The 72,089-nt window shown below is 37.6% G+C and overlaps 1 pseudogene; it reads left to right on the top strand.

Moving 5' to 3' along the window:
* The first annotated feature begins 32,346 nt into the window (after positions 1–32,346).
* Positions 32,347–39,802, top strand: LOC102508696 (annotated as a pseudogene).
* Positions 39,803–72,089: the final 32,287 nt, after the last annotated feature.

The raw sequence follows: 72,089 nt of genomic DNA, 5'->3' as shown, positions 1-72,089 counted from the left end.
TCCTTCTCACTCACAAGAGGTCAGTCATTTGATCTGTTCAGGCTTTCAACTGATTGAATGAGGCCTGTCCACATTATGGAGGGCATTCTCTGTCACTAAAAGCCCATTGATTTAAAAGTTAATTGCATCCAAAAATATCCTCAAAGAAATATTCAGAATAATGTCTGATAAAATATGTGGACACTATGGCCCACCCAAATTCACACATAAAAGTAAGCATCGCAAGTCCACCCCTTGTCAGCTTGGCATCCATACACATCTCCTTAAGCTATACTTAATCTCCACATAAAACAGTATCAAGGTCATAATTATACCTAACATGATAAAACTGTCTTATGTTTTCTCTAGATTGTCTATCCCAGTAAGAACAAAATGCTGTCCTTTCCATGATGGGAGTGGCTCAATAAAATAAACCTGCCACCAGGTAGCTGGCTGATAAACCCAGGGAATGGTGCCATACCATAGACTTAGTGTTGATTTCTGCTGCTGGCTGATTGAGTGCTCAGCAGTGGCTCTGGTCAGGTCTTCTTTGGATAATAGAAATCCATGCTGCTGAGTCCATTCGTAATGTTCATTCCTGCCACCTTGGACAATTTGTTCATGAGCCCATTGGGTGATGACAGGGGTGACTGGTAAAAGAGGCTGACAGGTACGCGCAGAACAGATCATACTATCCCCTTGGTTATTAAAATCTTATTCTAAGGTCATCTTTCGGTGAGTATTTAGATGGGACACAAATATCACATTTTTTTTTGCCCATTCATAGAGGTTTAATTATATAGTTCTTACCCAGACTTCCTTTTCATCAATTTTTCAGTTATATTCCTTCCAAGTCCCTGACTATCCAGCCAAACCATTGGCCACAGCCCATGAATTGGTATGTAAACACATATATTGCCATTTCTCCTTCCAAGCAGAATGAACCACCAGGTACACTACACACTGGGAGGACTTCCCTTCACCACTGTCCCTCATGGATGCCCTAGAGAGCTGCATTGCTGCAGCTGTCACTTTTGGGTGGTGCCTGCATATTGGAGAGAGCCATCTGTAAACCAGGTCCATATATTCTCCTCAGTCAACTGATTGTAAGGATCTCCCTGTGAGGCCGTAGGTGCAGCCTGGGTGAGACAAGGTAGTGCAGCAGCAGTAGGGACTACAGGCATTTGGGCCACTCCGTGTAATTTCCTTGTGCCTTCAGGGCCTGCTTTGGCTCAGTCTCATATATACCACTTCAATTTGGTGACGGAGTGCTGCTTAGCACACACAACTTTATGTCTTGATGAGTCAGGTAACACCCAGTTCATGGTAGGCAGCTCAGGTCACATGGTAACTTCTTGGCCCATGGTTAAGTGTTTAGTCTCCACTAAAGCCTAGTAGCAGATCAAGAGCTGCTTCTTAAAAGGGGAGTAGTTATCTCAGAGAAGGGCAGGGCTTTGCTTCAAAATCCTAAATGTAATGAGATTCACTTATAGAGGCATGCAGCAGGCTCCAACCAGCATCCCTATCTGCCACTGACACTTAAAGTACCCTTGGAGCTATTGGATCACATGGCTGAAGGGGCAAAGCAGCTTGCATAGCAGCCTGGATCTGTTGTAGAGCCTTCTCTTGTTCTGAGCCCCACTCAAAACTAGCAACTTTTGGGTCACTTAGTAACTGGGCCAGTTAGCGCACCTGAATGAGGAATGTATTGTGTCCAAAATCCAAAGAGACCCACTAGGCATCGTGTCTCTCTCTCTCTTGTTCTCTCTTGTTATAAGAATGGTCAAATGAAATGAAACAACTTATCCTTTACCTTAGAAGGGTTTTCTCAACATGCACTATACCATTTCGCCCCTAGAAATATCACTGAGATAGAAAGCCCTTGAATTTTTATCAGATTTATTTCTCACCCTCTGACATACAAATTTCTTACCAATAAGTCTGGAATAATTGCTACTTTTTGCTCACTATCAGCATAGGTCCTATCAGCATAATGTCATCAATGTAACGGACCAGTGTGAGACTTGTACAAAGTAAAGGCAATCAAGATCTCTTTGAACAAAGTGATAACATAGGACTGAAAAGTCAATTTACCCCAGGCGTAGGGCAGTGAAAGTAAATTCTTGGCCTTACCAGCTGAAAGAAAACTGCTTCTGGGCGTCTTTATTAAAAGAAAATAAGGAGAAAGTATTTGCTATTTCATTAGCTGCATTACAGGCACCAAGTGATGTGTTAATTTGCTCAAGTAATGAAACCACACCTGTTGTGATGGCTGAAACTGGAGTCACTGTCTTGTTAGGCTTATGGTTATCCACTGTCATTTCCCAAGACCCACCTGTCATCTGCACAGGCCAAACAGGTGAGTGAATGGAGATGTGGTGAGAATCACCACCCTTGCATCTTTCAAGTTTATGATGGTGGCACTAATCTCTATACCTCTCCAGGAATATGGTATTGCTTTTGGTTTATTATCTTTCTAGGTAGAGGCAGTTATAGTGGCTGGCACTTGGCCTTTCTCACCAGAATAGTCCTTACTCTACAGGTCAGGGAACCAGTGTAGGGATTTTACCAGCTGTTGAGTATATTTATTCTAACTGTGGATTCCAGATCTGGGAAAATAACCACAGGATGGGTTAGGAGACCCACCGGGTCCACTGTGAGATGGTCTTAAACTAAAACTCCATTGATCACCTGACCTTCATCAGTCCTTACTCTGACAAGTGGACCACAGTGATGTTTTGAGTCTCCAAAACCCAAAATTTGGGAATTAGTGTAGTTCAGAGCCAGTGTCTAGTAGTCCCTAAAAGGTCTGATGTGTAGTCACTTTGGTGAAAAACCATAGGTCCCTCTAGGAAAAGGTGGGAGAAAGATTAACGGTATAAATTTTTGTAGTGTACCAGGGTCCTTCCTCAAAGGGACCCAGCCTCTGCTTCATTGAAGGGGTTTGGCTCTATAACCTGGCTCAAGTCCTGGTTGGATCTTAGGAGGCAAAAAGCATCTGGCAGGGCTATACTGTGGCCCAGGTACTGAACTGTTAATAGGGATATTATCAGAGGGAGTAGGGTATTTTGAATTTTTTGCTTCTAAATTCACCATGGCTTACTTTGACTGCTCAGCAGTATATAAAAACAAAATAATTTCGTGAAATGAAATGGCTATCCTCAGCTGACCCAAATACCTGTACATGGAGAGGAGAGAAGGAACTTTATCAGAATATGGTCAAGATAAATAGAATTAAATGAAGCTGAGCTCACCCAAGCATTCTTCTTCAGAATAGAAAGATAGCATGGTGGCAGTAGGTATGTTTGTCTTGAATTCTGTTCCAATTCAAACTGGTGCATTTGCTTATCTTTTGTATAGCTGTCATTCTCAGGTCATCATTCTCTGTCCTCCTTTGGATTCTCATCACTTTTCCCTTTTTGGATTTCCTGTTCCTACTTCTTGTATGCCATTAGTATTAGTTTCCTGTGACTGCTGTAACAAATTGCCACAGCTTTGGTAGCTTAAAACAAACAAACAAAATGCATCTTCTTACAGTTCTGGAGGCCAGAGTCTAGTTTCAGGGTCACTGAACTGAAGTCAAGATGTCGACAGGATCATGTTCTCTGTAGAGGCTAAGGAAAGAATCTGTTCCTTGCTTTTCCAGCATCTAGAAGCTGCCAGCCTTCCTTGGCTTGTGGCCACATCAATCCAATATTTAAGGCCAGCATCTTCAAATCTCCCAGCATGATGGTCTTCTCCTCTGTGTGTGTCTATATTGTCTTCTCTGTGTTAAATATCCATCTGCCTTCCTCTTGTAAGGACACATATGATTGTATTTAGGGTTCATCTGGGTAATCCAGGATAAAGCACCTCAAAATCACATCTGCAAAGATGCTTTTTCCTATGGGTAATATTTTCAGGTTCCAAGGGTTAGGAAGTGAAATTCTTTTGTGAGTTGGGGCATTTTTTTCATCCTGCCACGCATTATCTTCCTCTTTCTTCCTTCCTTCTCTTCTTTTCTTTTCTCTTATCTTTTCTTTTCTTTTCTCTTCTCTTTTCTTTTCCTTTGTCTTGTCTTTTCTCTTTTCTTCCTTTCTTCCTTTCTTCCTTTCTTTCTTTCTTTCTTTCTTTCTTTCTTTCTTTCTTTCTTTCTTTCTTTCTTTCTTTCTTTCTTTCTCGCTCTCGCTCTTTGTTGGATACAGCCTTTAGTAGCTTTGGAGAATGAATGTATGGGAAAAATTGAGATGCTATAATTTTTATTATACCCTCATATTTGATTGTGCCTTTATATGTAGAGTGTTAGTATGAAAAGCATAGCTCTCTTTTCTTGCTGTTCTTCATCAATTCCATTTCAGAACAGTTTGAGCATTTGAAGTATTAATTTATAAGTCATCCTAAGTTTCCTGCAACAGCATAAACATTTTTGGGAAGTAAGTCCTTTACCTTGTGCTTGCATTCCTTTAAGGCCTGTGGAAATTTTTGATCAAGATATTCAATGAATGGAGCACAAAACTTAGTTTGAAATTGTTTAATCAATTGCAATTATTAAAATAAAGCTTGAAAATAAGAAAGCAGTGACCTTATCCTACAAAACCAAGTGATGCATTGAACAAAGTAAATGATGAGGACTCAAATGTTTTACTTTTTAAATCTGTAATTTTGATTTTGATCATCTTGAGATCCTTTTGATGGAGTTCCTAGTTTTAATTTGATAAATTCAATTTCTGTGCCAGAATGGGATATATTGAGAAGAATTTCAGTTTTCTAGCATTTAAATTTCAATTTACTTAATGAATTTTATTTGGTAAAAATATTTGTTAAGTAAGTTACTCTGAAAATATTTGGGCTGAATAATGCAATAAGGAGAAATTATTACTCTGAAGTTACCAGGTACTTCAGACTCTATAGGGAAAGTAGTTATTTTAATTAAAAATTCAGCCTATAGAGAAAAAGCCAACAACAGGTGTCAACATTTTCCAATTTATTAATTTTAAGTGTAGACAATTGAAGTCAATTTTATGAAAACAATTAAAACTACATGACCATAACAAAAGAAACATTCTTCATAAAAATACAGATGACACATTATTAGAGACAGAGATGGCTAAAAAAAACTAACATAAATAAATATATACCAAAAGTAATAGTTCTGCTTATTATTTGTTGTTCAGAAAATTGATATGAAAAGTTGTTTTGCTTTACTGTAATAAGCATCTTATTTTTCAAACTTTTTTTATTGAGTTATAGTCATTTTACAATGTTGTGTCAAATTCCAGTGTAGGGCACTATTTTTCAGTTATACATGAACATACATATATTCATTGTCACATTTATTTTTCACTGTGAGCTTCCACAAGATCTTGTATATATTTCCCTGTGCTATACCGTATAATCTTGATAAACATGTTATTTTTCTTAGGAGCAATTTTATTTTTGAAGCTAGTTTTCGAATAGAACTGTCAATGAAAAAAACCAACTTGTCAGGAAAGAAATTTATAGAAATTATCTAGTTTTAAAGTGTCCTGGTTAGGATGACAGATTGATTATATGATCACTTTATTCACAGTATATATGACCTTTTTTTTATATTTAGATGTTTGTAGAATCTTTTTGTTTGTTTGTATCTTGTGCTCTAAATTGTTGCTGTATTGTATGTTGGTGAGAATCTTGGGCTCCTTTCAATCTGGAAATGTATATCCTTCATTTTGGGGCAATATTTCTTGCAGTAATTCATTAAAGATTTCATTCCTTCAACTTCCATGTTTTCACTCTTTCTGTATTTTCTATTCCTTGATCTTAGATCTATGAGATGGTTTTCTAATTTTCTTTTTTTTTTTTTAACATTTTTTATTGATTTATAATCATTTTACAGTGTTGTGTCAAATTCCAGTGTTCAGCACAATTTTTCAGTTATTCATGGACATATACACACTCATTGTCACATTTTTTTCTCTGTGAGTTATCATAACATTTTGTGTATATTTCCCTGTGCTATACAGTGTAGTCTATTCTACAATTTTGAAATCCCAGTCTATCCCTTCCCACCCTCCACCCCCCTGGTAACCACAAGTCTGTATTCTCTGTCTGTGAGTCTATTTCTGTGCTTTATTTACGCTTTGTTTTTGTTTGTTTGTTTGTTTTTGTTTTTGTTTTTTAGATTCCACATATGAGCGATCTCATATGGTATTTTTCTTTCTCTTTCTGGCTTACTTCACTTAGAATGACATTCTCCAGGAGCATCCATGTTGCTGCAAATGGCATTATGTTGTCGGTTTTTATGGCTGAGTAGTATTCCATTGTATAAATATACCACATCTTCTTTATCCAGTCACCTGTTGATGGACATTTAGGCTGTTTCCATGTTTTGGCTATTGTAAATAGTGCTGCTATGAACATTGGGGTGCAGGTGTCATCCTGAAGTAGATTTCCTTCTGGATACAAGCCCAGGAGTGGGATTCCTGGGTCACATGGTAAGTCTATTCCTAGTCTTTTGAGGAATCTCCACACTGTTTTCCATAGTGGCTGCACCAAACTGCATTCCCACCAGCAGTGTAGGAGGGTTCCCCTTTCTCCACAGCCTCTCCAGCATTTGTCATTTGTGGATTTTTGAATGACGGCCATTCTGACTGGTGTGAGGTGATACCTCATGGTAGTTTTGATTTGCATTTCTCTGATAATTAGTGATATTGAGCATTTTTTCATGTGCTTTTTGATCATTTGTATGTCTTCCTTGGAGAATTGCTTGTTTAGGTCTTCTGCCCATTTTTGGATTGGGTTGTTTATTTTTTTCTTATTGAGTCGTATGAGCTGCTTATATATTCTGGAGATCAAGCCTTTGTCGGTTTCACTTGCAAAAATTTTCTCCCATTCCATAGGTTTTCTTCTTGTTTTATTTCTGGTTTCCTTTGCTGTGCAGAAGCTTGTAAGTTTCATTAGGTCCCATTTGTTTATTCTTGCTTTTATTTCTTCTAGGAGAAAATTTTTTAAATGTATGTCAGATAATGTTTTGCCTATGTTTTCTTCTAGGAGGTTTATTGTATCTTGTCTTATGTTTAAGTCTTTAATCCATTTTGAGTTGATTTTTGTATATGGTGTAAGGGAGTGTTCTAGCTTTACTGTTTTACATGCTGCTGTCCAGTTTTCCCAACACCATTTGCTGAAGAGACTGTCTTTAGTCCAATGTATATTCTTGCCTCTTTTGTCAAAGATGAGTTGACCAAAAGTTTGTGGGTTCATTTCTGGGCTCTCTATTCTGTTCCATTGGTCTATATGTCTGTTTTGGTACCAATACCATGCTGTCTTGATGACTGTAGCTCTACAGTATTGTCTGAAGTCTGGGAGAGTTGTTCCTCCAGCCTCTTTCTTTCTCTTCAGTAATGCTTTGGCAATTCGAGGTCTTTGATGGTTCCATATGAATTTTATTATGATTTTTTCTAGTTCTGTGAAATATGTCCTGGGTAATTGGATAGGGATTGCATTAAATCTGTAGATTGCCTTGGGCAGTGTGACCATTTTAACAATATTGATTCTTCCAATCCAAGAGCATGGGATATCTTTCCATTTTTAAAGTCTTCTTTAATTTCCTTCATCAGTGGTTGATAGTTTTCTGTGTATAATTCTTTCACCTCCTTGGTTAGATTTATTCCCAGATATTTTATTACTTTGGGTGCTATTTTAAAGGGGATTGTTTCTTTACTTTCTTCTTCTGTTGATTTATCGTTAGTGTAAAGAAATGCAACTGATTTTTGAACGTTAATTTTGTAACCTGCTACCTTGCTGAATTCTTCAATCAGCTCTAGTAGCTTTTGTGTGGACCTTTCAGGGTTTTCTATATATAGTAACATGTCATCAGCATATAATGACACTTCTACCTCTTCTTTTCCAATCTGGATCCCTTTTATTTCTTTCTCTTGCCTGACTGCTGTGGCTAGGACTTCCAGGACTATGTTGAATAGCAGTGGTGATAGTGGGCATCCTTGTCTTGTCCCAGATTTTAGTGGGGAGCTTTTGAGTTTTTCACCGTTGAGTACTATGCTGGCTGTAGATTTGTCATATATAGCTTTTATTATGTTGAGATATGTTCCCTCTATACCCACTTTGGCGAGAGTTTTTATCATAAATGGGTGTTGAATTTTATCAAATGCTTTTTCTGCATCGATTGAGATGATCATGTGGTTTTTGTCCTTTCTCTTGTTGATGTGATGTATTACAGTGATTGATTTGCGTATGTTGAACCAGCCTTGTGTCCCTGGGATGAACCCCACTTGGTCATGATGTATAATCTTTTTTATGTGTTGTTGGATTCTATTTGCTAAAATTTTGGTGAGGATTTTGGCGTCTATGTTCATCAGTGATATTGGCCTATAATTTTCTTTTTTTGTAGTGTCTTTGCCTGGTTTTGGTATCAGGGTGATGGTGGCTTCATAGAATGAGTTTGGGAGTATTCCCTCCTTTTCAATCGTCTGGAAGAGTTTGAGAAGGACTGGTATGAGTTCTTCTTTGTATGTTTGGTAGAATTCCCCGGTGAAGCCGTCCGGTCCTGGACTTTTATTTGTAGGGAGGTTTTTAATTGCTATTTCTATTTCCTTTCTAGTGATCGGATTGTTCAAGTGTTCAGATTCTTCTTGATTCAGTTTTGGTGGACAGTATGTTTCCAGAAACTTGTCCATCTCCTCTAGGTTATCCAGTTTGGTTCCATATAGTTTTTCATAATATTCTCGTATGATATTCTGTATTTCTATTTTGTTTGTTGTAATTTCTCCATTTTCCTTTCTTATTTTGCTAATTTGTGCTCTCTTTTTTCTTCTTTGTGAGTTTGGCTAGAGGTGTGTCGATTTTATTTACTTTTTCAAAAAACCAGCTTTTGGTTTGGTTGATTTTTTCTATGGTCTTGTTAATCTCTATTGCATTTAATTCCTCTCTGATCTTTATTATTTCCTTCCTTCTGCTGCTTTTTGGGGCTTTTTGTTCTTCTTTTTCTAATTCATTCAGGTGGTGGGTTAAATTGTTTATTTGAGATTGTTCTTCTTTTTTGAGGAAGGCCTGTATCGCTATAAACTTCCCTCTTAGCACTGCCTTTGCTGTGTCCCATAGGTTTTGAGTGGTTGTGCTTTCATTATCGTCTCAAGGTATTTTTTAATTTCAGCTTTGATTTCCTCATTGACCCATTGTTTTTTCAATAACATATTGTTTAATCTCCATGCTTTCCTTTTTTTCTCCTTTGTTTCTCTGTTGTTGATTTCCAGTTTCATGGCATTGTGGTCAGTAAAGATGCTTGAGATAATTTCTATCTTCTTAAAATTGCTGAGGTTTCTTTTGTGCCAAAGTACATGATCGATCCTGGAAAATGTTCCATGTGCACTTGAAAAGAATGTATATCCTAGTTTTGGGGGGTGTAATGCTCTGAAAATATCCACCAAATCTAGTTTTTCTATTGTATTTAATTTCTCTGTTGCCTTGTTTATTTTCTGTCTGGAAGATCTGTCTAGTGATGTTAATGCAGTGTTAAAATCTCCAACTATGATTGTATTCCCATCAATATCCCCCTTTATCTCTGTTAGTAATTCTTGTATGTACTTAGGTGCTCCTATATTGGGTGCATATATATTAACGAGTGTGATATCCTCATCTTGTATCAGTCCTTTAATCATTATAAAATGTCCTTCTTTATCTTTCTTTATGGCCTTTGTTTTAAAGTCTATTTTGTCTGAAATCAGTACTGCAACACCTGCTTTTTTGGCTTTTCCATTTGCATGGAATATCCTTTTCCATCCTTTCACTCTCAATCTGTATGTGTCCTTCTCCCTAAAGTGGGTCTCTTGTATGCAGCATATTGAAGGTTCTTGCTTTATTATCCAGTCTGCCACTCTGTGTCTTTTGACTGGAGCATTTAGTCCATTAACATTTACAATAATTAAGGATAGATGTGTGTTTATTGCCATTTTGAACTTATCTTTGCAGTTGAATTGGTATTTCCTCTTTGTTCCTTTCTTCTTCCTTTTGTGGTTTGGTAATTTTCCTTTTTATTATCATGGATTTTATTTACTTTTTGTGACTCCTTTGTAAATTTTTGGCTTGTGGTTACCCTTTTTTGTAAATCTATCAACCCATTACTATAACTGTTTTTATTAAACTGATAGAAACATGATCTCAAACCCATCGTACTGTTAAAAAAATTTTAAAAAGAAAGAAAAAATATTCTATATTTCCCTGCCTCCCTCTCCCACTCTCAGTGATTTGTATGTCTTCTTTTATAATTTCATGTTTACTTTATTTGTAATTCATGAGTTATCACCTTTCCAGTTGTGTGTTTCTCATTTCTGTAGCATCCTGCTGCTCTTCTATTTAGAATAGCCCTTTCAATATTTCTTTTAGCATGGGTTTAGTGTTGCTAAACTCCTGCAGCTTTTTTTTTTGTCTGTGAAACTCTTATTTCTCCTTCTACCCTCAAGGATAGCCTTGCTGGATAAAGGATCCTAGGCTGCATCTTTTTTTCATTCAGGGCTTTGAATATATCTTGCCACTCCCTTCTGGCCTGTAGTGTTTGTGTAGAGAAATCAGCTGAGAGCCTTATGGGGGTTCCCTTGTAACTCACTCTTTGCTTTTCTCTTGCTGCCTTTAGAATCATTTCTTTATCCTTGACTCTGGCCATCTTGATTATGATATGTCTTGGTGTGGGTCTATTTGGGTTCTTCCTTTTTGGGACCCTCTGAGCTTCCTGTACTTGGATATCTGATTCCTTCTTTAAGTTTGGGAAGTTTTCAGTCATGATTTCTTCAAAAACCTTTTCAATCCCCTTTGATCTTTCTTCTCCTTCTGGGACCCCTATTATGCGAAGATTGGGACGCTTTATATTATCCCATAGGTCCCTTATGCTATTTTCATTATTTTTTATTTGCTTCTCTTGTAGTTCTTCTGAATGGGTGCTTTCTATTGCCCTGTCTTCTAGATCACTAATTCGTTCCTCTGCATTATCTAGTCGGCTTTGCACAGCTATTAGATCATTCCTCATCTCTGTCAATGAGTTTACCCATTCTACTTGGCTCTTCTTTATAGCTTCAATTTCACTTTTGACATATTTTATATCTCTAAACACTATCTCTTTTAATTCCTTCAGCAATTCGATCACTCCTTTTTTGAAATCTTGATCTAGTAGGCTATCGATGTCTATTTCGTTGATCTTTCTTTCAGGGGATTTCTCTTGTTCTTTTAATTGGGAAAGGTTTTTCTGCTTCTTCACCTTGCTCATACCTCTTTGGCACTGTGGTTTATGGAGTATCAGTTGTTTATTTTGGTCCTTAAGGATTTTATCTATCTGATGCCTATTTAGGAATAGAACTTAGGAAAAAAAGAAAAAAAAATAAGAGAGAGAAAGAATTTTGAAAGAAGGGAGAAAGAGGGTTTGAAAACAGTGTATAATGAATAATAGAAGAGTGAGTTGAAGCAGAGTATTAATCGGGTTGATACATCCTTTTGAAACCTTCACAAAAAAGAGGGGAGGGGAGATGAATAGATTTATTTGAAACCTGTGTCTAATCAATAGCAGGACATCAAAACCCAAGAGAAATAGAAATGAATTAAGAAGTAAAGATTAAGAGAGTAATAGAAAATATAACAGGTAAAAACAGATTTAAAAAAAAAAGGGGGGGGGTTGTCGGTGTTCTCCTGGAGTCTGTGTGTTTTTAATGTGAAGTCTTTCTGTCTTTGTCCTGTTTTGGAAGCTCAGCTTGCTGTTTTCAGAGGCCCTCCGTTGGCGCCCTCTTCTGTGCTGCTCCCAGCACCTGTCGGCAAGCAGATCGCGCCTCCTCCTAACACTGGGTCAGGTGCAGCTCTCTGCTGTGGGCGGGCGGGTCGCTGCCCCTCCGGATGCTGCAGTCAGATGTTGCAGACTGGCCAGGTAGGAGGGCGGGTCGTGCCCCCTCCCAGCACCTCGGTCAGGGGCTGTGTTCCTGCCCGAAAGGCGGGGGGCCACCCTCGCTCTACCTGCGCCGCCTCCGGTAGCTCCGCTGCTCTGTGCGGCCACGCGCTCCGCCCTGGTTGGCGCTCCGCGGGTGGGCTCGGGGAAGACCGAGAGACAGCCCTGTCCCTGCTCCGAGCCAAAACCCAGCTCCTTGTTTGTCTTTGTGGAGCAAGTTCTCTGAGGGACCAGGATGGAAGGATCCTATCTGCCCCAGGCTGCAGGCCAGTCTCAGTCTGGCCTTTGAGGCTGCTAAGCCCTTCGGTGCGGATGCAGGTTACGCCCCCGCCCCCGCCTGAGTGCTCAGCGCGGAGGATATGGCGGCTGTGCCTGAGCCCCACCTCTCTTCCCCCGAAAACTTTCCGCGGGTTTTCAGAGATGGGGGTGTGCACCCTTCCCCCGAGAGCACATCAACCTTGCTGTTTTATGGAGGGCCCAGGTTGTTCTGCCCTGTGCACCCACAGCCACGGCGCGCAGCCCCTTGCGTTCCCCCGGGGTTGCCTCCGTGCAGCCACTTCCGTCCTCCTCCCGGCTTGTGCAGCCTGGCCCTGCCCGCGGCTGCTGGCCCGCGTCTCAGGCTGGGTGTCGAGGGGACGCTCTGTGCCCGTTTAACTTAGTTCTGTTAGTCAGGGGCTGCTCTGTGCAGATCCGAGCCTCGGAGGCTCCCCCTCCATCCCGCTGGCCTGTCAGTTGGAGAGGGGAGACCGAGCGAGCGAGCGCCAGTCCTCCTTTGCCGCTCCCTCCCCGCGGGACCCGTCCTGCGCTGCTTTGCCTTTTGTTCTTTCTTTTTTCCTTTTCTCCTACAAGATTTTTGGCGTCTTTATCTTTTGAAGAGGGCGATGTTCTGTCGGAGTTCCACAGGTGCTCTGGTTGGCTGAGTGGGTCTGTAGATGTGGGTCTTGGTGTATTTGTGGGAGAAGGTGACCTGCGAGCGTCTTTCTACTCCGCGATCTTCTCTGTCCGTCCGGTTTTCTAATTTTCTTATCTTTTCTCTTTTTTCATCTCTTTTTGTTCTACTTTCTGGAAGATTTTCTTAACTTTATCTACCAACTCTATCACTGAGTGTTTCATTTTCATTATAATAAAAAAAAAAAAAGATTTCCAAAAGCTGTCTTCTTGGCACATGAAAAAATCCTCAATATTGATAATCATAAGAGAAATGTAAATCAAACCCAGAATATTACCTCACACCCTCACAGAATGGGTATCATCAAAAAGACCACAAATAGCAAATATTGGGGAGGATGTGGAGAAAAAGGAATCTTAGTAACAACGTTGGTGGAAATGTAAATTGGTGCAGCCACTATGGAATACAGTATGGAATTTCCTCAAAAAACTAAAAATAGAACTATGATATGATCTAGCAATTCCACTCCTGGGAATATACCTGAAGAAAATGAAAACATTAATTTGAAATGATAGATGCATCCCAATTTTCATAGCAGCACTATTTATAATAATCAAGACATGGAAGCAACCTATGGTGTCCACATACAGACAAATGGAGAAAGAAGATGTGAGGTATCTCTATGTATCTATCAAAAGAGAGAGAATATTACTCAGACATGAAAAAGAATGAAATTCTTCCATTTGCAACAACATGGATGGACCTGAAGGATATTATGCTTACTGAAGTAAATCAGATAGAGAAAAGATAGTGAAAGACAAATACTCTATATTATCCCTTATATGTGGACTCTAAAAAATAAAACAAATTAATGTATATAACAAAACAAAAACAGACTCATAGAGAACGACTAATGGTTACCAATGGGGAGATGGAAGTGGGGAAGGTCAAGACAGGGGTATGGGATTAAGAGATACAAACTACCGTGTATAAAATAAATAAGCAAAAAGGATATATAGTGTACAACACAGACACATATAGCTCTATCTTGTAATAACTAAATTAAATCTGTAAAAATATTGAATTACTATGTTGTACACCAGAAATTAATATGATATTGTAAATGAACTGTACTTCAATTAAAAAATAGAAAAAATAACAAAAGCTCACTTCTTTTTTGTTGTCTGTTTTATTTTTATAGCGTCTATTCTTTTACATGGATTCCCAAATGTTATTCTCTCTCTGAGGATATTAATGATGATTTTATTTATTCATTCATTTTTAAAGTTTTCTTCTCCCTGTATAGTGTTGGTTTCTTCCAAAGTGATTGTTTTGCATGTGGCTCTTTTAGTGTATTGATGGACTATTCATAATTAAGAGCCAGGGATTTAGTAGCTGATTGGAAGATCTGAGTGTGTGAATGAGGCTTTGAACATCACTGTAGGACGATCAGTATCTCTAGGTTTTGTCTCATGGATGAGCTACTCAGGACAAGTCTGTTCTGTTATCCTACTAGATGGGAAAGCTCTGTGTTCTGGGAGCCATGCCATTCAGTATCAGGTATTCACATGGTCACTTAACTGTGCTCTTCTTGGTACACATCCCATACAGACCCTCAATTCTGACTGGCGTATAGTTGCTGAGTATTGGTAGCTCCAGAATCTTTTAGGGTTCTGTGGTAGAATGGACTTGATTATTAGTTTTTCTGACTGCCAATTTTGTATTGCTCTTTCTTGCATCTCCTAAGTCATATACATTGGTCCTGCTTTTCAGCTTTCAAAATTCTGTCACTGTTGTCTCCCCTGCTGCTCTCTTCATTTTTGTGGATTAAACACTTTTTCCCCTATATTTGGTAGGAGTGAGTAGAAATTATATGCATGTGTTCAATCTGCCAACAGAAACTTTATATAGATGCTTTATTACATTTTTCTTCAGATCTATTTTTTATAGTGATTTCATCATTTTTCCATTTCTTATTATTTTCTTCAGTTGTTTCAAACATGCTGATTTTCTCATTTTTCACATTGTAGAAATCCTCCAGTTGCTGAATTGAAACTTTATCAAGATGAAACTATTTTTCTGTGTGGTTTATACTTTTTTAGACTGTGAATCTTTCTCATCATCTGATACAACTCCTCTCCACCCCTACTCCTCTGGGAGTTGCCTGCTTTGTTCATGGCAGAAATGTTGCTCTAGGATAGTTTTGCATTTCCATCTGCATTTCACCTGCTCCAGACTAGTTTATGTTAGCTCGAGGCTTCCTGAATCTCATAAATCATGTCAATTCTGATTCCGCATGTGTGTGTTTTGGAGGCATGGATCTTTATATTCTTCCCATGCAGAGAGCTGCCTTGTGGTTTGACTAGGCTGGTGGTGCTTCTTGCACGGAAAGGGCTGTTCTTCCAGGCTCCTGGCTTTGGGCAGAATAGCCAGTTCCAGTCTCTATCTGAAAGGACTCAACACCTTGTATTTTAGGTTGACTTTCCCAGAAGCATTCTCTGAGATGAGGATATATGTTGTTTATTAATTTTTTAATTTTTTAATTGAAGTATAGTTGATATATAATATTATATGTTCCAGGTGTACAATATTGTGATTCATAGTTTTTAAAGGTTATACTCCATTTGTAGTTATTATAAAATAATAGCTATATTCCCTCTGCTGTACCATGTGTCCTTGTAGCTTACTTTATAACTAATAGTTTGTACCTCTTAATCCCTATCCCTATATTGCTTCTCCCCACTTCCCTCTCCACACTAATAATCACTAGTTTATTCTATCTCTGAATCTAAGAAAAAAATAATTTATTAGTGAGTGTTTACAGAAAAAATAAGGGTTTCGGGAAATGGAACTGGATAGGGAATTTGGCCAACCAAAGTCATGGTTATAAAGCCAAGTCCCACCCAGGAAACTTGGTCTCAGGTCTGAAAGGCAGATTCAAAGTTTACACCTTAGAGCCCCACCCTTATCAGATGGGGTGGAGCTAGGGTATTTCTAAGCCAGTCATTAGTTAAAGGCTTCCCCAGAAGGATGTAAGTTTCTGGAAGTTTTCTACTTGAGCTCTGTCGAAGGAATTATAGCAGCCTAGGGCCAACTCCTTAAAAAAAAAGAAAAAAACGCAGGTGCTGGTTGTTCTACTGAAAGTACATGGATGGGGATGTGAGGGGGTTGGGATGGCTATAGCTCAGTGGTAGAGTGCCTGGCTAGCATATACAAGGTTCTGGGTTCAATCCCTAGTACCTCCATTAAAAGAAATAAATAAACTTAATTAACTTCCCCCCCCAAAATAATAAAAACTTTTTAAAAAGTTAAAAAAAAAAAAAAGAGAGAGAAAGTTCACAGGGTAGTATGGTGATAAAGAATCCAAAGGAATGTGGGTGGAGCAGTGCCAGTGCCCATTGCATCCTATGTCTGTCCCCGCCTGGGGCTAACCTACAGCCTTATTAGTCTGTACCAGCTCTGCACTTCTCCCTCACAAATGCTGCCTTGGCATGGGGAGAGCTTTGTTTCTCTCTTTGTATGGACTTGGCATTTCCTTTCTTTTTCATATTGAAAAATTAAAATGGGATGGTGGTGTTGCCCCTTTTTTATGTACTTGATGCAAAAATGTGTGTCCACTTCGGTGTATTCTGTCATGGTGTAAGACCCAAGTCTAGTATGTATAACTTAAACAAATAAAAAGTGATAACATTTCACTGTGTGTAAAGTGATGACATAGGTAGGAAAAAGAAGTAATATGGATCCTTTCAGAAATGACATGCTAAAAAGTCCTAGAAAGAATTGTGGAATATAGTGATTTGGCTTTTAGGTTACATGTTTATTTATAGTTTGGCATAGTTCAAGACATTGATTTGAAATTAGGTGCTAGTCTCGTGAAATTGCACACTGGATTTCTTTTTTCTTTGCAAAAATTATCTCTTTGAGATTTATGTTTCATTTTGTTAGTAGCATTTTGAAGACAATAAGATGTTTTACCAAATATAGTTTAATATAAAGAGTATAGTAAAACTTCTTAAAACCCTAGGTGACAGCTGATTTACATTCCCTCCGATGACCTATTCCTTTACTTCCTAAGATGTCATAGCATTCTGGGAGACATGGGCAACTTGGATCAGTAAACTAATGCACGAGTGAAATCCAGATTCTTATTATCGTAGCATGACTCGTCTCTTACAACGTTTGATCTGATTTGTGAGGATGTGCAGGAAGAAATGCTGTGTGTGTGTGTGTGTGTGTTTTAAACAGATTTGAATGGTTTCTGTAGTCCCTGATTATTTCATCTCTGGAGGCTTAGGGTTTGAAACAAAGGATGATTTTCTTCTAAGAAGCACTTTTAAATGTGTACCTCTTTCTAAAATAGAATAACAAAATAAAGAATGAAAAAATAAAATGAGTGGACAAGCATGAAATGGACACCAACTCTGGAATCAGACCTGGTGGGGCTTCTTGCTCTGTAGTTCCAGTTTTGCTGTCTTCCTCAAGATCTATAACTCTCTTTAAGCTGCAGTTTCCTCATCTCCAAAACGTGTGTCATAATCATACCCGTCTCTTGGAGTGTGGTGAGGACCAGATGACATAATGATGAATGAATGGTGCCTACCACAATGCCCAACCCCCGGCTAGAACTCAGTAAATGGTAGTGACTACGATTATTATTGCATCATTGGTGTCAGACTAAAAGTAAGGGCATATACAGTGTGCATCTCCCTGTTAGTTACTTTAAAATCTGTAATTTTAAACCCATACAGTATTATAATCACAAATTTGAGTGATATAGCCTTTCTTCCTTCCTTCTTCAGAATTACATGTTAGATTCAGATTCAGTGTAATATTAAAATACTGACCTTCCCATCTCAATCATATGTATTATTAAATCAGGAAATACAATCTTTCTTAAATCCCAATGAAACATCATAGAAATTCACAGAAGCCTCTCTAGGTTGAACATCATTTTCTGCTTGTTCTTTTTGAGAGAACACTGCACTTGCATCTTAAAACAAAACTACTTCCTCTGTTTCAAGTACAGCAAAGGCAAATTGTTTCCTAATTTCAGCCACAATGGCGCTCTGTGAATTTTGTCTATTAATTCACTACAAACCTAAGCTAAAGCACATACTTGGGCTGTCATTATAAAATGAACCGTAGATTTAAAGCAAACAAGCCAACAAACACACAAACAAATTCAACCAGAAGATTTGCATTACAAGATAGAATTGAAGATTTCTGAGATCAGCTGGGCTAATGATATGTCTGTCCATGTCTCAGATCATGGACAAGCCCTGCAAGGGTTGAGTTAATAGCCCTAGTTGATTTTATTATGAAAAGGTTAACAATAGACAGGCAAGCGCTGGTCTGTCTGCTTCGCATGTGTGTTAAAATCATGTTCCTAAAGAATGCCTGAAAGTCAGATAGTCCCTGGGTGTTTTTCCTTGCAAATAGACATTTGTTGATGATTTTACTATGAAAAATAGAGACTAGCGACTACTTGCTGAACTAAAATTTGTCTTGTGGTACCATTTTCCTACACAAATCCGAGTATTATTATTTCTTTCTCTTTCCTAAATCCCCCAGAAAGTGAGACTTTGTAAGAAGCAATATAAAACTGATAAAGAGGGTCAAACTGCTCTTTACATCAAATGGCACTGACCAAGAGCTGGACCATATTTTTTGTGACCTGGAAGAAGCCATACCTGTCATGTCTGCAGGGTTTGAACGCCTCTGCACTAATATTGGAAAAATACCCAAACCTTTTATTTACTAGAAATCAGTACATTTGAACTCCTGCTGAACAGGGATTGTTCCTGACTCTGTGTCTCCTGTAATACAGAGATACTGAAACCCCTGGCTCTTGTGAGGATTAAATAAAAGAATATATTTAAAATCTCTACACAATGCTCACAACTGTGAATATGTACTCAGTAGTAAGGTTCCCCTTTTCCCTTGACTCTGAGTTCAAGACAGTGTTGGAAATTTCAACAAAATGACATACAGCCATGAATAAGACAGGGTAGAAATTGCTTAAGTGCCTAATGTCTAGTGCAGACCGGAAAAGCAGGGGGATCCCTGACCAAGGAGAGGTCAGTGGGATGCCATAGTCAGTTTATAATGAGACATGACCTGGCATTTTGGCGGAGCTAATATTGTGAGGAAAGGTATTTATTATAGCTTTAATGTTTAGTGTATTTTAGATTACTTTACATCCTTGAAAAATGGTAAGTTGTAAATAATAAATATGCCAAATGTTGTGGTACCAGAATATGTGGCCTTTCAGTATACTGAGTGCTTTGTGTAGTTAAAGTGGTCAAATGACAGTTTATTTATGTTTCAATTTAGGCATATTCTAAATTGCTTTCTCAGAAGTTTCTGGCTAAGACTGATTTATCTTTTTTTTGGTACATGTAGAATTTATCAGACTGAGTGTGACACGGTAAATGTGAATTGACAGTTTTGCTAAAGATAATCTCTAATTGAAACTTATTAATTCTCAAAACAAGTTACTTCTGAATCTTTTACAAATTGATACTGCACTGTTGATAATTAGGATTTAAGGGAACAGAAATTACCAAGTTATAGCAAAATGTTTCGCTGTAAGTGCTATTGGAAAGCTCTGACAGAAAAACCTGACAGTTCTCAGTGGTAAGTTTTTTAAAAAAAATTTTAATATGAATGACCTACTTCATCTCTTGTGGCATCACTTGAAGCTTTATCATGAGTTAACTTGGTGATAGAGAACAAAATCCAGGTGGAATCCTGAAAGAGGCATACTCAAACTTTGAATTAGCCTAAAGAGTCATTTGATCTGTACATTTTATTGGAAATTTCCTGAATTTAGGAGGCATTGTGGCAGGATGGGAAAGGCGTTAGTTCAGGAACTGAAGAGAGATGGATCTAAGTATTGGTCCACCAGTGAGGACTGCTATCCTTGTGCAAGTTACTTAAATCTTTAAGCCTTAGATTTACCATCAGTAAGAAACAAAGACACAACAATAACAGCAAAAAACCAACTCAACTCATTTCACAGAGTTATTATCAAGATAAACTCATTTATTTAACAGATGGTTATGGAGTGTCTCCTAAGTGTCAGGCACCATGCTGGACACTCTCCACGTGACAGGAAGCAAAATCAGGCTGGATCTGTGCTCTCATAGAGCTTGAGAGACAGGCAACACTCAGAAACACCCAAGAATACACATAGAATCACTGCTTGGGAGGTTTTGCAAAGGCAAAAAATACGGTTCTGGGGCTAGATTGACTTGTCCAGTTTTATAATGCTTCATTGAGGAAATGGATTTTGAGCTTTAATTTGAAGGCAGAGAGTGTGAGGAATGAAGAGAGGTCCCAGTAGAGGGAACAGCAGGTACTAAGGCCAGACAGAGATAGGACTGAAAGAAGACCAGTGAGGCTACAGCAGAGAGAATGAGGAGAGCAACTTGCTATCAGTTGAGACTCAAAACAGAAAAAGGGCTTAATCCTCAAGTAATGAAAAGGCACTGAAGGGCTTTAAGATGCGGGATGACAATCAGATTTTGTGGCTACAGCTCATAAAGGGCAAGGTAACAGTTAGGGGGATGTTGTATCATCTGGATGAATAAGTGACTGCCTTGACTAGGGTATCGTAGGGTTATGGGGAGAAATGAGATAATTTGAGAGATTCTCATGATGGATGGATTGAGTATAGGGGTGGCTGAGAGAGAGTTGTCCAGCCTGACTCCTCTGTTACTGGGTTGTCTGAATGGTTGGATGGTGGTTTCTTTTGAGTAGGAAACCACTACAGGGAAGAGAGCATAACTCAGTTTTTACTGCATTTGAAATTCTTTTGAGATACCCAAATGCATGTGTCAAGAAGAATTTAGATTTTAGAGAAGATAAATCTTGTCATTTTCTTTTTCTTTCTTCTACTTGTATCTTCAACTCACTTTATTTTGGATCTTTCCTTATCAGCCTTTTAAACATTCTCAGGACTTTCCCAGTTTACAAACATGAAAAAATTCTAAAAAAGGACTCTCTTTTGCATCATATTTCTCTTAGTCATTGCCTCATTCTCATAGTCAAGCTTTCAGAAGTTATTGCATTCACTGTTACCATTTTCTTAACTCTTAGTCACACCTACACTTGCCAATCTTTTTCTGACCTCACCTCCAACAAACTGCCTTGCCAAATGGCATGTTCTGTGCCTGCTGCTTCTTCGAAATTCAAATCAGTATGTATGAGTGCTTACTGAACTTGGTACCTTTAAGGCATCTCAAACTCAATTCATCTAAACCCAGATTCTTGGTTATCTTCCTCCAAACTTGAAGGGTCTCCAGTAAATGACTCATAATTCACCCAGTTGCACAAGCTGGAAACTGGGGTTTATTCTTGTCATTTTTTTTAATCCCTTTTATTGCTCTTCTCCTGTGTTCAATCATTGTAGACTTGTCACTTCTACTTTCTAAATATGTGCCTATTTCTCTTTATTTTTATTGCCATCACTCTAGTCCAAGGTTCTCAACTTTGGCACTGTTGACATTAGGGAGACTGGGTAATTCTTTGCTTTTGGGGGGGCTGTCTTGTGCACTGTAGGGTGTTGACAGTGTCCTTGGTCTCTACCCACGATATGCCAGTAGTACCACTGTCCCTACTTATAACAACCAAATATGTCTGTAGACATTGCAGCATGTGCTCTTGGGCAGGGGAGGAAGAGTCGTGTAAACTTGCCCTCATTTGAGATCTGCTGCTTTGTCCAAGTCACCATCATTTCTTCCTTGAACTTTTATAGGCTAACTGGTCTCCATATGTGATTCATTTGAAACCATTCTTTATCTGTTGCTACAGTGATTAAAAAAAAAGTAACCTGCAAATCTATTTATATCATCCCTCTGCTTCCAAAACCTCAGTGTCTTTGCATGGCTCTTAGAATAAAAGCCAAATCCTACTAAGACCTATAAGTCATGACTAAGTCTGCCTCTGCCCATTCATAAAGCCTCATTTCATATTCTGTGCTCATTCTTGGTCCACTCAGGCAACTCTGACCATTTTTCACTTTACTCTCTCAGATCCTTTGCACATGCTGTTCTCTTGTCTGAAATGCCCTTTGTTCCCCTTTCTCTATCTCCTCATTCCCAATTTGGCTTTGCTAATGCTTATTTGTCCTTCAAAACTTCCTCTGTTATATGCTATTAACACTCCATAGAGTTAGTCTTCTTCATAGAAGAAGGCTTCTCCACAGTCTTCTTCACAACATGTATTGATATGCATAATTGTGTAGTTGGGTGTTTAATGTCTGTATTGAACTCTGCAAGGCTAGGGACCATCTTCTTTTGGTTCAGCAATATATCTCCATTGTACAGGGGGGTGCTCTACTCATAGGCAGCACTCAATACAGTGTTGAATGGATAAATTAGTAATTAAATATGAATGTGAGGTCTATAGATGAAATACTAGTTTGCTCTGGTAGGAATGTTTCATTGTGATTGAATTTTGAAAACTGGAGGCATGAGCTAGTTTCTGATCTACTTATAGTAAATTGCTGTCTATTCATGCTGTAAAAAATAAAATCTGTTTTAACACTCTTTGAGTTTTTAGGTTTAGGTGTGCTATGCAATATTTCTTCCTTTTTTTTCCGTCAGCCTCTAGAGGGGAACTCTAGCCTGGAAGTGGAGGAATATATAAATTTGGCTCACGAGGTTAAAAAAAAAATTGGTATAGTGAACCATGAGGGAGTTGTGAGGCTTGCCCACAAATATCTGTGAAATACATGTATTGCTATTCATATACTGCAATAAAATTACCTCCCCTCTGGGAGTTGGCTGAGAAGAATTTAGTATTTAATGAAAGGTTGACTCAGTAAGTCATATTTTCCAAATCAGAAAATAAAACTTTAAGAGGAAGAGTCTTGGACAACTGTTCTGTGATTTTGTAGACATTAGGACTTGGCTTGAAGCTACCTTTAATTACACAAGCCTTCTGGGAGTACAGTTAGTGAAAAGGGGTACAGTATGGAATTTGAATAATTTTATCTATTGAAATGTTCCTGGTTATTAATGTAATGTTCAATACTTACCCATCTTCTAAACTATTTAGGCAAAGTCTAAACATACCATTTTCCCTTTTCCATGAAAGTAGAAAGAAAGCTATCAATAAAGAGAAAGCAGATGTTTAATTTGGGTAATAAATGACAGTAATCTGGGGTTGGTTAGCTTCATGACTATTCATCTTAAAGAAACCTATTTTCCAGTAAATCTGTCAATGCTCTTAAAATTATTTTGGAAAATCTGAGGGGTATTTTGTCATAATCCTATAATGTCTGGTTGTTACAGGCTCTGTTTCACCACAATCTGGGTGTCATTGGGCCAGTGATACTAGCCATACAGATGTACAGTTGAATGTAGAAGCTATGTTCCTCCAGTAATTAACTGATCTTTTAATTTTTCTATATAGTGTGGGAAACAGAATAGTTTGATGGAGTCTGATGTGATACCTCAGTAAGTAAGTGCCAACGTACTGGCATATTCCTTTCTCTTTTTTCATTGTAAAAATAATGTCACAACATTGAAGAAAGATTACTTCCTGAATAGCATCTATGGTCTCACTATTCTAATAAAATGAATTTCCTATTTACATTTAAAAACCAACTCCATATTTACACACATAATTGCACACTATTTTATAATGGCCACATTTCACTTCATCAGATCGATGTGTGATAATTTAATCAATCACTCCCTATTTATTTAACTTACAAGTTACCTTGAATTTGTGTATTTATGTCTTTTACCCAGTTTGGAAAGGTTTCACCCATTATCTCTGTAAATATTTTTTCTGCACCAAACTCTTCTTTTCCATCTGGGATTCTGATGACACCAACATTAGCTTTTCTTGATATTGTGCCATCAGTTCTTGAGCATATGTTCACTAATTTTAAAAAATTCTGTATTATTTAGATAACTTTTATTGATCCATCTTCAAGTTTATTACTTTTCTTCCTCTATCATTGCCATTCTCTATGAAGTCCATCCAATGAGTTTTTGTTTTGGTTGTATATTTTAGTTCTAAAACCTCCATTTGGTTTTTTAAAAAAATAGTTTATCCTTAAGAGTTTTTTCAAAGCTGTGATGTAATAAACAAATTATACACCCAATTTTCTTATTCAAATTCTGCTCTGTTTGTATCTGTAAAATTTATTGAGTTAAAATATAAGCTTTAAAAAATCATTGTTAGATGTAGAAGTTAATTTTATGTCCAATACAGAAAACTTCTTTTGCAATGTGATATATTGGAAACGTGAGTAATACTCCTGAAAGTTAGTATTGGAAATGATGAGAGAAAATGCTGGAATTTTATTTTCCAGTAACCCCTAAGAGAAGTCTCTTTGGAAGAAAAAAATAAAAGGTGAAAATTTGCCACAATTTTGTGGACAGTGGGTAGACCATATCTTATAAAATGTGGTGATTATGATTTGTTAGTCTCCGGTTGTTCCTGAGAGAATTTTTTATTCATTTTTGCTTTTCATTTAATTATAATTGAAACAGTATTACATTAGTTTCAGGTGTACAGCATAGTGATTTTTTAATTACGAAATGCTCACCATGGTAAATGTAGTTACCATCTGTCACCACATAGAGTTATTACAATATTATTGACTATATTCCCTATGCTGTACATTGCACCCTGGGACTTACTTATTTTATAGCTGGAAGTGTATACCTCTTCATGTCCCTTACTTATTTCACTCATTCCCCCTCCTCACTCTGATGATTACCAGTTTTTTCTCTGTGTCTATGAGTCTTTTTGTGTTTTATTTCACTTGTTTTTTTCATTTTTTAGAGTCCATATGTAAATAAAATTATATGACATTTATCTTTCTCTGTCTGGACTTATTTCACTTAGCATAATACCCTTTAGATCCATCCATGAGACATACACTGTATCTTTATCCCTTCACCTATCAGTGATCACTTAGATTGCTTTCATTCTGAGATGATTTTTTAAATAATATATTTTAAATTTAGATATTGTAGGGTTCCCCCCTAATTAATGATTTATATTTTTAGAAAAGTGATCTTTTATCATTTATTTAAGGCATATTATAATGCTCATAATGAAAAGGGGTTGTCTTAATTCTATGTATCTATTAAAACTTAATTACTTGTTATCAATAATTAAAGCCAACATTTATTGCACAGTGCTATATACCAGATGTTTTTCTAATGGCTCACTTTATATGTATTAATTAAGTATAGGATTAAATAAGATAGTTAAATATGTCAGCTGAATGAAGTAGATACCTTATTATCACCATTTAAAAAATCAGGGCATTGAAGTACAGAGAACTTATTCAGTTGCCCCAGGTTGCCTAAATGGTGAGTGGAAAGGCCAGGATTCAATCCAGCTATTTTGATTCCAGATCCTTCTTTTCTTTTCTTTTTGCTACCAGTACTATTGAACATATATACTCATAGGGGTAGGGAATACAGAGGTTACAAGAAGCAATGCTTTTCTAAAAGTCTCTTTAGGAGATAGACAGAGAAACGGAATACAGTGTAATAATTTTTATAGTGAAGGTATGTACATGTGTGCTGTGGGAGGCAAGACAAGAAAGTGGGAAATCGGCTTTGGAAGTTAGGTCGGGCTTGGCAGAGAACCTAACAAATAGTTGTCTCCAAAGTGTTGAAAGTGGGTAACTGCATTTCCACCAAACCACAGATCTAAATATGGTGTGTTCAGGGAATGTGCCTGTGATTCCTCCTAAAATCAGAGCAATTCTGCCTGCATATACATGAACCCTGACTCTTGTATTTGTTGTTTTGGTTGCAGAAAGCAGAAACCATCGAAGCTAGTTTAAATAGAAAAATATTTGACATGGGGAACTGGGTGCTTTCAATTTTGTTAGAAGAGCTGGAATACAGGCTCTGGGCCAAGCTTCTAGGAATGAGTCTCCCATAAACACCATAGAATTGGCTTGCTGAGGGGGTTGCACCCTCTTCTCTGACCAGCATGTGGGGACTTCTCCTTCAGCTTGGGAATCAGAAAGCAGCAGCCTACCTCCCTACCACCATACACACCGCCTCAGCAGCAGTCAGTAGTTCAGCAAACCAACACAATTGGTGGTTCTAAAATCACACCTCCTGTCGTCCATGCCAACAAAATGGATTCACTCTCTTAACAGCCTTAAAGCAAGCAACCAGTCAGTCACTACAACTGCTACTGTTGTAGAAATCCAAACACCTCCACCACCAGGCTTGTCAGCAGAAATATTTGAAGCAGCCGAAAAATGGTCTCTCTCTCATTCTGTGATCCAAGTGTAAGTCACCTCTCAGTCTAAATCACATTAGGAAATTTAGCTGCAGGGGAGTCTGAGAAACATCATTTTAGTTTCCTGATTTTGCTTTATGAGATGGTATATCTAAAAGGGTTCAAAGGTTTCTGAACCCATGCTCTGAAGTACCTCCCCCATCTCAGTATCTGCTAAGGTGGTAGAAAAGTGAATGGAACAGAGGCCCAGAATTCTTCACTCCGAGTAGATACCTTTGTGTGATCACCTTCACATATTATGTCTTGTTTTTTTTAATGATGTCTCTTTCTCAAAACTGGTTTAGACTCTTGGATTTGTTTCCAGGACTTGTGTGTTTTTCATCGAATGGTATCGATTATGATGAGTATTTGTCTATTTGAAATGAATTTGAATACTGGAAACAGTACTAAATAATGGTAAATGAGATAGATTGCCATGTTGAGTAATACTGTTTAGCTCAAAAAATTCACAAAAAACATATACTTTCAGCCAAAGCATTGTCAGTGAAAGAAACAGTCCTTGTGTGGCAGTCCAGGCCATGTGCCTCACCCTTCACTACCTGCAATGCTGCAATCATTAACTCAGGCATTTATTGGACATTTAGTTTGTGCAGTGGTTGTGCAATGTTTTACAACATTTAAAACTTATATTTGTGCTTTGCTTTATAGCTCTTTTACAGTGTGCCTTCCTGTATGTTATCTTATTTAATATGAATAACCAGTTTATCTTTCAAAAGGAAACTGAGGTCTAGAGATTTTACTGTTAAGAATGCCAACTGAAATGAATAGTTCCACTGGATATTTTATTTTTTGAAATTAATTTCATATAATAAATGTCATCCATATTCCAAAACTGAACCCATTTTGTTTTTACTAGTGATTTTTGATATATATTTTTCCTGGGTTGTATTAGAAATTATTTTCCTCTATACAGTGTATAATGGATGCCTAAGACCCTTGGCTTGCTTGCTTTATTTTTTTAAAGATCAACTCTTAGCAACTTTCAAATATGCAATGTAGTATTATCAAGAGTAGTCTTTAGTTTGCTTGTTTTGTTTTTACTGGTTTCCATGTAGATAGATTTCTATAATCTATTTTATAGTCATTTCTCCTTTATAGCACATAGGATGATGCAAATCACCACAAAAGTAAACAAGAAAAACTGGATCAATACATAAATCAAACGGATAAGTAGATGGATGGATGGATGGATGGATGGATGGATGGATTGAAAGCTAAAAAGAAAGAGAATTTTTTTTTGGTGCTTTATAGCAAGGGAAAAAAGTCTTAGAAACATCCTAATTAGAATTGTATTAACCCCTAGTTCTGAAAAAGTGTTAATAGTGGAAAAATCAGAATCAGAAATAGGATAGTTGGTATGCAGATAAATTCATTTTTAAAATATTTGCTTAGAAGAAGTTAGAATTCATCAAAATATAAAATAAATTCATCTTTATTTTGTCCCTTTTAGTAGAATAGGTAAATAACACATAATAAGAGTAGTGCAAAAAAAAAATACAAATGGATTCAACAGAATATAAAATCTTTATCACCTATAACAATTAAAATTATATATGCAGCAGCTTTGCCATAATTAAATGTATGTATAAGTGCAACTCTAATAAAATGCAGAACTCAGTGCAACACTTGTGCAAGAGATGTGCCCAGACAGCAGCAGGGGTTCATTTTGTTCCACCTCCTACTATTCATTCTTGCAATCTTGCCCACCCTATCTTCTTCCTGCTTATTCTAGGCTTGTTTTGGCCTTCCCATGGTTTGTAAGGGACTTGACTGATTAGTTGTAATTAATATATTGTTGCTTAGGAAAGGCCCCCAACCTTATTTTGTTGCAAAACTAATAGATCACAGGAAGAAGAGGTCTATACTAGCATTCAAAGCTTACCAGGTTGTTACCGGATTTCATGATCTCTTAGCCTTTTTCTGATAAGGACTGTCTTCATCCTAAATTGGTTCCTAAAAAATCAGATTCACTTTGTTATCCTTAAAAATCCAACTTTTAACAATTAACATTTATTTCTGAACAAAATATAAGTGTTGAACATTATCACAAGATATAAGATTTAAAAAATTAATTTAAGCAACATGACAGTTAACTTCTAGCTGATGAAGTTAATCTCATGTTTCAGTAAAATCACTCAGCTGCTTATGCTGACCAAACAATTTGGTGGCAGTGCAAGAGAGGATAAATGGCTATCAAATGTTGCATAAAACAAAGAAGCCAAAGAATGAGTACAAAGGTGTGGTTAGTCATTGCAAAAAAAAAAAAAAAAAAAAAAAAAAAAAAAAAAAAAAACCAATTGAAACATCAACAAATTCTGTAGCTGAGAACATGCTACCTTAAGTACATGAAATATTACTACCTTTGGTGGTCAACTTTGTGAGTTAACTCTTTTCACACAGATTTAATTCAGTTTAGCAGCTCTCTGCAGTATTTTGCTCAGACCACATATGATGAGTTGTGAAAACTTATCAACAGCTCAGAAAAAAACAACAAAACACTCAGGGATCCCTGAGAAAAAGAAAGCTAAACAATGAATAAAAAGAATGTCTAGAATTTGTGAAAGTATGAGTTGATAACTGAAAATATAGATCTGATGGCATTCTATTATTTCAGAGCACCTGTCCTGATTTTATTTAAGGTTAAAATTATTTAAGAGATTATGATCTTTGCTTCCATGGTATACTCTGGAACTGATGATAAAATACTGTGCCTTTCATCTGGTATGTCTTACTCAATCAGAAGACACTGTGAAAATACACCTCTGGGGTAATGTGCATGACCACTGGGTAGAGAAGTTGAGGCATGGATAGACATGTAGCCAGATATCAACTTCTATTCCAGCTATTACAATTCTTCACATGTGCATTCATATCTCACAAAAGTTGAGTCAGTTTTTTTCTTTTTTATCACACAATTACACTCCATTGTGTAATGTTATTTCCTTCTGTCAGTTGCAAATCCAGTCTTTTGACTGACTCATCTTTTTGTCCTCAAGTTGGTTTTCTACTTTTTGGTAAAGCTCTTCTTCCATCTTCAGTTCTTATCAGAGTCCTTTCTATTTTCTTCTGTTTTCCAGTGGCTCTTTCCTAGTTTTATTTAGCCTTTCTCTGTGTCAATCAGCTTCTGACTTAAGATTCAACAAATATCCCAATATGAGTTTGTGATATTCTTAAGTACATTTAGTTTTCTGGAAATTAATTCGATAGACAACTCTTTATTTACATCTGATTATCTCAGACAGACTCCTTGTTTTTAATTTCCCTAGTTGACAACAAATTTCTCTTCACCAAATATCCTGTAAGGAGACTGTGTTCTTTTCTAGTTGCTGATTTTCTTTGTGGCTGAGCTTATCTGTGAGACTTATCTGTGAGATACTAACCCTGAGTAGGAAGCTGGTGTTTCTTAATACTCAGTGTAGTTCATAATTCTTCAAAGACTTCAGTTTACCTCATTTGGAATTTGAAAATTATTCCAATTTACCTCATGAAAGATGACCATTCCATGACTATGGTGAAATAACTCCCAGACTGTGAGTTCACCAATTCCAGTTTTATTATAGACTGAGTCTCTGTATGATTTCATGACTTCAAACAATTAGTTGCTAAGATACTCTTTGTCAAACAATTCAGCAATTCAATAGGGGAAAAATAGCGTTGTTTTTGCCAAGTCATTCCAGTCAAAACAGGTGAACTGTAATAAAAATATGAACGATTATGGGTCAGTGAACTCTTAACCTCTAAAATAATGTGGAAAATTGTGATCTGTGCATATATGCATTTTCTGGGGAGAGGATTTATTGCTATTATTAGATTCTCATTACCTTGCATAGTACCTGCCACATTGTTGAGTCTGAATAAATAATAGATGGGTGAATTACAAATGATACAAGAATTCTAAAAATGGTTCCCTCATTAGTGAAAAAAAAAGTTTAAAAATAACCAGAGCCACTTTTTTTTTCCTCTGAATGTTGCCTCTCTACAAATCTCTTCTGTTTCTCCTTTTTGATGTTCCTAGAAGGTGGGTATTAGAAGTTTTGAATTTATCTTTCATATTTCTTCACTTTTCTTTCATACTTTGCAATTTTTATCCCTTTCTGGTGTGTTCTAGAAAATTCATCTCAGTCTCACCAGTTCAAATTTAGCTGTGTCTTTTCTACTATTCATTTTATTTACAGGCTTTAATATTAATTTTATTTTAGTCAAGCTGCTTTTAGTTACTAGGGGCTAGAAAAATAGTAAGCCTTATTTCCATGCTTGTGGCACTTTTACTCTCAATTGTTTGCTTAGCTAACTTTCAGTAGTTCTGTGGAATCATATTCTCAAATGATGGCTTCTTTCTTTACCATGGAGAGTAATCATGGGTGGACAAAATTTCGCATTTGCATCTCCTAGGTATAATTGAAATACATTAAATCTTAGCCCCTTCTTTGCCTGAGATCGGCTACATAATGTACCTGAAAGTATTACTACATCTAGGTTAACCTGGGTATGGATAATGTCTTCTAACAGAAATTGAGGAGCCTTGCTTATAGTCTCAGCTTGCCTGTCAACTAATCTGGCGAACTTGGCCAGGTTACTTCTTTGTACCTCTTGCTCCTCCATGACTAACCTGGAGCCTAAGCTCTCCTGCTCCTCCTCTCAACTGCTCAGGAAGACAAAGAGTCTGAATTATTTATAGTGGCAGCCCTGTAACCAACTCAATCTTAGAAATAACAAGACCCAAATGGTTATTCATGCTCAAGTAGTAGAACTGAAGAAAAATCCATCTTAGTTATTTTTGGACAGATGCTGTCATTTAAAGTAATGAAAAACAAACTCAACCTTGCTTATATCATACAAGCACGTTTTACAAGTTTCACAACTTCCATGAGTATGGTAGGCATTAGGCTTCGTGCACAAGGTCTTTACTGAGATTCTATTGGACTTTACTTCTCTGAGATTCTGTTCACTCTGTTCTTTTCTGTGTTAGCTTCATCTTCTGGTTGATTGAAAGATGGTGGTAGTCATTAAGGCATCTCACTTAAATATGAACAGGAATGGAGGAAGAAGAGTCCATTTATCCTGTTTTTCCTCCACTTAGTAGTAAGGAGTTTATTCCCAGAAGTGCCCCCCAGATTACTCTCCTTATGCCTGGAATTGTATTAAACTGTACTAAATATCAATTCCTAAGCCAATCACTGATAAGGAGAATGGATCATCATGACTGGCTTAGATTCCGACAGTTTTTCCAGTTTATTTGTTGCTCTTGTGAAGAGACAGAGCCTCGAATTTCTCTACTCTGCCATTTTCGATGTCACCTTAGCTTTCTGATTGGCATAGATTAATTAAGATTTACCACTGGTGTCAGAGCTGTGTAAAGTTATTTTTAGAAGAGAGAGAATCCCGATAAATTAGGCTTAGCAAGGAGAAATGGACAGCAATGTTCACTGAAGTCACTATGGAAAATGATTATAATAAAAGGCATCATGGAGGAGAGAGGGTGATGATGGAGAGTCCTGGGCCAGAGCACAGTCTGTCAGTTGAGAGGACAGCAGAGTCTTAGGAGGAAGACAGACTCAGGTTCCAGATTGGCTCTGTCACCCTCCTGGTATAGTAATGTGGGGAAATCAGTTAGCTTTGTTGTACCTCAGTCTCATAATCATAATAAGAAGAGAATAATAATTTCTCCATTTTTGAATGAATGTTAAGGTGATAGAAGAAATATAATATGTCAGAAGAGAACTTGGCACATCACAGATGGTTATCATTGTTGTGTTGATGAGTGATTGACCCTCCTGGTACTCCGCAAGAATACTCTACTGAGTGATTAGCAGAGCAGACTAAGTAGGGAGTTACTGGTAGTTGGATGACTGTGATTAAATCACAATACTTGGCCTTTATTGAGTGCTTCCTGTATGCCTGGGATTATTTATTGATTCAATTAACAGATCATTATTGAGTGCCTACAGTGTGTCAAACACTGTTCCTGGCACTGGAGATCCAGCACTAAACATGAGAGATAAACACTTCTGACCTTAAGATGTTGACAGCCTAGTGGCGGGGGTGGGGAAGACAGACACAAGTAACTGTAGAAAGGTATGGGATGTGAGGTGATGCTGAGGGGAGCCATGAGGCACGGAAGGATAGTGAGGGCCGGGGTGGGGAGGCAAGCTTATACAGGCTGTTCAGGGAGGGTCCTCCTGAGCAAAGAGCTGAAGGAGGCAAGGTAGTAGGGGAACAGGCCACGTGGCATTCTGGAGGAGATGTCCCAACAGAGGGACAGCACATGCAGAAGTTCTGACACTGGAGCATGCCTGGGAAGTCCAAGGAAGAGCAACGAAGACAGTGTGGCTGGAAAATAGGGAGCAAAGGATCAGGAGGGGGTGAGGTCCGGAAGGTGGCAGGTGAGATTGAGTGGGGGAGTTTCTAGAGCTTTGAATGTGATTTTAAGGACTTGGACATTTCATTCTGAGTGATATGGAAAATTGTGAGGGATTTGAGCAGAGAGGGGTGGCATTCATTACTTTTCCTTCATCATTCTTTCAGTTTTCTTTGATTTGCATTTCTGTTTTTATAATCTTTAATGATTAAAAAAATGTTTTTGTCGGTCCCTGCCCAGTTCCTAGCTTTTCAGCGAGTTACTGTGTGTTAGCAGTTCCTGCAGCCATAACAGCTGTTTGCTCCAGACTCCTAGACATGCTTCGTTGGCCCTGAAACTACTGAGAAGCTGTTTGGCCGTCTGTCAGTAGTCTCATTTATTTACTAACCGGATGTGGACATAACCTTTGCCTGCTTCTGCCTGAGGGGATCCTTGGCATCTCCCTCAAGAGGTTAGGCTGTTTTGGTTTCTAGAACTCTTTAAGAGACTGGTGCTTGATAGAAATAACCTCTAGCCCTCGGTCTGCCCAGGGGCTGCTGCCTACCTGATGGGCTGCAGAGTCTGCTGTGACCTGACTGTGAAGTCAGGCTTGGGGCTTCCCCCTTAAATTGACTTGTCCTCATCTCATTGGACCTTGATGACTGCCTGCATGTCTTCTAGATCTTAGGTGCCATATCACTTGGTTGTTATTCTTACCACCCTTTTAGACATATTTTGGGGTCTCCTGTTCTCTCCCATTTGTGACCTAGCTGCTCCCCAAATTTTTGTTCTCAAACCCTGTGTGCTGCATATGAGAATTTCCTCAGAACCAAATTTCTATTAATTCCTTCTTTATCAAATCTTGAGTCCATCTAGTTTTTTGTTGTTGTTTAAAAAATATTCTATTTTTTATGTATAACTATTATTATTTTCTTCTGTTTTTCTATAGTAATTTCTAATTCTCTTTGAACAAATGTTCTCCCTTTCTTTATCTCTATGAACATTCAGATTACTTTTTATAATTCTTCGGTGGAACATTCTTTGATTATTAAATCACCTGAAGGGGATTCTTTTTCCCCTTGTGGGTTGTGGATTGTGGATTTTGTTGGCTTCCTTTCTTCCTCTGGTATGCAGGATAGTTTTTTGAGTGGGATAATTTTGTCTTCTCCCTTTTTCTCTTGTGCTCACCTCCTCCTTGTCTAGGGGTTTTCTCTCCTGTCTCCATCTGGCCCTCTGAACTCCCAGTCTGGAATCAGGTGTTATGATGTTTTGGGGCTCCTGCTTTGTTGTGATGTTTGATATAGTGCGGATACAGTCTGCAAGCCGGTCCTGAGCATCAGTTATGCTTTCTCAAGCAGCCTTGCGGAGTGTACAGTTTGTGAAGTCTTGGGCAGTTTTCTCAGTTTCCCCCAGGAGCAGTGAGGAGGGAGCGGTGGGCAGAGGGGAGTACTTCCCTGCCGGCCAGCACTTAGCTTCAGGCAAGGAGCCTGAATCCTCTTCCATGTCTGCTGTAGGGTATTAAGTGCTTCTTACTCTCAGTCACTGTTTCCAGACTGTCTGTTTCCAGACTCCAGACCCTGCAGATTCTGGCCTTTAGCCATAGGCTCTGCTTTGCATTTCTGTTCCTAATGATATTTATTTTGTTTTGAAGCCTGGTTATAGATCTTAGATTTTCTTCTTTTAGATTTTTTTTCAATTATTCTTTGGAAGGAAAAAGGTATATTAGATTATGAAATTAATTTACCATCTTGGCTGGCGTTTTCAGGTAGATTTTTAAGTAGAAATTGAGAATGCTATTTTTGTCAGTTTTGTAACTGATGAAATCATAATTTTCTTACCTGTATGTGTTAGTCTCCTTGAGTTGCTATAACAAAATATCACAGACTGAGTGGCTTAAACAACAAGCATTTATTTCTCACAGTTCCAGGTGCTGGGAAGTCCAAGATCAAGGTGCTGGAAAATTCATTTCTTGGTGAGAGTCCTCTTCCTGGTTTGCAGATGGCCTGGTTTGCGTATCTCTCTGTGTGCTCACGTGGCCTCTTCTTTGTCTTAACTCTGAGGAAGAGAGAGCTCTAATGTCCCTTCCTCTTCTTTCTCATATTGAAGTATAGTTTATTTACAATATTTTGTTAGTTTCAGGTGTACAACAGAGTGATTCAGTTCTATCTATCTATATGTATGTTTTTTCTTTTTCAGAGTCTTTTCCATTATAGGTTATTACAAGATATTGAATATAGTACCTTGTGCTATACTGTAGGACCTTGTTGTTTATCTATTATATATATAGTAGTTTGTATCCGCTAATTCCAAAACACCTAATTTATACCTTCCCCCCTTTCCCCTTTTGTAACCATACATTTGTTTTCTATGTCTGTGAGTCTGCTTCTGTTTTGTAAGTAAGTTCATTTGTGTCATTTTTTTTTTAGATTTCACATATAAGTGATACCATATGATATTTATCTTTCTCTGTCTGACTTACTTCACTTAGTATGACAGTCTCCAGATCCCTCCATGTTACTGCAGTTTGCATTATTTCACTTTTTTATAGCCAACTAATATTCCACTGTGTGTGTGTATGTGTGTATATATGGCACATCTTATTTATCCATTCATTTGTCAGTGGACATTTAGGTTGCTTCCATGTCTTGGCTATTGTAAATAGTGTTGCTATGAACATTGAGGTGCATAGATCTTTTTGAATTACAGTGCCCAGGGGTGGGATCATATGGTAACTCTTTTTTGTTTTTTAAGGGCCCACCATACTGTTCTCTACCAATTTACATTCCCACCAGCAGTGCAGGAGGGTTCCCTTTTCTCCATACCCTTCCAATCATTTATTATTTGTAAACTTTTTAATGATGGCCATTCTGACTAGTGTGAGGTGATACCCCATGGTAGTTTTGACTTGCATTTCTCTAGTAATTAGCAGTGTTGAGCATCTTTTCATGTGCCTATTGGCCATCTGTATGTCTTCTTTGAGAATCTCTTTCTCTTCTTACGAGGGTACTTGTCCCATCATGAGGGCATCACTTTCATGACCTCACTAAACCTAATTACCTCCCAAAGAGGTTAGGACTTCAACATGTGGTTTTTTTTTTTTTTTTTTTTGTGGGAGACACAAATGTTCAGTCTATAGCATTGAGCTATTACTACATTATTGTTTCCCAGTTAGTTTCAGAACCATAATTCAAGTAATGTCGACAGGTATATTGATTTTTAATTTAAAGAAAGAGACTAAAGAGTTTCTGCAGTCCTTACCAACTGAGCTAGTTTTAGAGCTGTCCACATCGGAAGCAGAAAGAATCCAGGCCCTGGGCCTCCAGGCACAATCTTCTAGAATTTTAGCCGTTATGTGAGTGATTCAATTTAGTGAATCAGCCCATTTCTGTGATTTCAACTAATAACAACAAGCACTGGGAGGAAGGTGGCAACTTGTTCAGAGCAATAAGTCTCTCATTTGGATCCTTAGCTGTACAAGGAGAAAAACAAAGTAAATATTTAATAGCAAAATCATGCCTTTGTCCTTATCAATGACTGCCAAATAATTCACACAACATTGAAAATGAGTCACACATAACAGTCTTTGGTGTTTCTGCCTTTTGTTCTTCCTGTTTAGAGAATGAAGATGAGTTTAGAAATCTAATTACTCGGTTGCCAAGTAAGATGAGAGAGGTGATCCAGAGCAAGGACATTCTTGCAAACTCAGCTCCAAGTTGGCAATGAGAATCTAACTCCTGCTGGAGGACAGGTCCTGCCCTGGGGTGTGAGGGGTTTCACGGCTGTTTTTTAAGAATCTTACATTATCAGAAAGAAGCAAGGGATCCTATCTCCAGGGACTCTTTATCTGAGAACACCAAATAGTAAACATCAAACTTTGGCTAGCAGAAGCTACATTCAGGAATACAGATATATATAGATCAGTTGATCTGTCTGTCTGTCTATCTGTCTGCCTGCCTATCTATCTATCTATCTATCTATCTATCTATCTATCTATCTATCTATCTAATCATCTATGCTAAGAGTTAATTAAATACCTTTTTTTCCCTACTAGAGTCTCTTGTCCTTCCTAACTGAATCTTCTTTGCTCATGGCTCATACGGAAGGTCTAGGAGTACCAGGAGACCACATAAAGTCTTCCCTACCCAAATTCAGTCTGGACAATGACCTGTTTTGTATCCTGGGTAAAAGGATGTATAGGCCAATCTGATTTTTTCTTGTTTGGACCAAATTAGGAAATGTAGAGAGGAGTGGAAGGCATATCAAAGGACACATAGAATTAAGCTATGTGGTTGAGATCATAAATCAGGGCCAAGCTGGAGTTAGAAGAAAAAATATTAAAGGAGAGACATAAGAAAATGTATGAAGATAAAAAGAGGAAACCAAGAAATCAGTGATGGTTTAGAAAAGGGCAAGCGGAGATATTAGTGACATATCACTACAGGGCAGCCATAAACTCTGAAAACAGATAAAATTATCTCATCACGCATTGAAACACAATACCAATAAACTATTTATTATGTGTTTGGCTATATTTATAGACTTGGTGTCCAGGCTATCGGTGGAGATTCTGTAGCCTGTCTCTACTGTGGATCCCACTCTAGTTGCGTGACTTCTCCTACATTCCTGTGCATTTGTATTCATACAACGTCCTCACTGTTGCCAACATCACTTTATTACTTGGGATAACTAAAGTGAGCCTCCTTTTCCTTGTAACCAGAAGATGCTAACTGAGCCAAACTCTGAGAGTAGAGCCCATTTCCTAACATGGGTTTATATACTTTCTTTGGGTTTTCTTTGTTTTTACTTTTCTTGTGCTCTGTGAAACATTTTGGCTTCTGGGATGTGTAAAACACATTTTCTTCATGCTGTACATTGATTAGTGCTTTTTTCCATGTAAATGTTTCTATATTATAAACTGTAGTGTTTGATTTAAACCATAGATTTGTATGTGCAGCACAGAAAACAAACCATTCAGTTTACTTCTGTCTAGTAATAACTCTAATACCGTGCTTGCCAAAACCTCCATTAAAGACATATGCCTTGACTCATTGATTCCAACAGTACGGAAAAGCACCATTTCCCAGCAGCTGGAGATTTGATGTTGCTTTTGAAGAGAAAAAAGAAGGATCCCACCAAAATATTTATATAGCTAGAAAACCCTGGGAAGCCCTCAGTAGCAGGCGGGATTCTGGGATCCCCAGTAGAAGAGTATCAGGAGTTCCTGAAAGGGTGTAATTTGGCTCATCATGAGAACAAGGTACACATGGATGAGACCAGTAACACAGAATGAAAGCCAAATTTTAAATAATAAAATTGGGGAACAGGGGCATGAAGAAGAGAAGCAAAGATAAAACAAATCTCAGATTGAGAATATTATTAATAATTAAACCCAAACTTTATGCTCAGATTCTCAGTAGCCCAGGCAAGAGGAAAACCAGATGATAATGTAGTTCTTCTTGTCTGACAATAGAATGTACCATATATTAGCTTTTTAAAATAGCTTTTTCCTGTCCCTTTCATCTGAGGTGAATGTATCATGAGGTTCTTATACAGAAAGCATTGAACAAAATTATGAATCTCAACCTACAGGCTGGACATCAAGTCTGTAAATTCATTAAAATACAAAATTATGCAGTAGATAGCATTTTTTTTAAACTAAAAATTCACATGGATTCCACTTCCAGTGGTTTTTCATACTGGCCCTTGATGAAAATAAAACTCTTTAAAGGTAAATTTTGTAAAGACATTTATGAAAGCTTGGAGTGGAAATTGAGTAATATGTTCAAGATGCTTTGCTGCTCTGTAGCTTCTCTGGGTACAGAATAAGACTTATTGCCTATAATATTAATAGATATGAATAAACTGCTCAGTTGGAATGTAGAGGACTGAAAAGCATTCTGAGGTTCTGATTGGGAGAAGATCAATAGGATTCGGTGAGTATGCGTAATATGAGTGTAAAATTGAGGATTTAAGGGTCTCTTGAAATGCATTATCCCCTCTTGGCTCCCTTTCAATATACTTTCTCTTTTCTTCTTTTTCTTCCTGTCAAAGCTCTGTCTCATTGAGACTGGTTTTAATCAAGCCCTGGTCACATTAAAAAAATAATAACAAATTACAAATAATCGTCTTCTTCTCCAAATGCTCATCTTCTTATATTTCTTCCCTCAAGCTAGAAATGTCTCATTTTTTTCCCTCCCTCTTACTTGCACACAATCCTTTAGGTATCAACACCTTCATTCTGCCACGTTGACAATTTTCAAATGTCTCCTCAGTCTATCTCTATGTCACTGCATTTCTATTTGTTTATTATTTCTCAACTGGATTATTATAGCAGTCTTCTAAATCACCTCCAGTTAATATTTTCATATGATTCTAGGGTGATCTTTCTAAAATACCAGTTTTGTCCTCTACTTACAACCCTTCAATACCTACCTCAAATCTTAAACACGGAGCATGGATACAAGACTCTGAATGACCCAGGCTTTACTTACACACCCAGGTGGTTTGACATTCTCATATAAACTTCTGTTATCTATTTCTACTGAACCATGTGCAGCTCCCTTGAAAATGTCACAGGTATGCTCCTATGCTCTTTTACTTGTCTCCATCTTCACCTGGAACAGGTTTCTGCATTGCCACCCAATTTTGCCTAACTCATCCTTATCTTTCAAAATTAAGCTTAGGTGATCTGCTCTTGTGCTCCTCATGTTGGGTTAGTTTCCTCAGCTTGGGGCTTTGGGAGCAGATCACTGTATGCACTTCCTTCCAGTGGAGTGTGAAGAGAAGGCAGTGCCACTGGGTCTAGAGAACTCTCCTAAACCTCTTCAGTTGCTGCATGTCATGGGCACAGAGTTGAGAGCTCAGTGCCATCATAGGGCGGAAATGGGCTTCTTGTGTTGAAAAATAGCTGCTGCTGAGACATCTGTGCACATCCTAGAGGAAGACCAGGGAGTTATTAATGATCTCCTGAGAGACCACACTCTGGGGAGTAAGCTGACCCAGCTGAAGATTTTTCAGTGCCTTCAACTGGATCAACCCAGGCTTGGCAAAGTCATGCAGTGCATCAGGCAGGGAAACCCCAAGGGCCAGGTGGTGCTCCCAATCACCAGGTGGTGCTCCCAATCACCAGGTGACCCTGGTGGGCCTGGCAATGAGTGGATACCCATTGTGGAGCCAGGCCTACCTCAGGAACTTGATTTCCTATTTGAAACAGAAGCAGGCTATAGGGGTGATCGTCCTGCCAGTGGGTGGGTCCAGGGCGGGGGAACAAATCACAAGCATACTGTATGCATCCCTGTCCTACTACTTTTCATAGTGGTACCTCCAATCAGTGCTAAGGAGACCAGGGAAACTAAAGGAAGAACATAGAGTGATAGTTATCATCAGAGACACTGGCTGTCTTTCATAACTCTGTTTTTTTGTGTGTCTTTTATAACTCTGTTTTTTTGTGTGTGTGTTTTTTGCAGTTATTTTAAAATCTCATCTCCTCCCTCCCATATATCTTGGCTTTAATTCTCTCCTGGGTTATTTTAGTTCATTTGGTGAGGAACCAGAGGTCCTGTCTACCACCAAAACTAAGTTTTTAGGTTTTGTTTTGTTTTTACAATAATGAGAAGGGACTCTTGTTATGTTGATGTCTAGTGTACAAGACACTGTCTGCTGTGTTATGTGTTTTTTAATTTTTTGGCTAACTGTATGGAGAGTTCTCAGAAAAGCCTCTGTTGAAGGACAGATTAAACACACACACACACACACACTCACTCACTCACTCACTCACTCACTCACTCACTCACACAGGGCCATGGTAGTGGCATGAGTGATCCCATAGCCAAAGTTCTGAGTTATCTGCTGGATCTCAGGGCTGTGAGGAATGAGGAAGAGATCTATATGGGTCTGAAAAGCTTAGAGCTGAGTCAGAAAGAGGGGGAATTGCAGATGCTCCTGGGGAGCAATTTCTAGGCAAAAAGTAGACCATGAATAGCCAGGTGCTGACTTTAGCATTGCCTATTGACTAGGAGAACAAGAGGCATCCTTTGGGTACCAATGGGCTCTAGAGCATCCCTGGGAACTCGCACAGTAAAGAAGTGTAAGCCACATACTTCTTTCACTAACATCTGCTCACCATTTTAGGGAAAGATGTGTAAATGATTGGATCTAACTAAGCATTAAGTTAAATTAGACATTCTGTCTTTTTTTTCTGTTAACCAAGGTATGAGGCTCAAGAGAAAGGCATTATTTAAAGAAAAATTAAGAAATTAAATTTTCTATGTTTATCTAAGTGGTAGCATGAATTAAATTTTGTGAACTTGCTACATGCCTGGAAGAAAAAAAATTGTTTTAGAAAATATGCTTTAGTTATAGGAGATATATTTGCAAGAGTATGTATAGAAAAGTTCCATAAACTAGGCCCCATGCCACAGGTAAACTTTGAACAAGTACTTTTTCTTCTTAAGGCCTTATACTCATTGTTCTTCTTCTCAGTGCTTTATGCTATTTTCTTTGTGATGTTTATTATTAGATTTTGCTTCTTCAGTGAAGATATCAGAGAGCTTAAGTCGTTTCTAGAAACCAGCATTTTACCCTTGTCTTCTTGCTTCCCATTCTACTGGATTTTGCCAGAACTCCCTGGTTGCCTAGTGTAAGAAAATATCATAATTATCAATATTTGGTCCTGGCCTACATGCTAATCAGATTATTATTGCTGAGAATTCAAAGGAGGAGAACAGAAAAATACTAAGAAGGAATAAATTGGTCCTCAGATTATAGTTCCAGGAAGCTGCACAGGAACAAAAGTTTACCTGATGATGAAATAAGAGATCATGTAAGATACAGATTTATATGGAGAGTGTAGTCCGTGAGTTTAACTAGTCTAGACTCTAAGCTTCTGGAAGACAGAGAGCATACTTTTAGTGCTGTCTTCAGCACCTTGTCTGTAGCAGGCTCTTACAAAGAGCCTGTATCAAAGATAAGCAATTTCTGAAATGAATTATATTTTTTTCCACTCTCTGTCCTCTCTGAATTCATTTACTGCTTCCCAGAATATGTTTCCTAAGTGGAAAGTGAGATGCACTGGATATGCCCAAGTGAGATGTTGTAACTCTGGAGATAGATTCCTAATCTACCATCCATCATTCAGAGGATTTTAAAGCCATTGGTCACAGTATAATAGATACGCTTGCTGAACGCTGAAGTAAGGTATTTGACACTCATATTCTGAGCTATATATGCGACTCTAATGAATAAAACTGATTCCAGCAATAAAACTACTTGTGACTGAGGTAAATGAGAACCCAGAGAAATAATAGTTGTAACTTCCAAATCAGAGCCAGTACTTCTGGCCATGGTGACTTCAAAATATATTCTAGAGCAACTGTGACTCTTGCAATAACTCCATAAAATGCAAGCCAGCTCAAAAAGGAGATTCTTTTCCACTGGACATAATTAATAACTTTTGACTGATGACATTGTTTTGACATTCATATCAATGATTAATTCTTTTTTATAATAATTTCCACATTTAAAAAATTAAAATATGGTCAGTTTGCAATGTATCAATTTCTAGTGTACAGCATAATAGTTCAGTCATATATATACATACATATTCATTTTCATATTTTTTTAATTATAGTTACTACAAGATGTTGAATATACTTCTTTGTGCTATACATATAAACTTCTTGTTTGTGTATTTTATATATAGTAGTATCTGAAAATCTCAAACTCCCAGTTTATCCCTTCCTACCCCCTTCTCCTCAGTAACTATAAATTTGTTTTCTATGTCTGTGAGTCTGTTTCTGTTTTATAAATAAGTTTGTTTGTCTTTTTTTTTTTTTTAGGTTCCACATACGAATGATATCATATGGTATTTTTCTTTCTCCTTCTGGCTTACTTCACTTAGAACGACAATCTCCAGGTCCAACCATGTTGCTGCAAATGGCATTATTTTATTATTTTTTATGGCTGAGTAGTATTCCATTTTATAAATACACCACAGCTTCTTTATCCAGTCATCTGTCAATGGACATTTGGGTTGTTCCACATCTTGGCTATTGTAAATAGTGCTGCTGTGAACATTGGGATGCATGTATCTTTTGAATTAAAGTTCCCTCTTAATATATGCCCAGGAGTGGGATTGCTAGATCATATGGTAAATCCTATTTTTAGTTTTTTGAGGAATCTCTATACTATTTTTCATAATGGCTACACCAAATTACATTCCTACCAACAGTGTAGGAGGGTTCCCTTTTTTCCACACCATCTTCAGCATTTATCATATGTGGACTTTTGAATGACAGCCATTCTGACTGGTGTGAGGTGATACCTCATTGTAGTTTTGATTTGCATTTCTCTGATAGTGATACTGAACCTTCTTTTTTATGTGCCTTTTGGCCATTTGTATGTCTTTATTGGAGAATTGCTTGTTTAGGTCTTCTGCCCATTTTTGGATTGGGTTTTTTTGTTTGTTTTTTTATTATTAAGTTGTATGAGCTGTTTATATATTCTGGAAATTAAGCCTTTGTCAGTCTCATCTTTTGTAAATATTTTCTCACATTCCATAGATTGTCTTTTTGTTTTGCTTATGGCTTCCTTTGCTGTGCAAAAGCTTATAAGTTTAATTAGATCCTATTTGTTAATTTTTGGTTTTATTTCTGTTGTCTGGGTAGTCTGCCCTAGGAGAACATTTGCTAAGATTTATGTCAGAAAATGTTTTACCTATGTTTTCTTTTAAGAGGTTTATAGTGTCTTGTCTTATGTTTAAGTCTTTGAGCCATTTTGAGTTTATTTTGTGTATGGTATGAGGGAGAATGATAAATTCTTTTAAGTTAGTACAGTGAATATTGACAGAGCATGACCTTTATGTTCTATGCCATACAGGCTGTGTTTGTTGATGTGGTCTCTCTAATGAACCTGAAAGTTTCCATGAATAGGTGCAAATTTCTTATCTCATTGCTTACATTCTTCCTGGAATTTGCATACACAAAGATACAAATTCCAGAAATAGCTAGGCAAGAGAACAGTCCATAGAAGTCCTGTCTAGCAACTCTAAATTTTGAGCCATAATTGAATCAGACTAATATAGAACCATAGTTCTCTGAATTATTCATGGGAAATAGATGGCCAGGCACACTTTGGAAGTTTGATTCAGCACTTTCAATCTGGTAAGATAATTGGAACCACTCTGGTTTTGCTTTTGTCATACCTACTATTTGTAAAATTGTAAGAACTGTTATTTATTTGTAGAAAATGCCATAACATAACCCAAGGGCCATTTTAAAATCTAATTAAAAGTGTATTCTATTTCTGAGATGTGATTATTTTGTTTATCTTCTGGAAGCAAGCACTGTGAAGAATCATGGGATTTGTGTGTGTGTGTGTTCTTGATTGCCAGATCATCCTTGTTATACTGTGGTTACAACAGGGCATGGTCACTTGGTAGAGTAGCAGCCCTTGAAATGAATTTCTCATGAAATCTTTTTGAACAGTCATTTATTTTCTTGAACTAAAAGTAAACAATACCATGATCAAAATTTGCAATTTCTAGTTTTCCACCGAATCTGGAAATGTCGGAGATAATCGAAAGTAGTTTGGAATGAAAATATGATACATTAAATTGGATATGAAACATGTCAACATGCTGCTGTTTTTTTGTCATTATTTCAGTCATAAGAAAATAACATATACTCAGAGTCATTTGGTTTCCTGCAGCAAATTCTTTGATTCACAGAGTACTCCGGGGTTGATGTAGGGCTGTGCATTGCTTGTTGGAAAATTCTTCAAGCCATTTCCCTCTTCAGTCAATGTGTTGTTTCAATATAGTCTTTTTTAGATCAACTAAGGACTGAGGAAGCTATTCTCTGATATAATAATGAGAAAAGAACATTGGCTTCCTGGTTTCTAAATGGTAAGAATGTTGTTAAGTCAAAGTACATAATTTCTGGAGAACTCAATAAGTGCTGTGACTTCTCATGGTGATGTTGCCTCCCAGACATTTTAAGGTCTAACTGCTACAGAATAGATTTATTTTAAAACAATCAATGAATAGGAAAGAATCAGATCTCTTGTCTTTCATGCCAAATTTCCTGGCCTTTTTTCTGATTCTCTAATTAACCCATTGTAGATTTTTTTCTTTCCCTCTAAATCTTTTGGTGTTCTTTCAATCTCTCTTTTGGCCTTTTTTTTTCACTCTGTATTCTCTCTCTGGGCAATCTCAACCACTCTTATTACTTCAACCATCCTGAGTAATTTGAAAACTATAACTAGTCCCCAAATTACCCTGTGGTCCAGACCTCCAAAATAACAGCAAAGATGGTGATACTCAGTGTGTCCCTACTATGTGCAACGTACTGGGTTAACAAGTTCACATGCATGATTTCATTTAAGTCTTACAACCCACCACCAGTAGGGTAGATGCTATCACCATCTCCATTTTACAGGGGAGGAAACTACAGTTTAGTCATATAACACAATTTGCCTGTGGTTACACAAGTAGTAAATGACTTAGCTGGGTTTTAAACCCTGACAGTTTGATCCTAAAGTGAGTGCTTTTCAACCACAGAGACCTGCCTTTTAACCACATGCTGAGCATCTTCCCTTGAATCTCACAGACCTCTCAAAGCCAATATACAAATCTGTTTCCCTTTTGGCAATTAATTCATGCATTCAACCAATAAGGAATTTATCAAGCATCACTGAGAGCCAGACCGCTGCCTGTGCACTAAAGATCAAATGTTGAACTGAACAGTCATGATCCCTATATTTATAGAGTTTATTATTTAGAGGGGGGATATTCTCATTAATCATATTATTATGCAAGTAGAGAATTAATTCCAATCTGGGATAAATGCTAAGAGCAGCAAGTACAGTATACTGTGAAAGCATCTAACAGGAGAGATGCCTTCTTTGAGGGGCAGAGAGAGGGCAAGAAAGGTTTCCCTGACAGACTGCTAACCAGCTGGGATCAGAAGAATGAATAGTGGTTCACTAGGCAGAGAATGACTTCCAGGCAGAAATTACAACATCTGCAAAGGCTCTGAGGTGAGGTAATGGGGGGAACCTAACATAGCAGAGAGACTGCAAAGAAGATTGGTATATCCGAGGGAGTGATAGAAGTTGCAGGTGTAGGCTAGGCAAGTAAGGACATGACCACGTAGGGTCTTCTAAGATGTACTGGGTATTTTCCTCTCTTATGATCAATGAAAAAGCTGTTAATCACTGTAGTGAAATAATAAAATTTATGCTCAAAAACTACTCTGGCTACTTTTTGAAGACTGAATTGGAGGGGGAGAGAGTAGATTCAGGGAAACCAATGGAGAGATTTCGGTGGTCTAGGTGAGAGATGATGCTACTATCTCTCATTACTCTTTTTTAGAGAAGGCAGTAGTCTTGGAGACCCCCAAATCTACTTTACCATTCAAATCAGAAATCTTCGTGTCATCTCAACTTCATTCTTTTTTCCTGCTTCTCTTATCTGACTATTCTCCTGTTAAAGATATTCTTAAATATGCAGTACATGAATAATATTGACTTGGGTGATTCTATTGTCTGGGACACTATTTGTAAGAGAGATATATTACAGCAGTATTAATCCTTTGAAATGAGACTGTTGTAATAGGAAAAAGAAAAGCTGGTTCATTAACCATCTTTTTCAGTTGCAATGAAAATCGAGGGTCGGTCCTCATGCAAAATTACGATATGCAACTCACAGGACAGTCTCTCAATTTCAGACTGTCTCATTAACCACCTTTGATAATGAAAGAAAATATCTTTATTCCTGATGGATGATCAGAGGGATGATATCAGCCCATATCCTGAATATTTCACGTGTGGGACTTTTATAATTCATTTCTCTAAGGGAAAGTCTTGCAGTTACTCTTACTGCATCTTTTTAATTGAGGTATAATTGACATATAACATTATATTATTTTCATGTGTAGAACATAGTGATTGGACATCTTGTGTATATATTGTGAAATGATCACCACAGTTCTCATTGATATCAGTCACTATACATAGTTAAAAAATTTTGTTTCTTGTATTATTGAATCTTAATCTGTTTCCACTCAGCTACTAACTGAAAGGTGAAGAGGATGGTCCCTTTTTTAGATTGGAAGGACCCTTAGAGACTACCTAAAATTTTAATCCTCTCCCTTTACAGGTGAAGCTGAATTGCCCAAGGTCACTCGGTTGGAGGCATATCAGGAACTTGTACGATTTCTCAGCCCAGAAACATTCTCACCTTGCTACACTGGTCCGGGATTATCCCTTCAACATCAAAGGGGAAACAACCAGACTCTGACTTAAGATAACTAGATTGGCTTTATTATTAAAGGTTTCAAGCTATAAGGTTAAGTGGGGGTTCACATAAATAATGTGATTAATACTTCTTGTGATCATGTGTTTCATAATTGGGATTTGAACATAGTTCACAGCAGCTAAAGAGACCTTGTTCTTTGTAAACACTATGTAACAGCTGCACAGTATCATCCTGGCTCTTGAAAGTTTATGAAGTAAAGCAAACTGCTGAAATAGCATTAACTTTATTTAGTTTATGAGAATTATTTTTGACTAATTGTATATTTTGACCAAGATTAGTAACATTTCCTAGTTTAGATTTCTGAGCTGAGTCTGCTATTTTTAAACCACTGTTATAAATGGTGGTGCCCAGTCTTCTCTGTGGCCCTCTTTGTGGGATTATGGAGAACTGTCTGATATGTCCAGCTTAATTCAGTGTACTCCTGCAGTCTTCTTCAAAGATGCACCAGAAACCATGAAGGAGGCATTAAAACATGCTTTCAGATGCCTGATAGTTCTTTGCAGCTCAGTAGACTTCGTGAAATAGTCCACAAAATAGGTACTTCAGAAACTTTAGCACGTTCAATTTTATTATGTGGATACCATGGCCAGAGCTGGCAGCATTCCCATAGTGTCATGCTCTGATGAACTTGAAAAGGGCTGTCTCTTACCACATTTAAATAAGCACTGTCAGTTTGTAGTGGATGTTGTCCTGCACAGCTCCAATCCCCCTTTCATGAAGAGCTTGTTGGGAGTGCTGTCAGCAGACATCCTTCAGTGTCAACCATCCAGAGATTACCTCAGTTATAGATAGCTGTCTTGTCCAAGGTCAGACCCTTTCACAGATAACCCATGTCCAATGTCTGCTGGAGCATTAAAGTCTGATTATCTTGATCGAATTCAGAACAACTCTGAAGGTCCATTCTATCTCCAGAGTTCCCTATGGCATTGGCCAAGCCTTTTTCAGGCTGTCCCTGTAGTTCAACTTTCTGTTTTGTCCATTTTTGCTACCACTTTCTCCCTTCCCCAAATAGTGATTCCCAAGGGCACTCCTAAATAAACATCTTGCATGCAAAACTTTATCTCAGTCTGCTTTCCTGGAAATTCAACCTGGAATATAAATATCTGCCTTTTTCCTATTAGCTGAAATGTATTGTTCAATATCATCATCTATTTTTGGGCAATACTGTACATTGAAAAATATGTTTAAAAAGTCAACCTCTTTTTTTTTTTTTTTTAGGAGAATGGAAAGTAGTACAGAAGCAGGAAGAATGATACCTCTATATTTTATTAAAGCAGGTATCCCCACTACACTAGTTGGGGGAGAGGGTGTCTTGACCGGGCTGAAGCTGGTTACAGGCTCACTTGAGGGGCAACAGACTCTAAATATGTATGAATGGAAGTAATTTCTGCAATTTTGTTCCAGTTTGTCATTAGGGAAGTAGGTGGTACAAGTGTGAAGTTGATCTGTGGCCAGGTTTTCTGTCCCTGTCACTTGGATGTTTTGATTAGTGGTTCTAGACAGAGGGTTAAAATTGCACTTCTTTTTTTGACCTACTTCATTTAGTATGTAAATGAAGGTCCATCAATGTTGCTGCAAATGACATTATTTTATTCTTCTTTAGGCTGAGTAGTATTCCATTGTGTGTGTTTATATATACGTACGTGTGTGTGTGTGTGTGTGTATATATATATATCACATATTCTTCATCCAGTCATCTGTTGATGGACATTTAGGTATCTTCCACATCTTGGCTATTGTAAATAGTGCCTCGGTGACCATTGGGGGTGCATGTATCTTTTCGAATTAGAGTTTTCTCCAGATATATGTCCAGGTGACTGAATTACTACGCTTTATATCCACAACTAACACAACATTATAAATAAACTATATTTCAAAAAAAGTTGCACTTCCTAAGCTTCCATTTCTCTTGCCCATTTATTGTTCTTAGCAAATGGGAATATGCATCACAGGTACTTTTGTTGGCATATAGTGCTAGGAGTTTAGGAAAGGCTAGAAGTGAGGAAGAGGCAGAAATTTACAAAAGATACAAGATACTTTGGAAAGTCTTTTTACTTGGAATTAGACCCCCATGACAGCATTGTTCACCATGGGTAGGGAATAAAAATTTGATGAATTAAAATCCTTTTGTGAGATATTTTGGATCTGAGAAGGCACTAACTAACCCTTAACTATGCAACATAGTTCTTTGGGTATGTCACTTTTAGAAAGAAGTGAAAAATAGTAGCAAAACCAACTATTAAGAAATTTGTTCAAAAAAAAATTTGTTCAATTAAAAAAATACCAATTTCTCACTTTATCTTGGAGCTTGTCTATTTTCACTGCTATGGCTTTGAAGAATTTGCATCTACATGGTTAATACTGTAAAATGTACTGAGTTTATAGCTCTTCCCTGACTCCTGGGAGATAAAATCTCTTTATTTGAAATGATAGCCCTGACTCAGGTAAAAGCTTCACATAGTAAAGACTGATTCAATTATGTTTACAAGAGGGAGAGATCAACTTATTATAAACATGAATGGATGGCACAAAGTAGTTTCTGATTTATTCTCTTATTAACTAGAAAATTCGATTAACAAGAAAAGTCTGCACACCGAGGGTTCTTGTTAAAGATTCGTTAACCAGATCTATAAAAGGACAAAGTGGTCTTTGAAAGAACTCTTCCCTTAGGAGCAACTTTGCATCTAATAGAAAATGCTGAAGAAATACCCATTTTAAGGGAATAAATATTTCTTCTTTGGATGAATGAGACCTAAAGACAGGTTGAAAATAAAAATGGTAAAATATCACCTAGAAGCAGAGAAAGTGGGTTAAGGAAACATAGATAAGTACTTTATTTATGAAATTTACTTTTGAAAATTATGAGTGAAGCATGAGGAAAGGCATTCACCCTTGGAACTAAGTGGCTTAACATTTAGTATTGGTAACTCTGGAACAGAGAAACCTCAAGTGTATTTTCATTACAATTACATATATAGAATAGATAATATAAATAACAATAGTCACCACAGTTATTTATTCAGCACACAGTTTGATTTTTATGGTTTTATGTTTTGCTTTTTATAATTGGATGATTTAAAAATGTATGTATAAATATTATTTAATTCTATAATTTCCCATAATTTTAGAATTATTATTCTCATTTTCCACATGAGAAAAGTAGAGGACCAAAAAGCTAACATTTGCCCCAAGTCCCATTTTTTAACTTGGTAAAAGAGTTGTGGAATTTAAACCTTCTAACCCCAAAGCCTTTTCCAGCCACCATGCTTATAGTTGTTAAACATTCTGTAATTTTTAGCAAACCTGCAGAGCAGACAGCCAAGGTACATTGCTATTGCTGTTCTTTTCCTTCTGCAGATGTGGGATTGAAGGAGATGAATTCCTGGAATTGCTTCAGCTCACAAAGCAGGTCAGCAAAACACCTGGAATTGGAACAAACTGTCCTTGCCTTTTCACTTTCTCCTTTTGGAAAGGAAGTTGATTTCTTACACATTTCAGAGCTCAGTCTGACTGAGCATGCCAAGGGTGGTAAATCTTGCCTCTCCCAGGTGTGAAGTATATTGACAGCTACTAAATGTTAATACTCTTTCTGAGACTTTGCTTCACGCTCTGTGATTTTTTGGCCTCCAGCAGTTCACATCTTGTTTTACTTTCTTGAGTTTATCTTAGCACAGTCACACCAATTAAACTCTTAAATAACAGGAAACTCAAGGAAATGGCAATACAGATTAAAGGTATTTCCCAAAGTCTCACGAGCCAGTGGGCAAGAGGCTCTGAATCCATTAGTTACGGTATCTAGGAAATGAATATCCCATGGAAGTAATTTTTGCTTCCATGTTTATGAGAACCATTTGCTGTGACTTCTTTAGCAGTCATTGTGCTGGAACACTGTGAGACAATGCATTTTGATGGGTAGCAAAGTTTTATGAATAGGTTATCAGAATTTATAATGCTGTTTTTGACATATCATTCCCAGATATATAGATTCTAACATGAATTTCTTCAAATGTTGGTACACTGATAACATGGTAACTAAATAATCTAAACCTGCACTGATAATTCCCAACCAAACTAGCTCTCATAAACCTGGTAATCATATAGCACTGTTTTCTGAGTCAGGGGACTAAAAACTTAACATCTTTTAATTCTCCTCATCTTGCTTCCTCCTTAGGTAACCAAATACTGTGTTTTGTTGTTTCTGCCTTTCAGTCTTCCTCTAATGCTGTATTTCCCTAATTGAGTGCATGGAATACTAGTATGCTGTTAGATTTGACAGGCTTTCTGTGGGATCAAGTGAGTTCAGAAAACGATGTATTAAAAAAAGTTGACATGTTTCTTTAAGGCAAGGCTTCTTAGGTCTTTAGTATATTTGTGTGCATTTCAGATGTTCATTTTTCTATTCAGATGCAATCATCTTGCTCAAGATTGCTGTGGTGGATGTTTTAACATCTGTCTTCTCCAATCTCTTTTCTCTAACATTGGCTTTTTCACTATTAACTCTAGTCTCTTTCCAGTGTATAGGTAAGATTATGTTACTTTCATCCTGAAAACCATTCAGTTTCCCCTAATGTCTCCAAAATAAATTACCTATATAATAAACTCTTTCATGTGATGTCAAAGTCATTGATGATCAAGCCATGACACACTTTCCATTTAATCCCTCCACAAATCTGTATTCTTTGATGATGGTAATTCATTTATCTGGAGCAACCTATTCATTTTTAAGATTCATCAGAAGCATTTGTAACCCAGGTATTAAATGGGGCTAACTTGTACCAGTGTGACGTGCCTTCTCCACCTCCAAGCATTGAAGATGTCATTAATTTTGAGAATTCTACCTCACTTAGATACACATTACAAAAGGATATCAAAACCAAGTATGATAAAATGTAAGTCACATATAATCCAAGCACCTCAAAATGACTGTAGATAATACTTGACATATATCTTTATGGTAATAAATATCAATGCCCTTGTCTATGTCTATGTTTATCTTTATCTATTTATATCCATCTATACACATACACACAACACACACACACTACAATCCCCTCCCCAACCCTACCCCCAAATGCATGGAGATCATGCAATGCTGTTTTGTCAGTTGATGAATATTTTCTAAGGCAAAAATAGAATCCCAGAGAGAGACTGAAGTATTATACTGAATTTTACAAATGTATTTAAAACTTCATAAATATTAAATGCAAATGGATTAAACACACAACAGAGGGTGGCTTTATAGCAAACAGTATGTGCAGAAAAGACTGAAAGACTGTTCATTGGAAGCAGTGTATATTCAAAAGTATAAAAATTTTAAGTGACTACCAAGTGACTTCATGGTAGTATGGCCATTATAACCTGCAACTTTACCGAATTCATTGATGAGTTCTAGTAGTTTTCTGGTAAAGTCTTTAGAATTTTCTGTGTATAGTGTCATGTCACCTGCAAACAGTGATGGTTTTACTTCTTCTTTTCCAATTTGGATTCCATTTATTTGTTTTTCTTCTACGATTTCTGTGGCTAGAATTTCCAAAGCCATGTTGAATGAAAGTGGCGAGTGGCCTCCTTGCCTTGTTCCTGATCTTAGAGGAAATCCTTTCAGCTTTTCACTATTAACAATGATGTTAGCTATGAGCTTGTCATATATAGCCTTTATTCTGTTGAGGTATGTTCCCTCTATGCCCACTTTCTGTAGAGTTTTTTTGTCATAAATGGATGCTGAATTTTATCAGAAGGTTTTCTGCATCTATTGAGGTGATTGTATGGTTTTTATTCTTCAATTTGTTAATGTGGAGTATCACACTGATTGATTTGTGGATATTGAAAAATCCTTGCATCTGTAGGATAAATCCCATTTGATCATGGTGTGTGATCTTTTTAATGCATTGTAGGAGTTGGTTTGCTAGTATTTTATTGAGGGTTTTTGCGTCTGTGTTCATCAGTGATACTGGCCTGTGGTTTTCTCTTTTTGTGATATCTTTGTCTGGTTTTGATATCAGGGTGATAGTAGTCTCATAGAATGAATTAAAGGAAAATATCATATGATATCACTTGTATGTGGAATCTAAAAAAATGAATACAAATGAACTTATTTACAAACCAGAAATAGACTCATATAGAAAACAAACTATGGTTACCAAAGGGGAAAGGGACAAGAAGGGATACATTAGAAGTTTGGGATTAACATATACACACTACTATATACAAAATAAATGAACAACAAGGACCTACTCTATAGCACAGGTAACTGTACTGAATATCTTGTAATAACCTAAAATGGAAAAGAATCTGAAAAAGAATATATAAATATGTATGTATAAATGAATCGCTTTGCTGTACACCTGAAACTTAACACAACATTGTAAATCAACTATACTTCAATTGAAAAATAAATTGCACATATTTAAAGTGTAAAAAAAAGTCAGCGGGATTTAGCATTACTGGAAATATAGTATCTTGTAAAGAGGACAGTTTGTCCCACTCTAATCTGCTTTGTCAAAACATACATACAATGATGTACTTAATTCTGGACCCCAACACTTCAAGAAATATGAACCAAATTGGATTGCATTCATAGGAGAGTGATCAGATTGGTGGAGATAAAAATAGGTGAAGGAACCACTCAGGGAAGAGAAGACTCAGGGGGACATTTCTAATTTCTGAGAGATTGTCATGTAAAAGAGACATTGGGCTTGCTCTGTATGTCCTCAAAAAATAGAAATTGAACAAATATGTGAAAAATGCAGGATCTCAGCTTTCTGGTCTAATACAAAGAATGTATTCATTAAAATGCTGTCACACAACTTAATATTAATACAGTGACTCTTACATTTTGCTTTATATTGAATACCAAAACCAAATGTCACATTTCTTCCTCTTACATCTTGAAGATACAATATAATAGTCCCCCCTTGCCCTTAGTTTGTCTTCTTTGGTTTCAGTTACCTAGTCAGCTGTGGTCCAAAAATATTAAATGGAAAATTCCAGAAATAAACTAAGTTTTAAATTGCACATCAACCTGAGTAGCAAGATGAAATCTTGTACAATCCCACTCTGTCCTGCCCAGGACATAAATCATTCCTTTGTCTAGCTTGTCCATGTTACCCACGTGATCGTATAGGAAAAAACACAGTACGTATAGGGTTTGGTACACTCTATGGATTCAGGCATCCACTGGGGGTCTTGGAACATATCCCCTTGGATAAGGGAGAACTACTGTATTTCAAAATGTTGTTTTATGTATTTATTGATTTTTAAATGAATATCTGAAAGTTACATACAGTTTTTCAAAATGATTGTACCAATTTACACTCTCACCTTCTATAAAAGCGACATTTCTGTTTCTCCTTGTCATTGCCAAAATTTGATGTTGATGCTCTTTTTGTTTTTAATCATTTAGGAAGGTATGTCTTGGTATCTGAAAGTGGTTATTATTTGCATTTCTTTGAGTATATTTTCATGTATTTATTACCCATTTGGATTTCTCTTATTTTGAAAGGCTTATTGGAATCACTTCCCCATTTTTCTTAATGACTTTATTTTTCTTACTGAAATAGTCCTTTGTATATTCTGGCTACAAGATCTTTGTCACTTACTGAATTGAAATATCACTTCCCACTCTGTAGCTTGCCTTTTTAGTCTCTTTATGCTGTTTTTCCAGGAACAGAAGTTCTAAAATTTAATGTAGTTATATTACCAATCGTCTCCTTTAGGAACGGTGCTGTATCCTATTTCAGAAATACTTGTCTATTCCAAAGTCACAAAGATATTTTCTTATAGTGATTTTTAGAGGCTTTATTCACATGTACAACTTTCCATATTTATTCCACTTAAAGCTGATTTTTGTGTATGGTGTGAGAAAGGGGTCAAAATTTAATTTTTTCCCAATGGATATTCAATTTATGTAGTTATTGAAAAGATGGCCTTTCCCCTAATACTCTGAAAAATATCTTTATTATAAATCAAGTATCAAAAATGTGTGACTGCTATTTGTGGATATTGTATTCTGTTTCCTAAGACTTATTACCTGGCTTTGGCCAAGAGCACACAGTCTTAATGACTGTAGCTTTATAATTAGACTGATATCTGGTAGACCAAGCCACCCACCTTAGTCTTCTTCAGGAATGACTGGGCTATTTTTGGTTACTGCATTTCCATATAAACTTTAGAATCTGCTTGTCAGGTTTTGTGGAAAAGAACTGTTTGAAATTTGATTAACATTGCAATCAACCTATAAATTCAATTAAAATAATCAATATTTTTGAATTTTGAGTAATTCTATTCATAAAATAATGCATATCTCTGTTTATTTGATGTCTTTAACTGTTCTATAGTTTTCTGATTAGAAATCTAGTAAGGAGAGATTCAAAGCAGACTTCTCTCTGATTACCGACTTGCTCTATTCTTATAGACATGATAACTACATCTCCAGACAAACAGAGCAATGGCAATTGCCAGGAGAAGAGTCCTTATCTGTGGAATGATTTGAGCAGGATGTCTCTGGCTTAGGAGTGCTTCTTGTAAACAAACTTATAATTTATGGATTTATGAGGCATGACTCCTAAGAGAATGTCACCTAAGCTATAAAACTCCCCAGGTTATAAAATGAGATGCTTCATGACTTAAAATGTCCCTACTGGATGAGATGACCTACAGATCTCATTAGAGATCTCAAGCTATTATTTATGACAGGGGAACTCTTATCTGATGTGGGAAGGAAGGACTTAGGGAGCTACATAGACTATTTCAGACCTCTTTCAGTTTTGCTGGTGCCTCTTGATTGTTTGTATGCTTGACATTTTTAATAAAGTTTAATAAAGGGAAAAATTTCTGATTTATATGAGTTTGATTTGGCAATTACATACTTAGTATTTGGTCAAGGATTTACACCTATTTTGTTAAACATATTACCTGGTACATAATAATTTCATGCTATTTTAAATTATTATTTTGTGTTTGTTGCTGGTATGTAGTATTATAGTTGACTTACTTTGTATCTATTGGCCTTCAAAGTTTTGATTATTAATTGATAAGATTTACTGTATATTTTTCGATTTTTCTACATATACAACCATGCTATCTTTGGATTTTGACAGTTTTATTTATTGTTTTCCATTATTTATGCTTTTCGTTAGTTAATATTCATTTCCTTTTTGCACTAATTATAAACTCCAGTACATCATTATGAACTCCCCAATTTTAGAAGAAAAGCATTTAAATTAGTATTTCATCACTAATTATGATGTTAGCTTTAGATTTTTTTGCAACACTCTGTACCAGATTAATAAACTTCTCTATTTCTTGTTTGCTAATAGTTTAATTTTTTAAAAAATCGTTAGTGGATGTAAAATTTTATCAACTTTTTTTCTGTAACTAGTGGAATAATTTTCTTTCTTTACTACATTGTTGATATTTGGATATTGATATAAAAATTAATTTGATTATTTTAAAAATCTTTAATGGCAGTATAATTTCATCTGGAAAAGAATAGCATTACAAGAAGTAGAAGACCAGTAAAGTTCCAGAAATATGTTTCTATTATTATTATTATTATTATTATTATTATTATTATTATTATTATTATTATTATTATTATTACTACTACTACTACTACTACTACTACTACTACTACTACTACTACTACTACTACTACTATTGCCACTATAACTATCACAGTAAAGCAGACCTTACAAATTTTGAATGGAAGCTGGGAAAGAAATAGAGGTAGCAGAATAGAACCTTCTTATCTTCTGCTGTTTCTGTCTTCACTAGCAGCAGTCTCTGGTTGACCATAAAGAACAAAACCTTTTTTGTTTTTCGTCTGAAACTTCTAAAGTACGAGTAATCCTTTAGTCACAGTAATAATCTCAACTAATTTTTCATAAAATGAAGTGAGCAAGTTTTCAAATAAATACTATACCAAACAGTCCCTAAGGGTCAAAGATTTCCAGAGAGAAATACGTTCCAGGGTGTGGGGAAAGTGGGGACTGCTGAGTTCTGTGTTACATGACTTCACTTTGGAAGATTTTTGCTGTTTGCATTAAAGGCGTGGCATCTTCTGGATGGGGATTATTAACTGCCCACAATTATGGATGTGGAAATGAAAGCTGCGAAAGGTCAAGGGACTGGCAGTGGTCACAAATATCATCAGTGTGGTGGGGTCATCGCTGGAACTCATGACTCTGACCCCCTTCACACTGTGCCAGATCGCAACCCAAAATAGGAAGCCCTGAAATCCACAAGATAGGGGATTTCCTACTAGATGTCTTCATGTAGAAAAGCACAATGAAAACGAATATTCTGTAAACTCTGGGAGAAAGGCGGAATTTTTTAAGGGTCTCATATTCCCATTGCCTTTAGAATGGCATCAGTCAGGCTCCACCTAGCAGTGTGAGATGCTTTGTTTCCCAGCGTGTCTAGACAATCACATTATCAAGGTCCTGACAAATTTCCTCATTTTATCCCGGAATGGAGATTAAATTTACCTCATTTTGTCTCCTCCGGTTGGGGAATAATGACACTCCCAAAGATATTGAGATTCTCAGCCACCAATAAACCATTTGACCCTTCCACGGAGGGACTCCTGTGTTAGAAAAAAATCTTGGGGAACTTCTGAAGTTGGTTCTCTGTTCTTTGTTGTGATTGCCCATGGTCATTCCTGGTAGTTGTGACTGTCCGCTGAGTCAGTAGGGCATCCTGTAGGGAGTGCTGGAGGGCCTTCATGCCATCAGTGCTCATGTCACCCAAGGGCTTGAGTTCTCTGTCCCTCATCTCTGGGAATCTCTTCTCCCAGTCAAGATTTTGGGTGGGTCTAGAGTTCAGAAAAACTGATGTTCCCCTCTGTTGTGGGCTGAATTCTGCCTCTCCCTAAATCAATATGTTGAAGTCCTAACCCCCAGTGCCTCAGAATGTAACTGTATATGGAGATGGGGCTGTCAAGAGATGATTAGATTAAAACGAGTCCATTAGTGTTGTTCCTAATCCAATCCGACTGTTACCCTTATAAGAAGAGGAAATTTGGACACAGGGAGACAGCAGAGGTGTGCACACACAGGAAAGACCATGTGAGGGTACAGCAAGAAGGCCAGCCAAGGAGAGAGGCCTCAGAGGAACTCAAACCTGCTGACACCTTGATCTTGGCCTTCTAGCCTTCAGAACTGTGAGAAAATAAGTTTCTGTTGTTTAAGCCACCCAGACGGTGGTACTTTGTTATGGCAGCCCTAGTCGATGAATACACACTCTGATCTCATTCCCTGTGTAGTTCACTCTGTTACTTCATCAGTTTCTCCCTACCTCCACCCCTCTTCCTGACTCCCTCCTTCCCTCTCTTCCTTCCAGCCATGCACCTACTTTGTGCCAACCCTCTCCTAGGAATTAGAGCAGTGTCTGTTTATTTTCGATGCCTGCCTGCCTGCCTGCCACACTGCTAGAAGCTACATTGCCACCGTGTCCCCTGGTGTGCTGTGGTCAGACTCACACTGGGGAATACTGCCACTGGCTGTTGCTTCTTCCTTATGTGAAATCTCTGGTCTTGTCTCTCACCTGCTGGAGGAGGGAGGTTAGGTTCTTTGATTTCTTCCTGCCTATTGCAGAGGGCAAAATCCACCCCAAGTATATTAATGGAAGAGGTACGTAAAATGAAGAACTTCTCTTTCCCACAGTTGGGATTTTACTCCTGCCTTCTTTCTCAAATGTGTAACTGGAAAAAGCTGGCCCCACATCTGTCCAAGTCCAAAATAAACTACTGTAAGCCACCTATTTCTAAGAGACCTGGATGAGGCTGGGAGGTGGAGGGAAAATGACCATCACCCTACTGTCACTACTCAGTGGACAATTTTCACTACCTGCCTATAACCTCTAAATCAGTCAGTTCTCTGAACACCTGAAAAAATATCTCATTCCTTTGACTCTCACCAGTAACCCAGGCCACCCTCAGTCTTGCAGGGGCCATTAGATCATGACTTCCTGCAGCTCTCTTGGAATCCTAGTGCAGAAGAGGAGCCACCAAGCCCTCAGTTGGTTCTGGGCTGATGAATTTCACACTTTGCAATATTATCTAAATACTTAATTAACCTCTGTTTCTTTCCATTAGAAGTTTACCTTAAGCCTCAGGGTTCTTAACATGCGTTTTATACAGTAACTTCAGGAGTCCACAGCCCTCAGAGTTGTGTGCAGTAGTGCATGTGAAGGCCGATTTTTTTCCAGAAGATTCAGATTTTCAGAGGGGTTCAGAGGCTACCAAAACACCATGAATTGTTGATTTTTAATACTTGCATAGATTTGACTTAAGCAGATTACTCTGTACCTATTTCTGTCCTGCTAAAGTCATGCGTGATCCACAGTCTAATTTCACGAAGCTAATCTTGATAGAAATGCATCTGGAGCTGACACATTCGAGTTTGGTATTTTGGTATTACCACATATGTTTCAAATCATTAATAAAACAAAGACTATAAATATTTCTTTTGGTGTGTGTTATTTTTAAATGGTTCCCATGGATTGCCAAATGATCCTTTGATGAATTTTAGTTTTATTAAAAAAAAAAAAAAAGACAGTGTTTGCTTACCAGTTGTCCTTTGATATAACTCCAGGCCTGTTATTCCAAGATGAAGAGTTTGTCCGAAAGAGTCATTCTGGGTGAGGCTGACTCATTTTTTATAAGAATTTTTAGGGTATTTTCCCATTTTCAACTTTCTGTTTGGTTTTTTGATCGTTCTCCACTTACATAGCAACTGACTGGTTAGATTTTGTAAGGTTGTTTTTAAAAAGGGATGTGTATTTGTTAATTTCTTGTTTTCTCATGTATATTATCAACTACAGACTTCAAATTATTTTTGAACCAAACCAAATACTGACTTCACAGCTCTGTAAATTATTTTGTTTTCCCATAATGGTTCTGAGCACATGCAGCTTGTTTAAATAAAACTAGCCACAGTAATTTAGGTGAAGCAGGTGGCATTGAGAAAATTCCAGTTGGTGGTTAGGACTTTGAGTGTCTTTCATCAAAAAAGGTTCTTCAAACTTTGTTAGGGATAGCTTCAAATGGAACCCCAGATTATTTAACCAAACTTTGGATCATAAACACTGGTGTCATTCATGGTTCTATGGTAACTTTTCTTTTGTTTTTTGTGTTTTATTTTTGGTTTGATTACATTAATATTGTTATAATAAATTATGTGATGAATGTAAAAGAGACCAGAATATAATTTCAACTTTAGTCATCCTTCAAATTCAGTCTTTTTAAAGAACTATCTCCATTACTTACATAAAAGAGGAAGAAATAGGGATGGATAAGGCAAGCAGAGAGGGAAATTTAGTGTGGTTGTTGTTCAGTGGGTTTTCTTCATTAGTCCTTATTCTTTTCCAGTCTACAAGGATCTAATAGTTGAGGCATTGAGCAATCTCTTAAGGGAGGAGCTCAGAAGGAATTGTTAATGGGATGACCCTTCTTCTTGCCCTGATCTAGAACTAATCTCCTCTCCAGAGAGTGTTAAAATAAGCAACCCCAGAGAGTATGCTTAAATAGTCAATTGTTCTCTGTTTAGACCTATAAGAAGGGAAAAAGTGTTATCTGAGTGGAACGTCTTCTTTATCTAACTGTGCTTATGGATGGGAAGTGGATCAGGAAGAGAGGCTCGGAGGAGGACTGTGGAGGAGACATGTTGCTGGATTCTCTCCATTTGACCAAGAACAGCAGAGCCACAGGTTTCAAGCATGCCACACAGTCCTTTCTGCTGGGCCAACCATCCCTTTCATAAGAATAGCATTAGGGCTTCCTATTTCTTCACTTAAATAGCAGAATCCAGGTAAACTCACTCCATCTCTTTGGTTTTCTCTACTACCTGCCTATCTCTCACCTTTATCTACTCTTTTTTTCAGCCCTTAATTCTGACTCCAAAGTCTCACCAATTTCTCCTCCTCATTGTTCTGGATTTTCCCTTTTTACAGCATTCATCACTTACTGGGAAAGTCTTGTAAAAGACTTCGGGGGACATTTGAGAGTTGGGCGGCAAGAATCCCAACAGAGTGAGATGATGTCTTTCAGTGTTCTCCCCACTACGTGATGACAGATGAAGACCATTCCACTAAATGTGCAGCCCTATTGCAGACCAAGTAGAACAATAGCTGCTGTACAGCAGAGCTGGCACATGAACAGTGCCCGAGCTGGGCCAGTTCAGTTGGCTTTTAGAGTCACTTGACCTGTGTTTATGAGGTCTTCTATCTTAACAAAAGGAAGCAGAGAGGGATTCTAATTTTCTGCCTTGTGCTTACAGAGATTTTGTTTTTTAATGTTAAAAAAAGACTCTTTGAAACTTCCCATGGAAAGACTGTCTGGTCTGAATGCTTGTTTGATGCTTAGGGCTATGAAAAAAAATGAGAAGGCATAAATTTTAGATAAGATATTTGAATATTTGTCAAAGGTGGCAGATCTAAGGTGGGAATAAACAGCTGTTGGCATAATTTAGGAGGAACTGGTAAAATTACACATGTTCATGAAAAGTCACTGAATATAATAACTTGTGCCATGATAACTTGGTCCTCAGGGTTCTGTATGCAAAGGAATGTTTAGAGGCTGAAAGATGAGAAAGCTTCAGTCCAAACCTACTTTATAGTTTTTTAAAAAGCTGACTGATGCTGAAAGAAAATGGCTGTTTCTCTGTAGGGTTTGAGAGGATGGTAGGGCTTAGATGACTCATTTCAAAGGTACAATGATCAGTTTCCACATGGTTTATCTTACTTCCTGGAAGGGTTATATTTTTGTACAAGAAAGTAGATGAGTATTTAGAGATGTGTGCTACAAACCCAATCAAGGAAGGAAGCAAAGATGCTTACTGTAGGTTTCACAGATTTGAAATTGGAATCCACATCAAAGGGGCTGAAAAGAAAAATTAATCAAGATAGCTAAGCCTGGTGGGCAGCAGCAGTGCCAGCAAGCATCAGAAAATGAGGAACAATTCTAAGTGATATTCTGGTGGGGGAAGAAGTCACTTCAGTGGGAGTCAAACAGAAGAGCCTGGGTGTAGTGTTAGATAGACTGGAAGTGAAACCTGATTCCCCCTTCTAACTGTGTGCATTTGAGCAGACTGCTTAACCTCCATGAATCTGTTTAATTCTCTGGAAGCCTGGAGTCACCATCTACCTCTTAGAGTTGGGGAATGAAGCGAAATGCCATGTAAAAAGGGAATGCCACTCATTCTCAGTAAAGAGCTGTCATTAGTACCATTGGCAGTAAGACTCTGCCTTTAGGCAGACAGATCAAAATTGAGAAATAATTAAAAATTCTTACCTAGGTTAGCAAGGGACTAACTCCCAAGATTAGCTTTGCTAATTCCAGTTTATTCTCCTTGCCTTCTTGCTGCTGGGAGAGATGCACCAGCAGCAGAGATGATGCCAGTGTCTAGTGTTTAGGCACAGAGAGTTCCTGGTAAGGGCCCAGGGCTTAAAAGTTTCCAGAAAAATCTGAAAGACATTTCGCCATCTCTCCAGGATCCCTTGGGCCTAGGATTTTCTGCCCCTTTACATGCATTCATGAAGTCCGAAATATGGTCTGATTTCTGATAGACAGGAAATTCTGTCATGTGATTTGTTTAATTTGAAGCAGCAGAATTCTGAAGAACTAGATTTTGGGCCATGCACTGTTCAGTATGAGTGAGTCACATGTGACAAGGCAACGATAATATGTGACTTTCCGTTTGTATCTGTAGTGACTTCCTGTGCGTTAGCAAGGTTTTTGGAACCAGAATATTTAAGTGGCACTTTCTAAAGTTCCTTGTATCTTAGACATGAATTAGATTGTGACTTCTTATGCTCCTGAATATTCAGACTATTTAAAATTAATTTGTACCAAGTGTTACTGACTCATTGCAAACAGGACATAACGATTTTCACGATGAGATTTTACTGCCTGGCTCACGTGACTTTAATGTGTGGAGTAAGATTTCCAAGACTGGAGTTTTGGCATGTGTGAGAAGATGAAGCTTTCATTTTAGGTGCCCCCTCTCCAAGAATGAGGGAAATGGTTAGTACTCTGCCAGATGTTTTGTTACCATACGGACATCACGTTTCCAGAACGGTTCTTCCTCAGGCTAACAGCATTGCATCTGATTAGTTGTACTTAGAGCCTTTTCAGCTTGTAATTTCCCTTTGACCAAATCATTACTGACCTCAAAAAGAGTTGAACTTCCTCAGTCTCATGTGGAAAACAGAAGCATGCCGACTAAGAGGCAGGACATAGAGCTATCTTTTCTACTAGTTTAAGTTTCAGTCTCTGCTGGCACCAGGGCCTCAGCTACAGTCTAAGACACCTCGGCCTTCCTGGATGAATGTGCGGAGGTCAGGGAAGCTGCTGTTGGTGCCCCTAACTTCTTTCTCACTTCCTTCCCTTCTTTGTTTCTATGATGGGCTGAAATGGTAGCCCCCACAGAAGATATGTCCAGGTTCCGGTCCCCAGAACTTGTGTATGTGGCCTTATTTGGGGAACTCTCTGCAGATGTAATTAAATTAAGCAGCTTGAGAGGAGTAGTTTATCCTGGATTATTCAGGATATGCAACCACAAGTATCCTTAGGAGAGAGGCAGTGAGGAGAAGACAGAGAAGAGGAGGGAGAGTGTGGCCACAAGGCAGAGACTGGAGTGAGGCAGCCATAATCCAGTGAGTGCCGAGAGCCACCAGAAGCTCAGAGAGGCGAGGAAGAATTCTCCCTGAGAGCCTTTGCAGGGGGAGTGGCCCTGCTGACACTTTGATTTCAGTCTTCTGGCTTCCAAAACGGTGAGAGAATTAATATCTGTTGTTTTAAACCACCCAGTTTGTGGTAATTTGTTACACTGTCCACAGGAAACGCTGCATACAACTTCCTTTTGACTTTCTCATTTGCCCCATTTTAATTTTTCTATCCTTTAGTGCACTTGCTTATTTATGCGTCCCACCCAAATAATCTCCATCTCTTTCTCTGTCTCCCTCCCTCTCATTGTCATATTATTACCAAGACAAATCGTATACTGATAATTACTGCATAAGGTTATTATTGGACTAAGTCAACTAACCGTGCTTTAAACTTTGAAAGACATGCAAATCAATTGGGGATTTTATTAAAAATGCGCATTCCTGAACTCTGCCCTAAGACATTTCTGATTTTATTGGTCTGGGATGAGACCTGGGCACCCAAGACCCTGAGAGATTTTTATACAGATGGCCATCGATTCACACTTTGGAAAACATTAAAGCAGGACTCCCTTAGTCTACAAAAACTGATACAGATTTGTGGTATAGAATTACAAGTCCAAAAGCCCATCCCAATCTAGTGAGTACTGTCTATAGAATACTAAAGCCCATGCCTCTGTTGGTGAAAATATAGTGACATCAAAAGGATTTAGTTAGATATACATCTAACAATGTACAATAGGCCATTCGAGGATACTTGAGTGTTTCCTTAACACTGAGTTGAAAGCCAAGAGGGGCCAGTGTGCCATTTTCCAGCACATCCCTTATTGCCAGTGCCTGGGAGAGAAGACTGGGCAGGGCTGCCTGGGCCCCTCGAGGGGGAATGGCTCTGTCAGTTTTGGCCCACAATGGGGCAGTCCCTACCATCTATTTCATTTGGGAACTCTGAACACAGTCCAAAGGAAAGACTGGCTCTGGAATTCTGAATGGGGTCTGGCTAGAAGCAAACCCAGCACAGTTTTTCAGCCCTCCTCCTCATACCTGGGAGTTTTTTTGAGGTCACTCGGTTTTCTGAGCTGTTGCCTGAGGCCACTCAGCCAAGAGGGTGTCCAGCTTTCACTCTTTGACTGGCTGGAAACTCTACTACCTCAGAGATAAAGTGGAGGCTGAAGAGGGTCTTCAATTTGTGCCTAGAGCAGGGCACAGTCTGCCCCTTGTGGCTGTGATGGAGAGTGTAGAGTCTGTCTTTTTTTTTTTTGTCTTTGTCTTGGATAAATGGAATAAGTATGCTCTCATGAATTAGAAATGCTGATTAGGTAAGTCTCCTATAAGGAACCCATCACATCTTGTCTTACACTTTCTGGATGCCTCCAGCTCATACTCCCCTTATCTCCTTTCTGCCTCCTCACAGCACTCTTCAGACCTTTGGTTTGGTTCCTTGATGACACCCTGACTTGGCCTGTCCTTTCATCATTCTGTATGCTCTGCTGAAGCTGCTCCTTTAGCCCTGGGTTTCTGCCTTTCGCAGCAACAGAGTAAGTACACAACAACTTCATTACAAATTGATTTAAAATCTTGGTCTCTTAAAAGCTGAACTTTTAAATATGATGTTTTCTACCTATCATTGAGCAGTGGTTCTCTAACCTTAGCTGAAGGGTTTGTTATAACAGAGATTGCTGGGTCCCACTCCCCAGAGTTTCTACTTTTAACTCTGTTAGAATTTTCATTTTTATCAAGTTTCCCAGCTGCTACTGCTGACCCAGGGACCATCCTTGGAGAACCATTCCTCTAGAGAATGTAATCTTTTTTCTTCATTTGTTTCCTATTATATGATATATGTCTATGTATTATATTTTTTGAAAGGTTAAATGATGTCTTTGTTTGCAACCCAAGTACAAACTTCACAACTGGTTAGGAAACCAAGCAATGTGATAACCACTTCTATTAAGTGTTATGATGCTTTAAAAACAGGTCCCCCACGATGGAGAGCTCAGCTGTGAACTATGGTTCATTTGAAACTTGGTAGGTGCCTATGGGTCATGCTCAGCTTTCCAAGTCATGCTTTTTGACTTTAGAATCATTTCCTTGCGGGATACCACTTTAAACCCATATTATTTGTCCTGATCATGTTTCTCTTTGCTTCCCTCACGTCCTCAGAAAGTCATCTTCAGCATCCCATGGCCAAGAAATCTCATGGCTTGGGAAAAATTAAAAATGTCCTCCCTCCCACCCACTACCTGTTTTGAAGCACATGCATATAATGTTGCAATAGGTGTTGTGCAAGTTTGTTTTAGTTCCATGGCCTTTGAGGCTCTTCAGGTTAACATTACCTGCGTTTCCTTAGTCTCCTAAATGTAATGAGCTAGATGGCAGAACTTTTGATATTTGAGAACCCTAGCTCTTTGAAAGAGAAAAAGGTATTCTAAGCTGGAAAATATATCTTCACTTGGATGAGTGGAGCAGAGTTGGGATGATAAGTTTTGGTTAATCTATTGTGGGAGCTTCACCCAGCTCTCAACACTAATATTTTGAAGTCCTTGTTCCTTACTCAGCTTTACAGTGCTAGCTCGATGCCAGATAAGCCTGTCTCCTCAACTTTAACAGTGCCTGCGTAGTAGATCAGATGTTGTGAGGTTTCTTCTTTTCCCTGAATTCCTCTTGAACCGAATGCCCTTGCCACTTGTTGCTCAATGTTTGATTCTACTTTCTTTACATGTAGGAGGCTTGCTGGCTCCACTGTCTGCACATAGTAGGCTTTGTAAGGATGATTTTGTGAATTTTCAGTTGGTTCTTTTCTCCCCTATCATGAGACTAAAACAGTCAAATCAGGACACTAAAACAATTCAAAGAAAATAAGCGAAACAGCAGAGAATGACTAATATAGTAATTAACAAGTGGAAAAGAAGCAAAGCTCTTTAAAAAAAGACAACTTGTTTGGAATAAGTTGTGGGAACAGCCACTTGACAAACTATTATCCATATGCTCAGAACTAACAAAACTATTCCTGGGTTGTTTTTCATTGAGAAGATGAAAGGAGGAGATTGCAAAAGGAAAAAAGAAAGAAAAACTGTGTACAACTACGACAGGACAAAGCTCCTGACATTCTAAGTTTTTTAGAAGAAATTAACACCATAGCAATGTTTTAAACAGAGCCTTTTCTCCTTCTCCTCTCTCAAATCCTTTATACCCCAGGAAATGGTGATACAAATTTCAGAGTTGTAGTGCAGGGGTTTTGCTTTGTTTTGCTTTGCTTTAAATAATTTGTAATTAGGGAGATTTCTTTGTTTAGTACAATCTGTCCAGCCGATAACTTCCATGTGCCAAAAGTAGCATGGCCTCCTTGGGCTTTGTAATAGGGAGTAGTAATTAGAACTGGATGAATCCCATTTAACATTGCGGTCTGATTTCAGGCCCACGCCTTATTCTTCAAATTCACAGAAAAGTTAAATTGGTACAAAAATAACTTCTCTTGAAACATTTGCTCCCTGGACCTGACATTTTGTTATTTTGGTTCTTTTGATGTTTAGCATCATATACTGAGGAGTAAGTAACAATGGGAACCTTTCTGAGAACACCACATGAACATGGTAATTTATAAAGTAGGAGCTGCTGAGTGTCCAGGAGTCTCCATATTAGGCTCTTGGAGTACAGTCCCAACATCTGTGATTTTGATCTGTTAACTGGGGGTCTGAATTGGTGAAAGTTCGTTCCATCATATGTGAAAGCTGTCTTCACATTTAGCAGTGGTTGGACAGTTGGCTAACGGAAAGATTTAATTTTTGTGTACATTTGTGTGTGTATCTGTGTGTATACAATTTAAAAATAACAATTACAAATGACATTGTGCTTGAGAAAGTCTTTAGAGTAAAATACCCGTAGAATTAAAAAAAAAAAAAAAAAGCTAAAATGCCACAGCTAAAAGTGACCTTAGAGTTCTTGTTTTAATCCCCCTGCCACTCATTATAGGTTAAAAAAAAGTCAAGAAAGGGGAAATGATTTGTTTCGGATCCTACAGTTTCTACCACTTCCTGTTTAGATCCCCAATAGGATTTCAATGACTGTCACTCACTACTGTATCATTGCCAACACTTTTTAAAAATGAGAGAGTAAAGAGGGCTGAGAATCAGGCTGAAGAGTACAAATGAAGACAATTAGTTGCTGCAGAAAGAGTTCCATTTATCAGCAGGAACCTACATAGTGGTGGCAAATAGAATGTTCTTTAACTGGTTGCTCTCCACCTCCACCCCACCTTACCCAGCGGGCTACAGAAGTGATCGCTGGTAGAGACAGTCCGTACTACGCCCAGGAAAGCAGTGCTCTTTGATCTCATCCTCATGCTTGTTGCTTGTTCTCATTTACCAAGATATCTAAAGCTTTTTTTTTTCCCCTCCCAAGGGTCAGAAATGTTCACTCCCATTTAAAATGATTTTTTGGGGGGTTGACAGTTGCATATCTGAGACAAGATAACAAAATGCTTTCATACGGGTCAAAATGTAAAAAGATGAACCTATCTTATGATACACGGAGAGATTCTGACTGTTTTTCCGATGACAGTGAACCAAGAGTGAGATGGAGGGGAGGAGTCATGACAACCAAGTTAACACACACAAAAAGTTAAAAAGACATCAGAAAAGCAATCTGAACCTATGGCTTCATTCAGTACTTTTCTCAGCCTTTGGAGCCTTTGACAATTTTTTTCTCACCAAATGTAAGAAAAGGGTAGTCTTTCAGAACAGAGAACAAAATATCTTTCCTAAAACATTAGATTAAGCAGGCTGACTAGGGATCAAAGCAATTCTTAATGGGGCACTAGATTGATGATACAGTTCCCTAGCGATATTTGGGATTACTGAGAAAAGAAGCTCTTTTTTGGCTCCAAAAAAATTACTGAATTTTTTATTTGAATTTGAACTAAGGTCAAGATAACCCAGCATCATCCTGGAGTAAATGATTTAATTTCTTCAAGCAACTTTTGTCTAAAAAGCTTTGAATAAACTAATAATAATAGTATATAATTAGTAAATAGATATTTTAGGAAACCTAAAAGATTTAGGGGACATGAAATTTCCTGAAAGAGGAAATTTAGGAAATTAATGGAATAAAGTATCTTCATTTGTAAACTATAATACTACTCAGTGTTAGGAAGTTAAGAACTGTGTGGACAAAACACTCTTAAATTTGGAAACTTTTAGTATGATGGCAAAAGGTGAATTAAAGTACTCTTGATAAAGGAAATGGGAGAAACTGCAGTAAATGAGAGTGCATTATTTTCCTAGGATTACAGTGCACAGACTACAACAAGCGTCTGGGGCCATCTTCCAGTAAGAGTTCATGGAAAGTCTGTATGCAAAGCAATTGAAGTTATGACAGAAACTCTCACTTACTGGCATTTGCTATGGACCAAGTTCCGGGTTAAGGATTTTACAAATGATATTTACTATAACCCTGTGACAATCCAGTAGGTCAGGTGTTTTCACTTCTATTTTATAGGTAAAGGAAATGGAGGCTTAGAAAGTTTAAGTAACACATCTGAGGTCTTAGAGCTAGAGAGTAGGAACTAGAATTTTAACCCATATCTATCTAATGCCACATCTTTTACTTTAACCACTGGATTGATTTTTCTCCATCATTTCCTTTAATTATGTCTTAAGAAAGTTCAATCCAAACAACTGTCAGGAAACTCTGTATATCTTGGAAATTAAACCAATTCTCCTTTTTAATTTGTATGAGTAAAGTCTGATGGTTACTGATCAAAACACTGTAATCCTGAAATCAGACTGAGAGTTAAAATCAATTTTAATTAGATGAAATTTTACATACTATACATGAAAATATACAAAGCTTAGCGTTTTAAAAGTGCTGTCCATCTAAATTTTAGCATTTTATAGTATAAGGACATTTATGAGATTACTCTTCTTACAAATATGTTGTGCTTTTCAAAGATTTAGTGTTTACTAGCATAAGCATATTTATATTAGATTAGCGTTCCATTGGGTTCAAATATTTGCTTTTTGCTTCAGTGAATGCCTGTTAGTCACATTAGAAATCTGTTTTTGACATTTGCTATTTAACAAGCCCATTATTTGGCAGCTAATATCTTAAAAGTGACCAGTTTATGAACTGATTGTGACTTGGGTAGTTCTTCTGAACAAATGAGGTTATTATATCCCCTGTAATTGGCTCAAAACACAGCTTATATTTTATTTACAAGGTGACAGTTGACACCAGTTGTTTGATGAATGCCAGTCTGATGAGAAAACTACTGCCACCTGAAACATGTAAGCCCCAAATTAAAGAGAAGCACCGCTTTTCATATGTCCCATGAGGATGCAGCTTGAACAAGAGGGCTCTCATTTGACTCTGGTGATGTGGTTCATGGTTCACTTTTAAAACTGAAAAGATCCTAACCAACTGCCTATCCTTTATAAAATCTTTTACAAGTTTGCAAATTCATTGCTTCCTGAAGCATGTTGGTAAGTGGAAGATCACACAAGTGTAAGCTCGTGGAGTAAATGTTAGAAAGATGGGCGATGATTTGGGGGGTCCAGAGCAAAGAGGGGCTGAGTCTCCCAGTGGCACTGGGGAAAGGATTACAAAGAAGATAGTATTTGCTCTGGGTTTGAAGAGTTTTGTGAAATATACTGGGAGAGCAAGGCCACCACACATCAGGAGAATTTGCTATTGAGAAATTTGAAATGATAGATTCCTTCCTTCCTTCCTTCCTTCCTTCCTTCCTTCCTTCCTCCTTCCTTCCTTCCTTCCTTCCTTCCTTCCTTCCTTCCTTCTTTCCTTCTCTCTCTCTTCCTTCCTTCCTTCTTTTTTTTACTTTTCTAGTGGAAATTAACCTTTATGTATCCTTTCCACACAGAGAACATTTTCATCTACTTTTTTCCACTTATCCCCATTGAATGTATGTTGGGCACGCCCAGGCCTCGGCTCTTAGGCCTCTGTCATTCCATAGACATCCCAAGCCCCTGGGAATAAAATGAAGACCAGGCAGTGTGAACAGTCTGTGCCACGGGTAGCATCTCCTTTTTGCATGTCCTTATTTCAGGAGAAAAGAAGGGTATTCTGGGGGACTTGGCTTACAAGTCAGCATCACTCAAGTGAAAATGATATTAAATCCATTGACAGTTTAGTTCTCTGCTAGGTCACGACAATTCCTTGAATCATTTATTATTCCAAACCAGGCCACCTGCCTAGAAAATAATCAAGTTGTGCAAAGCTCTATAATTCACCTCCTTAGTCTTCTGTGTCTCAATGGGTTTTTAGGGACTGTAGCAAACAAGCTGGAATGCAGGCACTAGATTACCACATTTGCTTGGCTTAGCATCAAAGCAGGTGATGACTATATGCCTCTACCCACCACCACTGGCCAGGAAGATCTTGTGTGCACATAGTATACTCATCTCCTAATTCACAGGGTACACTAAATTATGGACTATGACTTGAAAGGGAGATGACTCTTATCTCAGCCATGAACTTCATTTCTTTAAGGACTTGAAAGAAGAATTATATACCTCAGAGGGTTCAGATAGTTATTAGTAATAAGCCAATGTAATAAACTTACAATTTGACATATTATAAGAGGAAAAAACATTTTACCATTGGGCCAACTTTTCCTGGTGGAACCACTCAGAGAGATTTTGGAAGCAATTGAGATTTACCTAATAACTGCAGCTCTTCATCTTTTTTTTTATTAATAAACTGTGATACATATGCTTTTGCATGTGAAATACTCTCATGGGTAGATGTAGATTTGGAAGTTGAATTGCTACTTAAATAGAAGAGACTTTGGATGAGGCATAAACTATATGCTCTAATCTCTACTCCTTTTTCAAAACTCATTTTCCACATACCCGTGTTATCTCAATATCCCAGTCAAGGAGAACTGATTGTAAAGCAGTGAAGATTTTGTTCTTTGCAACCCTAGTGTTTCTGGCTAATCTAAAGACCTAGGACACATATCCAATGATATAAGTAGAGGCGACAGGGTGGATAGTGAGTAGGTGTCAGTATGTGTTTTCTGCTTGCAATGAAAGTTCTTGAGAAAAATGTGAGGTGAGGTAGAGGGTATATGGTGGTGCCCCCCTTGCAGGGTACACACATGGAAGTATTATTGCACATAGTTACATATGAAGTGTAGCAGAATAAAAAAGGTGGAAACCCACTACTAAAAGGATTATCTTTAAAAAGATCATGAGCTCAATTAAGACTGTAGTGATGTATTCAAGAGAGTCGTCTCATTGGTTTTTTGACAATCTGGGCTTGTCTTTGTAAACTATTTTTTTTCATTTTTCAGTTTTATTGGGTAGAATTGTTACAGTTTGACTGCACATATACAATATATTGCATGTAAATACATATAAACAATATACTGCACATATTTTTTAAATTTACAAATATGTACTATTCATTGTTTCTAAAAATGTTTGGAGCTATAGCTTTTTAAACTTACATAGTTATCAAAGGAATAAAGCCAACCACAAAATAAGAATTAATTTAAAAAGATACATACACCCCACTATTAACAGCAATATTCCTTGTAATTCCCAAGATATGGAAGCATCCTAAGTGCACATCAATAGATGAATAGATAAAGATGATGCAGCATATATATGTAATGGAATACAACTCACTCATAAGAAGGAAGGGTATTTTGCCATTTGAGGCCCTTCATTCACTTTCTTTTTCACTTCAAAAAGCAGAATTTTATAACTGG

This window comes from Camelus ferus, chromosome 3, assembly GCF_009834535.1.
Source record: "Camelus ferus isolate YT-003-E chromosome 3, BCGSAC_Cfer_1.0, whole genome shotgun sequence".
Taxonomy (NCBI): domain Eukaryota; kingdom Metazoa; phylum Chordata; class Mammalia; order Artiodactyla; family Camelidae; genus Camelus; species Camelus ferus.
The sequence above is the reverse complement of the archived record's forward strand: the minus strand, read 5'-3'. Positions and strand labels throughout refer to the sequence as shown.